The sequence below is a fragment of the Triticum urartu genome, chromosome 7A, assembly GCF_056163025.1.
Source record: "Triticum urartu cultivar PI428250 chromosome 7A, HENAU_Tu73, whole genome shotgun sequence".
Taxonomy (NCBI): domain Eukaryota; kingdom Viridiplantae; phylum Streptophyta; class Magnoliopsida; order Poales; family Poaceae; genus Triticum; species Triticum urartu.
In genome coordinates this window covers 41,094,358-41,166,446 of record NC_141879.1, presented here as the reverse complement: position 1 = coordinate 41,166,446, position 72,089 = coordinate 41,094,358, and the positions used below count along the sequence as shown (strand labels likewise).

Sequence of the window (72,089 nt, the reverse complement as noted above, 5' to 3'; positions counted from 1 at the left end):
ACCTGAACCCATCCGCGTCCTCTCCCCTGCTCTCCCCACACTCTCCAGCATCGCCATGGTCCGGCAGAATATCACCACGTACGTGATGCTCACGCCGCAGTGCCGGAGGCAGATCGTAGAGGAGATCCAGGCGAGGCGCGCCTCCCGCATCGTTGTCTGGCTGCCTCCGAACTCACTGGAGATAAAGAAGGAGGAGGAGGAACAGCAGTCGGAGGAGGAGGAGGGAGAGTAGCTTTCAGAGCCGATGGAGGTGGTGGATCCGGAGGAGGACTAGGCGGAGCAGCCTGCTCCGGGTTCAATTTGGAGGACGCGGAGGCGGAATTCGCCGTTGCCCAAGCCGCGAAGATGGTGGAGCAACAGGTCATCCTAGAGTCCATCCAGGATGAGGCCTATGTGGAGGCCAACCGGCAGGAGCGGGCGGCGACCGACGCGCTCTTCGCCGAACTCGACGCAGAGATAGAGGAGGCCGGAGCGGAGCAGCCAAAGCTGCAGTTGCAGCCCATTTAACCGGTGTCAGGCACGGAGATAGGCGACATCTCCGACGAGGAGTTGGTTAGGTGATCCATGTAGTACGTTAGTCTTTTTCTTGGCATGATTTTGTATGGATTTAAGAGTTCAAAGTGTTTGGATGCAGTTGCGCAAATTTGAGGAATGACCAGTCACTATTCACGGACGCGGACCCGCCGCTTCCACAGCCATTTAAGTGGTCATATTTGTCAGGTGCGGCTGTAGATGCTCTTAGAGGCAACATAAATAGAAGTGGGTAGAGCACCGGGGTGGAGCCAACTACATGATTCATTTTTGCTTGCTTCGTGTAATTTATGAGTCGTATGATACTCCTTCCATCCCCGAGATTATATCCAACATTTATTATCAATGTTCTTACTATCCATGAAAATAATTTAACAGGTACATACAAATTATTTCAAATGATAAGTGTCGCAGGTGTGGCACGAAACAACATAATACAAACACTCTCATTATCATCCATCATGCCACGTCAAACAAATGATATTAATGATTTTTTTTGTTTTTCACACTTAAAAATTAATGTTTTATCTCTTAAATAAAAATCTGATTAAAAAATCATTTTTATCATTAAATCGGTCTCGACAAGATCTTCATAAACTTTTGGCCAAAAGTTGCCATGATGTTATACTGAAGTTGTCATAATGTTTACCCTAAAGTTACCATGTTGTGGAGGAAAATGGCCACACTGATAGGTCGACAAACATATAGTCGACCATGAAGATGATGCATGGTGTGATATGCTGACGCAGCCTTTACATGCTTTAACTTAACTGAACCTATTTCTCTGTATACCTTCACCTCGTTCATATCTTTGCTTTTGTCCACCCTGCTAGGAATTGGAAGTTGAAAAAAAAAACAATTCTTTACCCCCAAAGGGTACATGGGATTGGCATGTGAACAACTGAAAAGTACACACAGCTGGCCTGTGTGAGAAACACTAATTACGACTCATCACCTGTTTCAGTCACATCGCACTTAGCGGCGCTGCTAATTTAACTGAAGTTTTGAACATTGCCCACTCTGTGTGTTTATATATCTCTAAGCCATATGTATCCTTTTTGCAGCTTGCAACTGTCATGAGTGTACATTCACTACCGAAATTTTTATCTTGTTTGCTGGCTAATGAGTTGAGATATTAGAAGAAACTGAAATTAAATGGGGACAATTGGAGTCTAGGACGAGTGTGCTTGTCAATATGTGGGAATTCACTAAAATTCAGCCGGAAATTCTCTGTTGCTAATCCAGCACGTATTTTTTTTAGAAAAGGAGGATGTACCATCGGCCTTTGCATCTGGACGATGCATGCAGTCATATTATTAATTATTCACAAAAACCATACAAGGTGATACATCAATAAGTCTGAAGTCACCATCTTGTCAACGCTGTTGCTAATTCTATCCCGTTGATAAAGGTGTGTCGAATGCCCGGGCCAAATACCAAACAGACATCGCACTCGCACCAAACCTAACATCTAAAGCCGGGTGTCCCATCCAATCCACTACCTGGATTGGGTCCCACACCGGTCTGGCACACTTCCAGTGAGCACCGCACGCTGCAAGGGCCGTCACCTCCATCTTTCATCGGTCCATCTTCAGAGCAGAACTATGCATCGACCTTGCTAGGCCTCTCTGCCATTAACTCCACCATGAAGCCAGACAGCTTCCTCCTGCTGCGCGAGTCCATCTCCGCGCATCAGACGTCGAGTCTCCACTACGGCATGCCGCCGAGACCCACCATCGACGATACGTTTGATGCCACACCGCTCCACCTACATGCCATCTCGCGTCGACTCCGAACTACCAGCAACTCCACCACCCTGAGCAGTCCCCAGCCGACGCCTTCAGGAAGGAACACGACACTTGCCATCGTTACCCAAATAGAGGAACAAAGGCTTTTGCCTACCTTCATGACAGAGGTGGGGGGCGTATGATCCACACCGAAGCCTCCAGGAAGGGAATCCATGCCGAGGGCGTCAACTTTGGTGCGGCCGCCACCGGCCTGGAGTTTCCCCCGGATCCATGCCCACCCGCCAGATCCGTCTAGGTAGTATTGCCGTCGACCGTAGTCGCTACCGTAGCCAGCACGAACCAAAGTAGATCAAGTCGGAGACTATGGCTCCCATGGAATTCCGGTCGGCAATCAAGGAGCCGCCGCCTCCATGTCGCCCACACAGCCGTGGAAGGCCCCCCATCTGCACCCGCGGGCGCCGCCCGCCAGGCAGGCAGCACCGCGCGCCGCCGATCGAGGCCGCCGCCCCGAGAAGCATGCGAGCCAGGCTAAAATCTATTCAAAGTATAAGTGTGTACATTGTGTTCAGTTGACAAGCGAGAGACCAGATATATCAAAGCACATAGAGTGGAGCTAAGTATGTGATACATTTTTTTCTTGTACCAAGTTCCTCAGATAATGCTGACAAAGAAAAACTACAATTCGAAACAACTGACCCCAGGTGCATCTTTCCAGTACCAATCACATATCCATATATACTTCAGAGCAGCAGCAGAAGTCCGTGTGGGCTGTGGGCCACGCGGAGCCGTTTGCAAGTGGAGTACATCACAAACCAAACTATCGCTCTGAATTTGTCAGGCTTCACTTACAGAGCAAAACACAATTAATGTGAGAGTTGGAACCTCCCAGATGGTTCCCTCATAAGCCATCCCTGGACAAAAATTAATGACTGAAATAAGCAAACTCTACTTCTAGTGGCAACCCGCACGCCTCGCGTCGCTCTCGCGAGCGGCGTCGGGCGAACCCTAGCCTCAACTCCGCGGCCGCCTCCTCCAACCTCCCTTCCCCTGCCGCAGCCAGAGGGCACCGCCGGGCGAAGTCCGTGGGCGTCGGCGGCGGCAAGGTTCTCTTCCCCTCCCGGTGTGTGGCGGCAGCGCAAGATGCGGCGGCGCGGCGGGGGCGTGACGCCGGTGCGGGGCGTGGCGGCGGCGGGGCTCTCGGCCGTGCGGTGCAGGCGGGCGTCCAGGCCGTGGTGGCTGCACGGTGAAAGACCATGGCGTGGCGGCGGATCGGGGCTGGCACAGGGGCGGCGGCGCAGGCGCGGATCCGGCTCAGATCTGGCCCTCCGGGCGCAACCTCGGCTTCACCGTGGGGAGAGGCCGGATCCTGGCCGGGCTTGGCCGGATCTAACTTTTCCGCCCCGGTTGGCCGCCCTCGATGAGGCTCGGTGGCTTCATTCCGGCGGCCAGCGAGGGCTGGATCCCGGGACGGCGGCCCCGGACGGCGGAGGATGTGTCGGCGACTGTGGACTCGCGACGGGCGATGCGGCAGCCGCGGTGGTGGACGATTCGTGCACGAGATGCTTGATGGAGGCCATTGAAACAGATCTAGGTGAAGACCTGCTCGCGGATGCTGCCGAGGCCGGCGATGGCGGCACTATTCAGTGTCGTTCCCTTGTTGAAGGCATCGTTGTTGAGAAGTTTCAGGCCACTATGTGCTACCTTCGGGGGAAACCCTAGATCAGTAGATCGGATGACGACGACATTATTGTGTCGTTTACCTCTTGTGGCGTCATTCTTGGAGGTGTACACGGGCTCGAGGGACCAGTGGTTGGAATAATTGGTGGAGCGGTGATTCATCCTGCACATTAATGGTGGCGTTTCTCGGCGGCTTGGCGCAGGGGAGACTCGGCGCCCGATGTGTGGCGAGGGTCTCGTGCAGGAAGGTGACGTTATCAGGCGTCGTGGTGGCGTCGATGGCAGAGAGGCCGGGCAAGGTGGTGCAGCAGTACAGCACTGAAGATGGATTGGTGGCAGGTGGCTGCGACGGCCTCATACCCGGCAGGCGTCCTGGTTGAGGAGTGTGCCGGACTGGTAGGTGCCCCATACCAGGCAGGCGTCCTGGTTAGGACCTCAGGTCTTAAATGTTTAGGTTTGGCTGCGATGTCTGTTTGGTATTAGGCCCAGACTATCAGCGCCCCTTCATCAATTGGATAGGAGTAGCGACAGTTGTTTCTTAGACGATGACTTTAGTCTTACTGTTGTACGACTTTGTAAGGTCTTCTGAGAATAATTAATAAAGTGGCCGTATGCATCGCCCAGATGCAGAGGCTGGGGTCCTCCTCCTTTTCTAAAAAAAACTTCTAGATAATTGTTGAGAATTAGCTAAGTACTTGAAAAGGTAGGGCTTACAAAAATTGCATAGTAAAATTGTGTGAGAACAGCAAGAGCAACAAGCCCATGTCTAGTTTCATCCAATGTATCAGTGGCTCGTAAGAAGAAGAAAAAAGGGGTGCAACTTTACATCCAAGAAAAAGAGGGATTGAGGTTTTAATTCGAAATGAAGTGATTTTTTATCGCAACATATACATGCAATCAACCAGTGAATGGCAGAATTTTATATGCAGCTGGCCAACGCGAGAAACATGGTTACTTTTCATGAGAAACACAACATTCAGGAGCCTCATGCTTATTACGTTGCTAATGCAACCGGCCTTTTGAACATTGCCCAGTCTCTTTATATATCAATATGTCATATGCACCTTTTCCCTTGGGTTCCTTCCATTGGTCATCGGGTTATGAGATGTACATGTAAAAAAAGGTTATGAGATGTAGAATGTGTAATGTTGGTTTGTTTTCTTACTAATGAGTTGAGATGTTAGAAGAACCTGAAAAGGAATATGAACAATCTGAACCAGCATTGTGCGTCTCCATTGAGAATCCAGGAAAATTGAGCACGCATAAAGCAATTATGTCGCATGCAGCAGTGTGTGTACCCGGCGATACTCACCAGATTCGGTCTGATGGAGAAGTACTTTCAATTGGAAGTGTGATTAAATGAATGCATGGTTTTTCTTTAGCTACTCTACTGAATGAGAAAAAGTACTATGTTCATTTAATTTATTTATTTCTATTTACATGCGCCCACTTTCTTGTAACCTGCATGGGCGGGCGCATGCCAGGACCAGACACGCACAAGGGGATTTCAAGGGTGTGGCTCGGCACCACTGATATCCCAAACGACCGGTGCCGCAAAGCCCTTAGTTTTTGTCTCAAATCAAACTTTATAAAGTTTGGTTAAATTTATATTTTAAATATTATTAATTAAATACAATATGAAAACATATTCCATTGTGGATCTGCTTCAGCTCTTTGTCACCGCGAAATATCTTTGTGGTTATGGTAACTTACTCCTCATGAGCTAGGCACCATTCAAAACATCTACTCTGCCTATATATGTACTTCTATATCATTTACACCCTTTGTGGTTGTGGTGTGTTCTTTTATTTTCTCCTCAGGTTATGCGATGCTGAATTGGACAGACTATTGTTGTGTATTCTTGCTAGTGAGGAGAGATTTTAGAATAAACTGAATGGACCGGCTAAAGATGCTCTTAGTTTGAATGAGAAAATTATGTGCAGCTGGCCAACACGAGAACCAGTTGCTCTTCATGCGATGGACACCATTCATCACGTGCATCACGCTTATCGTGCTGCCAGTGTAATCGACCTTTTGAACACTGCTTAATCCGTCTCTTTATATATCTCGAACATATGCACCTTTTCTTATGGTTCCATTCGTTAGCCATCTGGTTGTGAGTGTGCACTATCACTGAAATTTTGATGGCCTTTTCTTGCCGATGAGTTGAGATTTTAGCAGACACTGAAAGATAATGTGGTCAATTGTCCTGGCTAGGGTCAGCGTTTGACCACTGATAAACCAGGAAACTGCAACATCAATATGTTGTGCTGCGAACGCCGATCAGGTTATCCTATGAAGAATTGATCAGCTTGTTCAATTGGAAGTGCGTAGGGCGTAGTATTTCCCATAAAACACTAGTTGGAAGCTTTGGCCCATTTGATAACGATTATGACATATGAAGCCCACCGTTTGCAGACGTGGCGTACCGTTTCATAATAAACAACGTTAGATGGGGTCTTTTTGCCAAAACACCCCTCCTCTCCCTGAAAAAAAAATCTCCATTAAAAGAAATCAACCGCCGAGTCCCATCCCCACCACCGCGCCGGCCGATCCCGAGCTGTGCGGCCCCGTCCCCCGCGCCGGCGGATCCCAAGCCGCACGACCCAGGCCCCCGCGTCGGTTGGCCCCAAGCCACTACGACCCCAGCCATGATGCTCGCCTGCCGAGCAAGAACGGAAGGCCGGCCCCAAATGACACGGCGATGCACCCGTGCATCCCGCCGCCGCCCCTTCTCCTTCCTCTCCATCCTCTATTTCCCCAGCCGGTGGCGCGGCCCCGCGCAACACGAGCTCGAGCAGCGGCGTGGACCGGCGCAACAAGGGCACAAGCAGTGGCGCGGCGGCGCATAGCGCAGGCACAAGCAGAAGTGTCGGTGTGCAGCATGGGCACATCGCCGGAGCAAGCAGTGACAGTGAGTTCCGCCGCCGCTGGTGCGTGGCATGGGCGGCAGCGTGTGGTCGCAGGCGACAGAGTAAACCAGATTGCATTTTCTTTTTTTGATTGAAGGGTGCCTATGCAAAAATATCAGGGACTGTTTGGTAAATGCCTATCACACCTTTTCTAATGCCGCCTGGGACCAACAGTTACGCCACATCAGCTTTTGTGAGACCCACATGTCTTAATCGAGGTTAAAATGCCCAAAAAGGCCGATCAATGTTTTCTGCAAAAGATTAGGCCGAGAATCAGTGATTTCTGGTATAAATTCGTAAAGCAGTGTTTTCTGCAAACCTAGGCGTTAATGTGGTGGTTTTTTGCAATTCACTCTGAATCGAGATGTGTAGTGGAGATTCCAATTTCTTTTTGCTTGTTCTAGGTGATTAAAGAGCGCGTGAGTGATATTTTTTCCCTCCCAAAGTTATGACGAGAATATAACAACAGAGTTATTCATATGTTCAATGTTTGCGCTATCAGTTTGACACCATCCTTGAACGTATTTGCCTAGTATATCTAAATTGTTTATTACCGCTCAAGTGAGTCAAAACCAGACAGGGGTTGATTTCTAAACTGGGTCGTTAGTGCATGGTATGGGATGGCCGGTTTTGAAGTGTGAGGTTAAACTTTAAACAGAGTTGCAAGTTCAGGGTTGTAACAAGAACTTCTCTCTTCTGTTTTTGCCTATCCGTGAAACTTGGTCAAGGCGACATGCTCCAGGGTGGCAGCCACTATGTCCTGTCCTTGGTAAACTGCGAGAGACATTTAGGGGCCAGAGGAGAAAGTATTCAATGGAAACCAGTGGCGAAATACATGTTAGCTGTGGGGTCAGCTTACCCTAGCTTTTTTGGAAAACAGCCGCAAAACACTGTACGGTTACATCGTGAAGAAAAAATTTAAAACAAATTACCACTGACCCCCCAGATTGTTGGGGCTGGCTTGGAAACTGTATGATTCCTGATTCAGTTCACAAATTACCTAGTCTTATATCTCAGGTTACAATAATGTGACATAAATGAGGATTCTGGTAAACTTCGAAAAGAGGAGTTCATCCAAGAGTAATGGACGTATGGAACGCAAAATCTCAGGGACCAAGAGCCAAAACCCAAAATAGCGAGCTTGACAAGAATTGTCTGTCGGTGAAACTGAAACCAGAATTTAGAGCAAACTGAAAATGACTCTATAACCCAACCTATACGTGTGACAGGTATGGTGACAGCTGAAAGGTATGTGCGTCCCGAAAGGTGTGGGAACATCAATTGATACTCCTCATGATCTAACGCACCATTCAGCCCCATCACACTTATTGCACTGCTAAACTAGCAGACGTCTTGAACACTGCCCGCTCTGTCTCTTTATATATGTCTAGACGATATGCACCTTTTCTGCAGGTGTTACAGTGTAGACTCACTACTGAACATATGAGTCGTTTTCTTGCTAATGAGTTGAGATTTTAGAAGAAATTGAAAGAGACTGTGGACAATCCTCTTGCGCGTCTGGGTCTCTGTGTGTGCCCACTGAGAAACCATGAAATTTCGATAGGAAAAATGCTTTAATGCAAATCCAGCACATATAGAATTGATTATATGTCTAATTAAGAAGTGTACAAGCCCATCAAATATCCTATGGATACTGCAGATTCAGAATCCATATACCTGATTTGTCCGGTTGATCTGGAAGCCTTACAAAGTGGAGTTTATTTTATCCGGTGTAGAAGAGCTCAGTTTGTTCGACTTCAAGTGTGTGGAGTGTGTCCCGTTGAATAGCCCTTGGTGTGAGCATTGAGACAAAATGATTCAAAGTGTCTAGGGTAAGCAAAGTGGGTCATTTGTTCTGAATTATTAGAGCTTGACAATATTATAGTACTTCCTTCGTGAAGATTATGTAGAGAATCATGGAAATGGAGTTACCTTAACAGCACAATGTTTATACTATCAATTTGCCACTTCCATCAATAGGAGAATATCTCTTCCATCCATATTGATAGACATCAAGAGCCCAATAACCATACATGCAATCAAAAAGTGTTTCAACTTTAGTATAACTTTCTACTAAAATTGTACTAAGGGCATCTCCAATGTAGACCCTCAAAGCGCCCGCAACCGTCCGGACGGCGCGGTCCGGATGTGTTGTGCCGTCCAACGCGGGCATGTATCGATACGCTCGGCGGTCCGAAGGCACTTTTTCCCGCAAATCAAAGACAAAAGTGGGGAAACTTTGTGGATGTCCGGACTGCTGCCACGCCCGCGTCTAACTGCTCTGGCCCACCAACCACACCCCACCCCCACCCGCACCCACGCGTGTTCCCGTCCAGCACCAGCTGCCTACATTCATGCCACTGGAAACCAGCCGCTCCACATTGACGCCGGTGCAGAATGGACGTGACCTCTCACTGCTGGCATTGAAGAGGCACACCCGCTATGAAAGTGCCGCCCGCTGCATGTGTGGCTTGATAACCCACAAGTATAGGGGATCGCAACAGTTTTTGAGGGTAGAGTATTCAACCCAAATTTATTGATTCGACACAAGAGGAGCCAAAGAATATTCTCAGGTATTAGCAGCTGAGTTGTCAATTCAACCACACCTGAAAGACTTAATATTTGCAGCAAAATATTTAGTAGCAAAAGTAGTATGGAAGTAACGGTAACGGTGGCAAAAGTAATAGTAGCAGTGTTTGTAGTAATCGTAACAGTGGCAACGGAAAAGTATCTAAGAAAAGATCAATATGTGAAAAGCTCGTAGGCAATGGATCAATGATGGATAATTATGTCGGATGCAACAGTTATAACATAGGGTAACACAGAACTAGCTCCAGTTCATCAATGTAATGTAGCCATGTATTCCGAATATAGTCATACGTGCTTATGAAAAAGAACTTGCATGACATGTGAGGTCCTATTGGAAACTAAGGTATATTAAAGCCTCCTTTTAATAGAGTACCGGACCAAAGCATTAACACTTAGTGAATACATGAATTCTTCAAACTATGGTCATCACCGAGAGTGGTCCCAATTATTGTCACTTCGGGGTTACCGGATCATAACACATAGTAGGTGACTATTGACTTGCAAGATAGGATCAAGAACTCACAAATATTCATGAAAACATACTAGGTTCAGATATGAAATCATAGCACTCGGGCCCTAGTGACAAGCATTAAGCATAGCAAAGTCATAGCAGCATCAATCTCAAAACATAATGGATACTAGGGATCAAACCCTAACAAAACTAACTCGATTACATGGTAAATCTCATCCAACCCATCACCGTCCAGCAAGCCTACGATGAAATTACTCACGCACGGCGGTGAGCATCATGAAATTGGTGATGGAGGATGGTTGATGATGACGATGGCGACGGATTTCCCTCTCCGAAGCCCCGAACGGACTCCAGATCAGCCCTCCCGAGAGAGATTAGGGCTTGGCGGCTGTCACAGCCCCAGTTCAGGCCTTGCCTGCCTTTGCATTAGCCTCCATGCATCATGTCTAAATTTTATTAACTTTGAAATGGGGGCTGATAAACCCTAGCAGCAAATGAAATTCAACTAGGGTCCAAATAAAATATTTTCAATGAACCTGAAATGCCCTTCTAAAAATGTTCATCATCTTTGCCTTGGTCTAGAACCTCTGACAAAAATGGTGCACATATTTCTAGGACATCATAGGGTCACTGAACTAAATCATACTCTATTTGCATTTGGGCATTTAAATGCTATATAATATTTTAAATGCTCAAATAATCATAAACTAAAATGTTTGCTGTTGGTTATATTCCAACCAGTGGCATTGAGCAGTTTCATGATTTTTGGATCTGTTTAAGTATTTTTAATAAAGCCCTAAAGACTACAGAATAATAGAAAACAGAACAAATAAAACAGAACAGAACTCACCTGACTTACCTGGGCAGCCCAATATGCAGCCACCTGGCCGGCCCAGCCCACCAGGGGCAGAGCCGTCTTCAACCTCTGCCTACTGGCAGAGGCGTGTCCGCGCGCACGGCCGAGCGCGCCACCTCCTGCTTCGCGCTGGCTATCCTTCCCCGAGTGCACCTGCACGCCCAGGACATGAGGACGACCCCCTCTCACTTTCCCCTCCTTCCTCTGCCTCGTCCCCTTCCTCTGGCGCCTCTCCCGAGCACCACCGAGCGGAGCTCGTCGCCACCGCTCACCGTTGCCGCACCCAGAGCCTCCCCCTCGACCCCTCGGCGTGCCCAGTAGCTCGGCTACCTCTTCCTCGACCTCCTCGCCAAGCCAAGCGACGCCGGACGCCGCCGGACGCCCTCACCGTTGTTTTCTTCAACCTCGGGCCACCGAGATCGCCGGCGACCGTGCGTCCGCTCCGACGCTTCCCCGAGCTCGCTGAGGCCACCGAACGAACCGCTGTGAGCTCCTGCGTGGATCCCCTCCTTCCTCCCCTTCGATTTCGAGCCGTAGATGTCGCCTCCTTGACGACCGTAGCCGCCGCCGCTTGAGCTCGTCGTCGGCGCAGCTCCGGTGACCAAATGGTCACCCCGGCGAGTCCAACTTGCTCCCCGCAATGCGTAGTGCCTCGCTAGACCTTCGCCTCGCTCGTTAGTGTTGGGGAACGTAGTAATTTCAAAATTTTCCTACGCACACGCAAGATCATGGTGATGCATAGCAACGAGGGGAGAGTATGATCTACGTACCCTTGTAGATCGCAACAGAAGCGATGACACAACGTAGAGGAAGTAGTCGTACGTATTCTTCCCGATCCGACCGATCCAAGCACCGTTACTCCGGCACCTCCGAGTTCTTAGCACACGTACAGCTCGATGACGATCCCCGGGCTCCGATCCAGCAAAGCGTCGGGGAAGAGTTCCGTCAGCACGACGGCGTGGCGACGATCTTGATGTTCTACCGACGCAGGGCTTCGCCTAAGCACTACAACGATATGATCGAGGTGGAATATGGTGGCAGGGGGCATCGCACATGGCTAAGGAACGATCTCAATGATCAACTTGTGTGTCTAGAGGTGCCCCCTGCCTCCGTATATAAAGGAGCCAAGGGGGAGGGGTGCGGCCAGCCCTATGGAGGCGCAGGAGGAGTCCTACTCCTACCGGGAGTAGGACTCCCCCCCCAATCCTATTCCAAATAGGACTCCCAAGGGGGAAAGAGAGAGAGAGGTGGCCGGCCACCTCTCCTAGTCCTAATAGGACTAGGGGAGGGGGGAGGCGCGCAGCCCACTATGGGCAGCCCCTTTCACCTTTCCACTAAAGCCCAATAAGGCCCATATGACTCCCGGGGGGTTCCGGTAACCTCCCGGTAATCCGGTAAAATCCTGATTTCACCCGAAACACTTCCGATGTCCAAATATAGGCTTACAATATATCAATCTTTATGTCTCGACCATTTCGAGACTCCTCGTCATGTCCGTGATCACATCCGGGACTCCGAACAACCTTCGGTACATCAAAAATGCATAAACTCATAATAACTGTCATCGTAACGTTAAGCGTGCGGACCCTACGGTTCGAGAACAATGTAGACATGACCGAGACACGTGTCCGGTCAATAAGCAATAGCGGGACCTGGATGCCCATATTGGCTCCTACATATTCTACGAAGATCTTTATCGGTCAGACCGCATAACAACATACGTTGTTCCCTTTGTCATCGGTATGTTACTTGCCCGAGATTCGATCGTCGGTATCCAATACCTAGTTCAATATCGTTACCGGCAAGTCTCTTTACTCGTTCCGTAATACATCATCTCACAATTACCATATTAGTTGTAATGCTTGCAAGGCTTATGTGATGTGCATTACCGAGAGGGCCCAGAGATACCTCGCCGACAATCGGAGTGGCAAAACCTAATCTCGAAATACGCCAACTCAACATGTACCATTGGAGACACCTGTAGTACTCCTTTATAATCACCCAGTTACGTTGTGACGTTTGGTAGTATCCAAAGTGTTCCTCCGGTAAACGGGAGTTGCATAATCTCATAGTTATAGGACCATGTATAAGTCATGAAGAAAGCAATAGCAACATACTAAACGATCGGGTGCTAAGCTAATGGAATGGACATGTCAATCAGATCATTCAACTAATGATGTGACCTCGTTAATCAAATAACAACCCTTTGGATCAACAAAACCTTCTGGTTGCATCATATACAACTCTTCTTCCAGAAATCCATTCAGGAATGCAGTTTTGACATCCATCTGCCAAATTTCATAATCATAAAATGCGGCAATCGCTAACATGATTCGGACAGACTTAAGCATCGCTACAGGTGAGAAACTCTCATCGTAGTCAACCCCTTGAACTTGTCAAAAACCTTTCGCGACAAGTCGAGCTTTGTATACAGTAACATTACCGTCAGCGTCAGTCTTCTTCTTGAAGATCTATTTATTCTCAATTGCTTGCCGATCATCGGGCAAGTCAACCAAAGTCCATACTTTGTTCTCATACATGGATCCCATCTCAGATTTCATGGCTTCAAGCCACTTTGCGGAATCTGGGCTCACCATCGCTTCTTCATAGTTCGTAGGTTCATCATGATCCAGTAGCATGACTTCCAGAACAGGATAACCGTACCACTCTGGTGCGGATCTTACTCTGGTTGATCTACGAGGTTCAGTAGTATCTTGATCTGAAGTTTCATGATCATTATCATTAGCTTCCTCACTAACTGGTGTAGGTGTCATTGAAACAGTTTTCTGTGATGTACTACTTTCCAGTAAGGGAGTAGGTACAGTTACCTCGTCAAGTTCTACTTTCCTCCCACTCACTTCTTTTGAGAGAAACTCCTTCTCTAGAAAGGATCCATTCTTAGCAACGAATGTCTTGCCTTCGGATCTGTGATAGAAGGTGTACCCAATAGTCTCCTTTGGGTATCCTATGAAGACACATTTCTCCGATTTGGGTTCGAGCTTATCAGGTTGAAGCTTTTTCACATAAACATCGCAGCCCCAAACTTTAAGAAACGACAACTTTGGTTTCTTGCCAAACCATAGTTCATACGGCGTCGTCTCAACGGATTTTGACGGTGCCCTATTTAACGTGAATGCGGCCGTCTCTAAAGCATAACCCCAAAACGATAGCGGTAAATCTGTAAGAGACATCATAGATCGCACCATATCTAGTAAAGTACGATTACGACGTTCGGACACACCATTACGCTGTGGTGTTTCGGGTGGCGTGAGTTGCGAAACTATTCCACAGTTTTTCAAATGTACACCAAACTCGTAACTCAAATATTCTCCTCCACGATCAGATCATAGAAACTTTATTTTCTTGTTACGATGATTTTCAACTTCACTCTGAAATTCTTTGAACTTTTCAAATGTTTCAGACTTATGTTTCATTAAGTAGATATACCCATATCTTCTTAAATCATCTGTGAAGGTGAGAAAATAACGATATCCGCCACGAGCCTCAATATTCATCGGACCACATACATCGGTATGTATGATTTCCAACAAATCTGTTGCTCTCTCCATTGTACCGGAGAACGGTGTTTTAGTCATCTTGCCCATGAGGCACGGTTCACAAGTACCAAGTGATTCATAATCAAGTGGTTCCAAAAGTCCATCAGTATGGAGTTTCTTCATGCGCTTTACACCGATATGACCTAAACGACAGTGCCACAAATAAGTTGCACTTTCATTATCAACTCTGCATCTTTTGGCTTCAACATTATGAATATGTGTATTACTACTATCGAGATTCAATAAGAATAGACCACTCTTCAAGGGTGCATGACCATAAAAGATATTACTCATATAAATAGAACAACCATTATTCTTTGATTTAAATGAATAACCGTCTCGCATTAAACAAGATCCAGATATAATGTTCATGCTCAACACTGGCACCAAATAACAATTATTTAGGTCTAATATTAATCCCGAAGGTAGATGTAGAGGTAGCGTGCCGACCGCGATCACATCGACTTTGGAACCGTTTCCCACGTGCATCGTCACCTCGTCCTTTGCCAGTGCCCGCTTATTCCGTAGTCCCTGTTTCGAGTTGCAAATATTAGCAACAGAAGCAGTATCAAATACCCAGGTGCTACTGCGAGCTCTAGTAAGGTACACATCAATAACATGTATATCACATATTCCTTTGTTCACCTTGCCATCCTTCTTATCCGCCAAATACTTGGGGCAGTTCCGCTTCCAATGACCAGTCTGCTTGCAGTAGAAGCACTCAGTTTCAGGCTTAGGTCCAGACTTGGGTTTCTGCTCCTGAGCAGCAACTTGCTTGCCGTTCTTCTTGAAGTTCCCCTTCTTCTTCCCTTTGCCCTTTTTCTTGAAACTAGTGGTTTTGTTAACCATCAACACTTGATGCTCCTTTTTGATTTCTACCTCCGCAGCTTTCAGCATTGCGAAGAGCTCGGGAATAGTCTTGTTCATCCCTTGCATATTATAGTTCATCACGAAGCTCTTGTAGCTTGGTGGCAGTGATCGGAGAATTCTGTCAATGACGCAATCATCTGGAAGATTAACTCCCAATTGAATCAAGTGATTATTATACCCAGACATTTTGAGTATATGCTCACTGACAGAACTGTTCTCTTCCATCTTGCAGCTATAGAACTTATTGGAGACTTCATATCTCTCAATCCGGGCATTTGCTTGAAATATTAACTTCAACTCCTGAAACATCTCATATGCTCCATGACGTTCAAAACGTCGTTGAAGTCCCGATTCTAAGCCGTAAAGCATGACACACTGAACTATCGAGTAGTCATCAGCTTTGCTCTGCCAGATGTTCATAACATCTGGTGTTGCTCCAGCAGCAGGCCTGGCACCCAGCGGTGCTTCCAGGACGTAATTCTTTTGTGCAGCAATGAGGATAATCCTCAAGTTATGGACCCAGTCCGTGTAATTGCTACCATCATCTTTCAACTTTGCTTTCTCAAGGAACGCATTAAAATTCAACGGAACAACAGCACGAGCCATCTATCTACAATCAACATAAACAAGCAAGATACTATCAGGTACTAAGTTCATGATAAGTTTAAGTTCAATTAATCAAATTACTTAAGAACTCCCACTTAGATAGACATCCCTCTAATCTTCTAAGTGATTACGTGATCCAAATCAACTAAACCATAACCGATCATCACGTGAGATGGAGTAGTTTTCAATGGTGAACATCGTTATGTTGATCATATCTACTATATGATTCACGCTCGACCTTTCGGTCTCTGTGTTCCGAGGCCATATCTGCATATGCTAGGCTCGTCAAGTTTAACTTGAGTATTCTGCGTGTGCAAAACTGGCTTGCACCCGTTGTAGATGGACGTAGAGCTTATCACACCCGATCATCACGTGGTGTCTGGGCACGACGAACTTTGGCAACGGTGCATACTCAGGGAGAACACTTCTTGATAATTTAGTGAGAGATCATCTTATAATGTTACCGTCAATCAAAGCAAGATAAGATGCATAAAAAGATAAACATCACATGCAATCAATATAAGTGATATGATATGGCCATCATCATCTTGTGCTTGTGATCTCCATCTCCGAAGCACCGTTATGATCACCATCGTCACTGGCGCGACACCTTGATCTCCATCGTAGCATCGTTGTCGTCTCGCCAATCTTATGCTTCCACGACTATCACTACCGTTTAGTAATAAAGTAAAGCATTACATCGCGATTGCATTGCATACAATAAAGCGACAACCATATGGCTCCTGCCAGTTGCCGATAACTCGGTTACAAAACATGATCATCTCATACAATAAAATTCAGCATCATGCCTTGACCATATCACATCACAACATGCCCTGCAAAAACAAGTTAGACGTCCTCTACTTTGTTGTTGCATGTTTTACGTGGCTGCTACGGGCTTAAGAAAGAACCAATCTCACCTACGCATCAAAACCACAACGATAGTTTGTCAAATAGACTCCGTTTTAACCTTCGCAAGGACCGGGCGTAGCCACACTCGGTTCAACTAAAGTTGGAGAGACAGTCGCCCGCAAGCCACCTGTGTGCAAAGCACGTCGGGGGAACCGGTCTCGCGTAAGCGTACGCGTAAGGTTGGTCCGGGTCGTCTCGTCCAACAATACCGCCGAACCAAAGTATGACATGCTGGTAGGCAGTATGACTTGTATCGTCCACAACTCACTTGTGTTCTACTCGTGCATATAACATCAAACCATAAAACCTAGGCTCGGATGCCACTGTTGGGGAACGTAGTAATTTCAAAATTTTCCTACGCACACGCAAGATCATGGTGATGCATAGCAACGAGGGGAGAGTATGATCTACGTACCCTTGTAGATCGCAACGGAAGGGTTGACACAACGTAGAGGAAGTAGTCGTACGTATTCTTCCCGATCCGACCGATCCAAGCACCGTTACTCCGGCACCTCCGAGTTCTTAGCACACGTACAGCTCGATGACGATCCCCGGGCTCCGATCCAGCAAAGCGTCGGGGAAGAGTTCCGTCAGCACGATGGCGTGGTGACGATCTTGATGTTCTACCGACGCAGGGCTTCGCCTAAGCACTACAACGATATGATCGAGGTGGAATATGGTGGCAGGGGGCACCGCACACGGCTAAGGAACGATCTCAATGATCAACTTGTGTGTCTAGAGGTGCCCCCTGCCTCCGTATATAAAGGAGCCAAGGGGGAGGGGTGCGGCCAGCCCTATGGAGGCGCAGGAGGAGTCCTACTCCTACCGGGAGTAGGACTCCCCCCCCCAATCCTATTCCAAATAGGACTCCCAAGGGGGAAAGAGAGAGAGAGGTGGCCGGCCACCTCTCCTAGTCCTAATAGGACTAGGGGAGGGGGGGAGGCGCGCAGCCCACTATGGGCAGCCCCTTTCACCTTTCCACTAAAGCCCAATAAGGCCCATATGACTCCCGGGGGGTTCCGGTAACCTCCCGGTAATCCGATAAAATCCTGATTTCACCCGAAACACTTCCGATGTCCAAATATAGGCTTCCAATATATCAATCTTTATGTCTCGACCATTTCGAGACTCCTCGTCATGTCCGTGATCACATCCGGGACTCCGAACAACCTTCGGTACATCAAAAATGCATAAACTCATAATAACTGCCATCGTAACGTTAAGCGTGCGGACCCTACGGTTCGAGAACAATGTAGACATGACCGAGACACGTCTCCGGTCAATAACCAATAGCGGGACCTGGATGCCCATATTGGCTCCTACATATTCTACGAAGATCTTTATCGGTCAGACCGCATAACAACATACGTTGTTCCCTTTGTCATCGGTATGTTACTTGCCCGAGATTCGATCGTCGGTATCCAATACCTAGTTCAATCTCGTTACCGGCAAGTCTCTTTACTCGTTCCGTAATACATCATCTCACAACTACCATATTAGTTGTAATGCTTGCAAGGCTTATGTGATGTGCATTACCGAGGGGGCCCAGAGATACCTCTCCGACAATCGGAGTGACAAAACCTAATCTCGAAATACGCCAACTCAACATGTACCATTGGAGACGCCTGTAGTACTCCTTTATAATCACCCAGTTACGTTGTGACGTTTGGTAGTACCCAAAGTGTTCCTTCGGTAAACGGGAGTTGCATAATCTCATAGTTATAGGAACATGTATAAGTCATGAAGAAAGCAATAGCAACATACTAAACGATCGGGTGCTAAGCTAATGGAATGGGTCATGTCAATCAGATCATTCAACTAATGATGTGACCTCATTAATCAAATAACAACTCATTGTTCATGGTTAGGAAACATAACCATCTTTGATTAACGAGCTAGTCAAGTAGAGGCATACTAGTGACACTTTGTTTGTCTATGTATTCACACATGTATTATGTTTCCGGTTAATACAATTCTAGCATGAATAATAAACATTTATCATGATTATAAGGAAATAAATAATAACTTTATTATTGCCTCTAGGGCATATTTCCTTCAGTCTCCCACTTGCACTAGAGTCAATAATCTAGATTACACTGTAATGATTCTAACACCCATGGAGCCTTGGTGCTGATCATGTTTTGCTCGTGGAAGAGGCTTAGTCAATGGGTCTGCAACATTCAGATCCGTATGTATCTTGCAAATCTCTATGTCTCCCACCTGGACTAGATCCCGGATGGAGTTCAAGCGTCTCTTGATGTGCTTGGTCCTTTTGTGAAATCTGGATTCCTTTGCCAAGGCAATTGCACCAGTATTGTCACAAAAGATTTTCATTGGACCCGATGCACTAGGTATGACACCTAGATCGGATATGAACTCCTTCATCCAGACTCCTTCGTTCGCTGCTTCCGAAGCAGCTATGTACTCCGCTTCACATGTAGATCCCGCTACGATGCTTTGTTTAGAACTGCACCAACTGACAGCTCCACCGTTCAATGTAAATAGGTATCCGGTTTGCGATTTAGAATCGTCCGGATCAGTGTCAAAGCTTGCATCAACGTAACCTTTTACGGTGAGCTCTTTGTCACTTCCATATACGAGAAACATATCCTTAGTCCTTTTCAGGTATTTCAGGATGTTCTTGACCGCTGTCCAGTGATCCACTCCTGGATTACTTTGGTACCTCCCTGCTAAACTTATAGCAAGGCACACATCAGGTCTGGTACACAACATTGCATACATGATAGAGCCTATGGCTGAAGCATAGGGAACATCTTTCATTTTCTCTCTATCTTCTGCAGTGGTCGGGCGTTGAGTCTGACTCAACTTCACACCTTGTAACACAGGCAAGAACCCTTTCTTTGCTTGATCCATTTTGAACTTCTTCAAAATCTTGTCAAGGTATGTGCTTTGTGAAAGTCCAATTAAGCGTCTTGATCTATCTCTATAGATCTTTATGCCTAATATGTAACCAGCTTCACCGAGGTCTTTCATTGAAAAACTCTTATTCAAGTATCCCTTTATGCTATCCGGAAATTCTATATCATTTCCAATCAATAATATGTCATCCACATATAATATCAGAAATGCTACAGAGCTCCCACTCACTTTCTTGTAAATACAGGCTTCTCCGAAAGTCTGTATAAAACCAAATGCTTTGATCACACTATCAAAGCGTTTATTTCAACTCCGAGAGGCTTGCACCAGTCCATAAATGGATCGCTGGAGCTTGCACACTTTGTTAGCTCCCTTTGGATCAACAAAACCTTCTGGTTGCATCATATACAACTCTTCTTCCAGAAATCCATTCAGGAATGCAGTTTTGACATCCATCTGCCAAATTTCATAATCATAAAATGCGGCAATCCCTAACATGATTCGGACAGACTTAAGTATCGCTACAGGTGAGAAAGTCTCATCGTAGTCAACCCCTTGAACTTGTCGAAAACCTTTCGCGACAAGTCGAGCTTTGTATACAGTAACATTACCGTCAGCGTCAGTCTTCTTCTTGAAGATCCATTTATTCTCAATTGCTTGCCGATCATCGGTCAAGTCAACCAAAGTCCATACTTTGTTCTCATACATGGATCCCATCTTAGATTTCATGGCTTCAAGCCACTTTGCGGAATCTGGGCTCACCATCGCTTCTTCATAGTTCGTAGGTTCATCATGATCCAGTAGCATGACTTCCAGAACAGGATTACCGTACCACTCTGGTGCGGATCTTACTCTGGTTGATCTACGAGGTTCAGTAGTATCTTGATCTGAAGTTTCATGATCATTATCATTAGCTTCCTCACTAACTGGTGTAGGTGTCACTGAAACAGTTTTCTGTGATGTACTACTTTCCAGTAAGGGAGTAGGTACAGTTACCTCGTCAAGTTCTACTTTCCTCCCACTCACTTCTTTTGAGAGAAACTCCTTCTCTAGAAAGGATCCATTCTTAGCAATGAATGTCTTGCCTTCGGATCTGTGATAGAAGGTGTACCCAATAGTCTCCTTTGGGTATCCTATGAAGACACATTTCTCCGATTTGGGTTCGAGCTTATCAGGTTGAAGCTTTTTCACATAAGCATCGCAGCCCCAAACTTTAAGAAACGACAACTTTGGTTTCTTGCCAAACCATAGTTCATACGGCGTCGTCTCAACAGATTTTGACGGTGCCCTATTTAACATGAATGCGGCCGTCTCTAAAGCATAACCCCAAAACGATAGCGGTAAATCTGTAAGAGACATCATAGATCGCACCATATCTAGTAAAGTACGATTACGACGTTCGGACACACCATTACGCTGTGGTGTTTCGGGTGGCGTGAGTTGCGAAACTATTCCACAGTTTTTCAAATGTACACCAAACTCGTAACTCAAATATTCTCTTCCACGATCAGATCGTAGAAACTTTATTTTCTTGTTATGATGATTTTCAACTTCACTCTGAAATTCTTTGAACTTTTCAAATGTTTCAGACTTATGTTTCATTAAGTAGATATACCCATATCTTCTTAAATCATCTGTGAAGGTGAGAAAATAACGATATCCGCCACGAGCCTCAATATTCATTGGACCACATACATCGGTATGTATGATTTCCAACAAATCTGTTGCTCTCTCCATTGTACCGGAGAACGGTGTTTTAGTCATCTTGCCCATGAGGCACGGTTCACAAGTACCAAGTGATTCATAATCAAGTGGTTCCAAAAGTCCATCAGTATGGAGTTTCTTCATGCGCTTTACACCGATATGACCTAAACGACAGTGCCACAAATAAGTTGCACTTTCATTATCAACTCTGCATGTTTTGGCTTCAACATTATGAATATGTGTATTACTACTATCGAGATTCAATAAGAATAGACCACTCTTCAAGGGTGCATGACCATAAAAGATATTACTCATATAAATAGAACAACCATTATTCTTAGATTTAAATGAATAACCGTCTCGCATTAAACAAGATCCAGATATAATGTTCATGCTCAACGCTGGCACCAAATAACAATTATTTAGGTCTAATATTAATCCCGAAGGTAGATGTAGAGGTAGCGTGCCGACCGCGATCACATGGACTTTGGAACCGTTTCCCACGCGCATCGTCACCTCGTCCTTTGCCAGTGCCCGCTTATTCCGTAGTCCCTGTTTCGAGTTGCAAATATTAGCAACAGAAGCAGTATCAAATACCCAGGTGCTACTGCGAGCTCTAGTAAGGTACACATCAATAACATGTATATCACATATTCCTTTGTTCACCTTGCCATCCTTCTTATCCGCCAAATACTTTGGGCAGTTCCGCTTCCAGTGACCAGTCTGCTTGCAGTAGAAGCACTCAGTTTCAGGCTTAGGTCCAGACTTGGGTTTCTTCTCCTGAGCAGCAACTTGCTTGCCGTTCTTCTTGAAGTTCCCCTTCTTCTTCCCTTTGCCCTTTTTCTTGAAACTAGTGGTTTTGTTAACCATCAACACTTGATGCTCCTTTTTGATTTCTACCTCCGCAGCTTTCAGCATTGCGAAGAGCTCGGGAATAGTCTTGTTCATCCCTTGCATATTATAGTTCATCACGAAGCTCTTGTAGCTTGGTGGCAGTGATCGGAGAATTCTGTCAATGACGCAATCATCTGGAAGATTAACTCCCAATTGAATCAAGTGATTATTATACCCAGACATTTTGAGTATATGCTCACTGACAGAACTGTTCTCTTCCATCTTGCAGCTATAGAACTTATTGGAGACTTCATATCTCTCAATCCGGGCATTTGCTTGAAATATTAACTTCAACTCCTGAAACATCTCATATGCTCCATGACGTTCAAAACGTCGTTGAAGTCCCGATTCTAAGCCGTAAAGCATGACACACTGAACTATCGAGTAGTCATCAGCTCCACTCACTGAACTATCCAATACCTAGTTCAATCTCGTTACCGGCAAGTCTCTTTACTCGTTCCGTAATACATCATCTCACAACTACCATATTAGTTGTAATGCTTGCAAGGCTTATGTGATGTGCATTACCGAGAGGGCCCAGAGATACCTCTCCGACAATCGGAGTGACAAAACCTAATCTCGAAATACGCCAACTCAACATGTACCATTGGAGACGCCTGTAGTACTCCTTTATAATCACCCAGTTACGTTGTGACGTTTGGTAGTACCCAAAGTGTTCCTCCGGTAAACGGGAGTTGCATAATCTCATAGTTATAGGAACATGTATAAGTCATGAAGAAAGCAATAGCAACATACTAAACGATCGGGTGCTAAGCTAATGGAATGGGTCATGTCAATCAGATCATTCAACTAATGATGTGACCTCGTTAATCAAATAACAACTCATTGTTCATGGTTAGGAAACATAACCATCTTTGATTAACGAGCTAGTCAAGTAGAGGCATACTAGTGACACTTTGTTTGTCTATGTATTCACACATGTATTATGTTTCCGGTTAATACAATTCTAGCATGAATAATAAACATTTATCATGATTATAAGGAAATAAATAATAACTTTATTATTGCCTCTAGGGCATATTTCCTTCAGTTAGCACACTGCAGCGCTAACCCGCACCAGCCCCAAACTCCGGCAGCCGCCGCGGGTTCCACTCCGGCGAACCCCGGCCACCCCCGCACCTCCCGTTGGTCTCCCTAGATGCGCACGGGCATGGGCTATCCTTTCGTGCCCCTGGCACGTTGATCCGTTGCCTCTGGTGAGTTCCGAGCAAACTCCGCCGCGGTTCGAGGTCACCGCCAGCGAGACTCCCGCGACTGTCGACGTGGCCACTTAGTTAGCACTAATCACTCACTAATTGACCTCCTGACCCACTTACATGTGGGCCCAGTGCCTAAACTAATTAGTTGAACTCTCTGTTAGATTAGCACTAATTCCAGTGGGCCCCGTTTGTGAACTTTGACTTGGCCACGTCAGCTTTGACCGGGTCCCACATGTCAGCCTCTGTAGCTGACTATGTGTCACTGACTAGTGGGCCACACCTGTCAGGTTTGACCTGGACGGTCCTGTTGACCAGCTGACGTCTGCATGACCTAATGTTGACGCAATATTCCTTTCTGGAATTTAAATAGATCTTAAATGATTTATTATTTTCAGAAAATAGTTAAAACTTCTGAAATTCATAGAAAATCAACAGTAGCTCCAAATGAAATAATTTATATATGAAAAATTATCAGAAAAATCCAATCTATCCATTTATTCTACTTTCATGCATGATCAACCAACTTATACCCACTGTATAAGTGAAAACATGATAATGGCATTTTAAATGCTAAATATGGAGTTTGCATATGAACCCTTGGTCCATATGGACTTCATTTAAATTGTTGCTAGATGCATTAGTGCAAATCATAACATTATTGCCATGTCACATTCATGCATCATATTGTTGCATTGCATTGATTGTGTTTCCTCTCTGTTGCCGGTGTTTGTCCCCTCTCAGTAGATGACGTTCCGATAATTTGATCGATGACACCGATGAAGAACTATACTATCTTCAGAAGTGCCAGGCAAGCAAAACCCCCTTGTTCATTCTAATACAATCCCACTCTCTCGCTCCTGCTCTCTTTTACTGCATTAGGACAACACCGTTTCAACTGTTACATGTTGTGGTAGTTGAACCCTTTCCTCTCCATGACCTGTCATTGCCACAGTAAATAGATGAAACCCACTAGCATGAGTAGGAGTTGTTTGAGCCCTGTTGTGCCTACTCATTCATGCTTGTTTGTCATGCCTGCTACTGCTTAGAGTTGAGTTAGGTCTGATTCATCGGGGATGAATTGGAATGTGGTGAACATGTCCTACCGTTGAGAGCTAAGTGTGTGAACACGATTTGGTAAAGGTAGCAGTGAGAGGCCATGTAGGAGTACATGGTGGGTTGTCTCATTGCAGTCGTCCTCAGGAACTGAGTTCTGTGTTTGTGATCCATGAATAGTTACTACCACACATTGGGTTCCGGTAACTCGGCCCCTCTCGGCTTATTAATCAACTCGATCTCTGTCCAGGAGTTGCAACTAGTTTCTGGTGTGTGTAGGTAGTGTTAGTAGTCTACCAAGTGGCACCCGGTACAGGTGGGCTTGGGACAGACTAGGCACAGTGTCACGGTGTACCAAGTGGCACCCAGATGGTGGGTTTGGGAACCCTGCACACATTGTTTGGGGCCGTGAGCGACACCCCGGCCGGATCTCCTTGCGGATGGAACCCGAATAGGCGATAAACCTGGACTAGAGACTTGTTGGTTAGTCAGGTCGTGGCCGACTCCCTTGCCCGGCTTCCGCTTGAAGGTTGCCGAGGTACATGACGTGTACAGGGTGATAAGTGGCGAGAGCGTGTGTGAAGAAGTACACCCCTGCAGGGTTATCATTATCTATTCGAATAGCCGGATTCCTCGGATATGGAAACTTGGACCCCTTGCATAGTTCATAGACAAGTGAAAGTGGATACTCTAAAACTCGCAAGATAAGCGTGAGTGCTATGGATGGCGTTCTCGCAGGGAGACGGGAGCGAATCCATAGTGGTGTATTGGTATGGTGAATTTGTGGACTCGTGTGCGCCACCTCAAAAGAGTTACTTGCAGTCGTAGTTCAGGATAGCCACCGAGTCAAAGCTGGCTTGCTGCAGTCAAACTCCACCACCCCTTTGTTGATACTGATGCATATGTAGATAGTTCTGATGTAAGTCTTGCTGGGTACATTTGTACTCACGTTTGCTTAATTTATGTTTTTGCAGAGAGACGTCAGTCTCGCTAGTAGTTCCACGTGGACTTCGACGTTTAGCTTGTTACCTCAGCTACGATCTTATGCCCTCGGCAGGATCTGGTAGATAGTCAGGCTTCTCAGCCTTTTTCATTTATAGATGTCTGTACTCAGACATGTTAAGCTTCCACATGTGCTTTGATTGTATGCTATGATTGTTGGGTCATGAGACCCATGTTTGTAATATCTCGCTCCTCGGAGCCTAATGAATAATACTCTGAGTCGTAGAGTCTTGTTGTGATGCCATGTTGTATTGCACATATTGAGCATATTGTGTGTATGATTGAAATGCTTGGTATGTGTGGGATCCGACAACCTAGTTGTTTATCCTTAGTAGCCTCTCTTATGGGAAAATGTAGTCTTGTGCTTCCATGAGCCATAGTAGTCCGCTACAGCCCGGTTCACCGGAGTCCTGCTAGCCCAACACTACTGCTCCGGAACACTTGACTGGCTGGCATGTGATTCACTTCGTTCATGTGTCTGTCCCTTCGGGGAAATGTCACGCGGTGACATCCGGAGTCCTGCCTAGCCTGCTACAGCCCGGTTCACCGGAGTCCTATTAGCCCAGTGCTACAGCCCGGATTCACACGCTGCTGACCGACATGCTCGATGTTGATTCATGTATGCATGTCGCCGTAAGTTAGTGCCACTTTGGGTTCACGACTAGACATGTCGGCCCGGGTTCTCTGTCATATGGATGCTAGCGACACTATCATATACGTGAGCCAAAAGGCGCAAACGGTCCCGGGCCATGGTAAGGCGACACCTGTGGGAATACCGTGCGTGAGGCCGCAAAGTGATATGAGGTGTTACAGGCTAGATCGGTGTGACTTAGAATCGGGGTCCTGACAGCGGCGGCTCCGTATCGTAAAACGCGATGAATCCTTCTCTCAGATTTTTCTCCCCGGACATGAATATATAGAGTTGGAGTTGACATCGGTGGAGCCTTAGGGGGCCCACGAGGCAGGGGGCGCGCCCCAGGGGGGCGCCCTGCACCCTCGTGGACAGGGTGTGGCCCCCCTGATGCTGATTCTTTCGTCAGTATTTTTTATTAATTCCAAAACGTTGAAGGAAATATGCCCTAGAGGCAATAATAAAGTTATTATTTATTTCCTTATATCATGATAAATGTTTATTATTCATGCTAGAATTGTATTAACCGGAAACATAATACATGTGTGAATACATAGACAAACAGAGTGTCACTAGTATGCCTCTACTTGACTAGCTCGTTGATCAAAGATGGTTATGTTTCTTAACCATAGACGTGAGTTGTCATTTGATTAACGGGATCGCATCATTAGGAGAATGATGTGATTGACTTGACCCATTTCGTTAGCTTAGCACTTGATCGTTTAGTTTGTTGCTATTGCTTTCTTCATGACTTATACATGTTCTTATGACTATGAGATTATGCAACTCCCGTTTACCGGAGGAACACTTTGTGTGCCACCAAACGTCACAACGTAACTGGGTGATTATAAAGGTGCTCTACAGGTGTCTCCGAAGGTACTTGTTGGGTTGGCATATTTCGAGATTAGGATTTGTCACTCCAATTGTCGGAGAGGTATCTCTGGGCCCACTCGTAAATGCACATCACTATAAGCCTTGCAAGCATTGCAACTAATGAGTTAGTTGGGGGATGATGTATTACGGAACGAGTAAAGAGACTTGCCGGTAATGAGATTGAACTAGGTATTGAGATACCGACGATCGAATCTCGGGCAAGTAACATACCGATGACAAAGGGAACAACGTATGTTATTATGCGGTCTGACCGATAAAGATCGTCGTAGAATATGTAGGAGCGAATATGGGCGTCCAGGTCCCGCTATTGGTTATTGACCAGAGAGGTGTCTCGGTCATGTCTACATAGTTCTCGAACCCGTAGGGTCCGCACGCTTAACATTTGTTGACGATATAGTATTATATGAGTTATGTATGTTGGTGACCGAATATTGTTCGGAGTCCCGGATGAGATCACGGACATGACGAGGAGCTCCGGAATGGTCCGGAGGTAAAGATTCATATATTGGATGATATGGTTTGGCCAAGGGGTCAGGCCCATGGGGCTATAAGTCGGTGCAAAAGGAGTTTTGCGGAGGCCAGGGGGCCAAACGCCCAAGACCCTGGCGTCTGGCCCTGGGCCAGACGCCGAGGCCCATGGCATCTGGGCCAGACGCCAAGGATTGTGGCGTTTTGTCCTGGAGTCCGAGTGGGACTCTTGCCTTTCGGGCAAAACCGACTTTGAGGAGGCTTTTGCTCCAAGTTTCGACCCCAGGGCTCAACATATAAATAGAGGGGCAGAGCTAGCACCAAAGACACATCAAGAAACACCAAGCCGTGTGCCGGCAACCCCGTCCCCTCTAGTTTATCCTCCGTCATAGTTTTCGTAGTGCTTAAGCGAAGCCCTGCGGAGATTGTTCTTCACCAACACCGTCACCTCGCCTTCTCTGCTCCACCACCCTCGATGCTTTCGGCCGCTACAGGCCAGGAAGCGGAGGCAGAAGCTCCAAGCTGGTGTGTTCTTCAACAATTTGTTGCTCTAATCCTGCTTGCCGAGGAGAGTGGCGAGTTGATCAGGCCAGCACGCGGGGGAGCACGACAACATGGTCATCATTGCTGCAGTGGACGACGCCATGTCAAACCGCTCCTCCCGTTCCTGCGACCGTGCCATCCACCGTCAACATTCCCGTAGCCGCACCCGGCCAGCAGAGAGAGATGTTGGCTTTGAGGAGATCGACGAGACGGTGGCCATCACATCTGCACCGTGCCCTGCCTGTAGAGAAAGAAGTTGGTTTCAAGGAGATCAACAAGACGGTGGCCATCACATCTGTACCCACCGTGATCATCGAGGGGGAGTACAACACGGGAGGCCGCTGCCGCTTGGGTCCCATGAAAGCCATCACCAAGGCGACGCCGATGTACATAGCCAGTGCCTTGCCCGGTCGCAGGCCATAGTCGTCCCCTTCCCCTCTGGCTGAAGCTCATCTCAGCAGTTCCACTCTGATGAGCGGCATTGTCGAACATGGGGAAGCGAGTCGCCTTTTCCTTTGAAGCATATACCTCCGGGGCTCACGGCAGTCCGATGAGCGGGCTGCCGGACATGGGAAAGACAATGAAGATCCGTCGTGGCTCTAGACTAGTCAAGGGTATCTGTGTCATGAGAATAGATATCCACTGGCGCCGGCCGTAGACTAGTTTTACCTTACTCCGATATAGTTTTTAGTTAAAAATTGTCCAAAATACAAATAATTCACTCGGTTTATATGAAATCTGTCGTGTTTGCTTGAATTGTGTTCGTTTAGTTCAAACGATGGTTGAAATGTATGCGGGCAGCGTTGGACGGCCATCTCCCGTATCCGGATTACCGACTGGTCCCCCCATGTCCGCGGACAGATACCGGAGCAAATTTGTGGATGCCCTAAAGTTGAGACAATTATTTTGGAACGGAGGGAGTACTTTATATGTAAAAACGAAAGCATCATGATTTTCATCATGTGGTTGCTATTTCTTGATCATGCTAGTAGACGGCATTGTTCATGAGTTGCTCCATTTAGCATTGCACATTCATGGTTGTAGTTACCAATCTCTCTTCTCCATCCCTTTTCCCACAAAGTATCGAGGTCTTCTCGCAGTTTGTAGCAGTTCTATCTAGTCCTGATGTAGCTACATATATCGTCCAACAGGACATTTCCTTTGAATTTCTTCATATGAAGAAACTCATGTTGTAACCGGTAGCATGTGAGATTTTAGAGTAAACTGAAATCCAAAATTAGCAACTATTGTCCATGCTTCAAGTTTAACATAGTTTAGCAAAGGGGCCTGTTGAGAGGTACTTAATTGGGGGCGAGTTAGCCTTTGCTGATTATTGTTTCAAGTCGGCTTTCTCCCTTTTCAGCCACTGATTGGCATCTGTAGATAGTAGTCCAATGTATACTTTGGTTATCTTGCGGTGGATCTTGCATATATCTGTGTAATGCTATGCCTAGAGGCAGTTTTTTAGGGATGAGTTGGAAGCCTGTAGTTAATTAGGTAGCGGGCTCCATAGTCAAATTCAAGAGGATGATTATATAATAGGATTAAGGAACAAAACCAGGTCCATAGGTGGATTCCCTAAACAAAGGTGCATTCCGTAACCTGAGGCACGTAACAGTAGCAATTTAACATATATCTCCAAAGGAAGCCTCCAATCTCTATACAAACTTGATTCAAATGTCTGTTTTTAGAAACTTGTTTCAAATATCTGCAACACTACTTGCTCCATAACGAGATGTTTGTTGTTTACCGATGACACTTTCTTGTATTTTTGATAAAAGAAAGATATTTATATTTTTGTGCTGCGCTATGCACCCTTTACTTGGGGCTTACTTTTGCCCCAAATGAATCTACCGAAGGTTGTTGTCATGCTGACCTGGCAAGCTCTAGTTTTCGAGTTTGAGAGAATTTAGGTTTGGCTATCCCATGCCGAGTCGGCAGCCAAACAAAGTTGAATATAAGGATCAATTCTGCCTAGTTATGCCTTCTTGTTGCCCCACATTTGTCTGGCCAGAATCCTCCAGCCTCTTGCTTGCGAGATCCCTCCATCGGATCAGCCTATGGCAGGCGTCATCTGTGGGTTGAATTTCCGCCTTAATAAACGAACGAGAGTGGACTTTCTACTCCCGGGTGCATCTACACCCGCATGAACAGTATACTTGAAAAAGATACAAAACAAAATCGAAAAAATCTGAAATTTTGGGCAACAAACTAGATCAAAAGTTTTAGTTGCTTGCAAAATTTCGTGACCAAATAACATTCGAGGAGCCCTCGGCAAAAAAAAAAAACTAATCTGTGTTCAAAGTTTTGTTCACTTTTGATGAGTGATTTTGTTTTGTTTGCTGAGGGCTCCTCAAAGGTTATTTGGTCACGAAATTTTGCAGAAAGCTAAATCTGTTGATCTAGTTTGATGTCAAAAAAATTCAGATTTTTTCTTTCATGTTTTATATTTTTTTATGTGTACTGTTCATGCGGGTGCACCTGCACCCAGAAGCAGCCACACCTTTCTCTAAACGAAAGGCCGAGGTTGTTGCGGAGGAGGAGTGTTCGCGCGCCGCCAAAGGGTCGACTGTTCCGAGGTAGACAAGAAGAATTCTGCGGCGGAGACGGTCGCCGGTGCCCAAGGAGATGAAAACGAGACTCCAGCTAAAAAAATGTGGCGGCTGCCGCTGGAGGAGATCAAGTGGATCCACGCACAGCCGATTGAACCCGTCTGGGCCGAGATTCGGGAGCTCAAGCCGTCAAGTGCGCCAACCCGTCGCTGTTGCCGTCGCCGAAGGAGGAGAAGGACGAGTCAACGATGCTGCTGTACGCGTGTGCCCACGACTGCTATGAGGACGAAGACAGGTTCGCGTGATTCCAGGCCTGGGTCCGTAGCGAGTACGCCTCCATGGGATTCGTGGAGGTCGACTACGACTACTTCGGTGAGAGAGCCGAGGCGACGAGGCTGAGCGAGGAAGCACGGGAGAAAGTGTTCAGAGACACAGATCTTTCTTCAGATGGCGAGGATAACGACGAGTTGAAGCTTCTCAAGAGGACAGTCAGGGGCTGGGTCTGAAACCCATATCTATCTATTTCAGGTTTAATTTCTGACGCGTGTGGTTTGTCACAATGTCATGCATCGGAAGTTCGGAACTCGGCTTGCTTGTCTTGTAACCTGGCCTGCTACAACAATTCATTGTATGAATCATGGTTTTGGGTAGCGGGCGGAATATTCGGATACCGTCCGGTAACCGCGTTTTTCGCCACCCCACAAGAAACCTTTGTACCGAGCGAATTTTTTTGAATTTTTTCGAAAATTTTGAATTTAAACTCGGACTGTTAAGTTAGATACGCTAGGAACTTACAACGAACAGGAGGTAGTCTTGGCGTACTGGTCAGTGTGGCCGTCCTATTTAGATGACCTGAGTCCTGAGGTCTCGGGTTTGAGTGTCATAGCAGGTTATTTTTTTTCCACATTTTTTAGGATGGAAAGGAAGATGCACGTGAAAATAAATGTTGCCGACGTGATTCGATCTAGCGAACTCGAGGGAAGAGAAACAGGGAGAAGACCTTACCAATGCGCCACAAGGTGATCGCCGAATAAAGGAGTCCAGGCCTAATCTATAGTATACCGAGGAAAGCTGAATTCAAAATTCAAATTGCAATTTCGCCCGAAACTTTTCCGGGATTTCACGGATACCGCGGTAACCGAGAATTTCGGTGCCCCGCGAGAAAAAATGTCCACTTGGGATCCAAATCCTTGGTATGAATGCAATTTCTCAATTCATCAAGATGAAACTATTTGCTTTTTGAGTTCCAATATCTATTTGTATTTTGTAGTGATGATAAGCCACCATGTATAATAATAACTAGGTGTTGGGGCGCTCCCGTGGCGCGCCTCTTGAGGGGGAGCTGGGCGTTGCCTGGTTGTACTCGCTCCTTGAACACTCCTTTTTATTCTAATTAGCGATGGTATCTACATCGAACAAACTTAGCAGCAGGAAAAGAAATATACACTGTACAGAGAAGCACAAATGTTGAAAATCAGTGCACTTAAGGGAAATAGATCATGTGTCCATTCATATAGGATTGCAAGCAGACCAAGGCAGGAGATATATATTAACAGGTAGATTGTGATCTTACAGAGTGGATGCCAGAGCATAGCCATCAATTGAAATCAAAGCCTAAGATGCTCCAAAAGATGGCCAATTGTCCAAAAGAGAGGCATAGTTTGTCGGATCAAAGCCTAAGATGCTTAAAATAGAAAGCACAGACGTCACCCTCGCGGATGTTGGCGTGATGGCGAAACCACGACCAATTCGTCATAATGATGCCCTCTTGTCGGTACCAAGCATGAATCAGGTGTCACAGCTAACGGCGCGATCTGCGTTCTTGAGTGGGAGGGTTTCATCGTCTTCCTGAATGTATTCTTGCAGCTTGTCCTTTTGTGTATTCCACCTGAAAGTATTGTGAAGACAAAGAAAAACAGTTAGTTCATGTCAGAACTGCTTGTCAAACATTACACTTGTACTAACAGGAGGATATAAGAACTACATAATATTTGCTCAGTCAAAACAGATGCAATAAAAAAGTATTATGCAAAAGATAGTTGAATGAATGTCATTGATTATAACATGACATTGAGTATAAGAGAGTATAGTGAGAAAGATTGGTGGTCAAAGAAAACTGAAAAAATATGAAAATGTGAACTCAGATTAACAATAACTATTCACTCGTGACGAATAGAAAAAATATAAGATTTATACATAAGGGACTAAAAAATCAATAAATCTCTGCGGTTGCCCGACGCTAACCATCAGTCTACCAAGGTTAACATAATGATACAAAATACTAACATCAATTCCCATGTCCAAAAGAAAAGAGAAAGAAGCTTATCAATTTAACCGAGGGAAAACATGAAGTATTTGAACAGAAAAATTAGGCTCACTCATGTATATATAAAGCTGCAGAAATGTCAACATTTTTGCCAGAAGTGTTAAGAACACATGTCACAGCTGTCTCAAAGTGAGTAGTAGCATCATCGCTCTGCAAGGTGAAAAAAGAAAGGGCATGAACATCTACAATATGAGACCGACATTGTATTATCATATAAAGCAAAACTTGCCGATGAGACAACAATTATAAAGAGAAGGTTCATTAAATGGTTCATTTCTGTCAAACATATCAAAAAACAGTTCGCCGACTGGACCAAGTAGATCAATTCCAGGCTTTAGTTCAGACAATGGGTTTGTCAGTCTATGCTTCAGCAGACACAGGTGAAAAGAACTTCCCATTTGGCACGGCATTGTGAGTGTACGAGCAATATAAGACATACGTACAAATGTATACCAGCATGTTTGTCACAATAAAGCAATGGTTACTGAATTTAGAAATTTATCCAGCAATAATTATTTGAGAGAAAAAGTGAGTCCTCAAATGTCTGACTTGCGGCCAAGTTGCTTTTGTGGTAAAATAATCTGAATCAAGTGGGAATCATTTGCATTTGGAATTGGGTGGCCTATAATAGCAATTGCTCGTGCAACTTTTCATACTATTAGAGCCCTCCACATATCTCATGTTTAGATACAAAATTCAGATCGGGGATAAAGAAGAAAACAAGAATGGATGCAAGTAATACACAATTTTATATGCTGACAAGTATGCATAATGTAATGAATCATCAACAAACGCCGAGAGGTCTTGTAGCGTTCCTAATTTAAATGAGTTCTTCCCCGTTTTTATCAGCATATACATTCATTGGCATCTACTAAGGAAATCCATGACACATACTGAACCCAGTATTCACCGCAAAAGCATGACTTGGACATGGATGGCAACAACATGATGAAGATTCACACATACCCACGGGCACAGCGCTCGCATGCGTCCATTTGCTCCCGGCATACGTTCAGATAATGAAAATAAACACTAGAAGAATCCATTGATTGAAACCCGGCTCCAAACGAAACAAGATTTAGAACCGCTCCAAGACGCCCTACCCATGGCCATGGCCCATGGACGAGCTTCTCGGGGGCGCCGGTGATGGTGTCTCCCCTCACGGCGGGCAGGATGGTTTAAGGAGCTTCTAGACCGGCCGTCGCCGCCACCAAACTCGCTGAACATGGCGGCGGAGCAGATGATGTCCTTGGACGCCGTCCTCGACGCCATCTCTCCTCGGCATCGTGCTCACCTCGGGGAACCCATTGAGATGCCTCTCCTGCGTGTGGAGATCGTTGGGTCTATGATGAACAATCCTTCAGACTTCTGAGACAGATGGCTCGTCTATAGCCAATCAATGCTCACGGGATAGTTCTAAAGTGTACCAGATAATTAGTTTTTTTTTGTGAAAGCTAGAGCAAATGAACTGCAATCAAGTACATGTGAACACTGAACAGACTTATAGACTCATCGCAAACAACTTACCAGTATATGTTGGGATTTGTTCCCCCATAGATCCCACCAGCACTATGTGCTTCACACCGGCTGCTTTGGCTGCCCAACACACAATCCAACTCAACAAACATCCAGATAAACTTATGCGCAAATAAAATGCAGAACCAAGACGAAGCTTACCAGCATCAATCTGATTCTTCTGCCCAATCCAATCCACCTGCCACGCATCCATACCAAAATTCATCACTATTTAATAACTGATAAAGATTCCAGGATACGCCACTGGGCTAAGTGGAGTTTCAGGATATGGCATGCCACTGAAATACAGAAGAGGGGCACAATACAGGAAAGGAAACCCAACCTGCTCAGGGTAGGCTTCGTCCTCGTAGTAGAACTCGGGCCGGCCGCCCTTGGTGGGGTCGAACCCTGGCTTCATCTTGGGGGAGGCGCTGGTGAGGATGGCGAGCGCGTCGGCGCCCTGGACGGCCAGTGCGAGGTGCTCCGCCTCCCTGAAGTCGGCGACGTAGACGTCGTCGTCTCCCCCGATCTTCTGCTTGCTCTCCTCGGACCTCACCAGTCCCCTCGCCGCGAACTGGTCGGATCTCTCCCTGAGCTTGTTGAACACGATCTGGCCTGCGATCGATTCGACGAGCGTTAGGGGCGGTTCTCGTGACGCTGTCGCGGACCGGAATTGCCCGCCGCGACGGTCGGATTCGTCCGATCTGGTCGAGGATGGTGCTTCTCCCGGGATCCCCGCGGTGGCTCCTCAGATCCGGCGACGCCGAGGGAGAGAAACGATCCCAGCCGGCGCCGTTCGCGAGAGAGATGGCGAGCTCACCCCCACCCTCACCTGCTTCTCCCTCCTCTGTCGTGGGCTCGTGGCTTCCATCATACCACGGCCGCCCGCTCGTGCATGGAGGTCTGGGATTTGGGGTGGCCGAGAGCGAGGAGGAAGGGGGAGGCGTGCGCATGGGATGAAAGAAGGGACGAGGAGACGAGAAAAAGAGTAGTACATTGCGGGCTCGCAGCAGTACAACGCTCCTAGGCAGTACAATCCCCGCAACAGCTGGGACCCACCCACGATGATCAACTAGAGCATTGTGAATCCCTTCTGGCCACGTGGACGCCGCGAGTAGGCGCACATTGCGCGACTCTTATTGGGTTTAATTGGGCAATGTAGGGTTCTACATTGTGCTCCTGCTCTCGGTTCAAAGAATTTCAAGTGTATTTTGTTGAACAACTATCATTCCTTTAGTTATTTACCGACCCATATCCATGGCCTAGATAGAGTGTAATAGACATATAGCACATTCACAACTTCCCCATTTAGTGATGCTAAATTTCAAGGGCGACGAGCTTGAACAACGTCAGGGATGACCTTGTTGTGCCGCCTAAAGGAGTAGAATTGCCAATGACTCTGCTAGGAAGGTTTTTGATGATATAGTTGCTCTAAAGGAGTAGAATTGCCAATGACTCTGCTAGGAAGACGATTGATAAGATATGTGGCTGTGATAAAGGTTTCATACCGATATTTGAGAGGCATGGATGCATGGGCTAAAAGAGAGAGACCAACTTCAACAATATGACGATATTTGCGCTCAGCAGAGCCATTCTGTTGATAAGCATGAAGACAAGATACATGGTGAGCAATCCCAATGCTACGGAAAAAAGGAGTTGAGTTTCTCCGTATGTTCAACATACCGGACGCCATCACCGCCTTGTTCACGCATGGCATCAGCAACATGACGAGCATCTGGGACGTGATCTTCGTCATAACGATGCCAGCAGTCCATGACTTCATGGCCAAACTTATTACAAAGCTGGCAGTAAGGGCGACCACGGGAAGAAGAAGGGTGACGACTATGGTTATTGTCAAAACCGGCGCCGCCGCCGGTGTTCTTGCTATATCCGCCCCCGGCGTTGGGGTCGTAGCCCCCACCAGAGCGGGCACCATCTCCCTGAGGGGTGCCTCGTCCGCGTCCACCGCCATGTTGCCCCTGGTGACCACGGCCACGGGAAGCTGAGTTGACGGAGGATTGCCGCAGGTCGCCTCCTTGGAGAAGGGTGAGGCGGGCATCAAAGCGCAGCAGCTAGTTTTACAGCTCCTGGACTGTGATAGGCTCCACCCGAGCAGCGAGCGCGGAGACCACTGGATTGTACTCCATGTCCAGTCCGGCGGGAATTTTTGAGACGATCTCCGGATCAGAGGGCGTGCGGCGGTGCACGCGACTTCACCGGTGAGACTTTCGATCTTGCCATGGTAGTTAGCCATGGTCATATTACCTTTTAAAGTTGGTGAGCTTGATGCGGGTGTTGATCGCTTGAGCTTGACTTTGAGCAGCGAACATGGCATGGATGGTGCGCCACACCTCGGCCGGCGTCTGGAGCATGCCGACCTGTGCAAGAATATCGCGAGAAAGAGAACCCATCAAGTATCCTTGAAGTTGTTGCCGCTGTGCATGCCAGAGGGATCTCGCAAAGTTGACAACTTGCTCTTCTTTGCCGTCGTTGGTGATGGTGACGGTGGCCGGCGGTGCCGGGATCTTCTCGTCGAGGTGGTGCTCCATCTGTGCGCCTTTGATCTGGGGCAGCACGATGGTCTTCCATAACAGGAAGTTGCCCCTCATCAGCTTCTCTTGTGGTGGCGATCCGAGGGAGGTGTTGGTGGTGGTGGATGATGAGGCAAAGGTGGAAGATGAGGTGGTGGTGAGCGCTCCCATGGTGCTGGGCGTCATGGCGGCGGAGGTGGTGGACGTGATCTCAGTCGTGGAAGGTAGCTAGATGCAATCTCTTTTGATCTAATGAGGTAGAGGCTCTATTACCATGTGAAATGATGTGGAAGCGTTGAACCCTTTGCTCGGGCCGCACTTGTATTTATCGATTTGATACAGTGGCTTACAAGTTAATAGATCAAATCGTTATGAGAGGATCTATCGAAGGGGATAACAGAAGAAGAGATAGAGGAGAATACAAGTTAAACAAAATTCTATCTCTGTACAAACTCTATCTCTATTCAACTATTCTAGCACTTTGGTCCAAAAATACATGTCGAAGAAATGGATAAAAATGTATGTATCTAGAACTTAAACAGAGCAAGGAAGTTGTGAGTATGGGAAAAGCATATTAGCCCTTTTGCATTGGGGAAATAGCTTGGAAAGTGCATACTAAATGATATAAACACAATTTACAACATGTTTACTCAGACTCATTGGCGGCTGATCTGTCAGATTTATGTTTGGTGACTAGCATGTGAACAAAAAAAATGTTGGTGCCACTGTCCAACCCGAGAAATACTGTTACTCTTCATCAGCTGCACACCATTCTGAGCATCACACTTGCCGTGCTGCTAATGCAACTAACGTTTTGAACATTGCCCACTTTGCCCTATGCCTCTTTATATATGTCTAACAATATGCACTTTTATTGGCTGGGTTCCTTCGGTTGGTCATCAGGTTATGAGTGTACACTCATACTGAACTTTTGATATGTTTTTCTTTCTGTTGAGTTGAGATTTTAGAAAAAACTGAAAGAGAATGTGGACAATGGTCGGTCTGTTCCTCCATGCTGGCCCACTGAGAAAACAGGACAATTCAACAGGAAAGTTTTTGCTGCAAATCCCATGGTCAGTACTCAGTTGGTTCGATTTCTTTGTAAAGTGTGTCCTATTGAGAAGTCCCCAGTGAGTACATCAAGATATAATGGATCGAAAGTTTGTAGAGTAGAAGCGATTCACTTTTTGCTTGTTCCTAGCTCCTCTGTTCAAAATAATTGAAGTTCTAAGATCGTCCTATAAGTCAAACATTTTAAAGTTTGAGCAAACTGAACTTAGAGCAAAGAACTTAGATCAAAATGAAAATGATTCTTTACCCACAAAGTGTAGATGTGATCGGCATGTGAACAACCGAAAAGTACACACAGCTGACCTGTGTGAAAAACACCAATTTGCTACTACTCCCCAGGAGTTCTATGATTGTTCAGTTGAGAAGCAAGAGACGAGATTTATCAAAACGTGTACAGTGACGCTAAGTACGTCATAAATTTTTTGTTTGTACCAAGTACTTAAAAAGTGTATTTCCAAGCATCCAGCGTTCCTCGGATAACATTGAAAAAAATTATAATTCAAACGAACGCACCCCTAGGCACATTTCAAGTACCCGTCACATAACCATAGGGAGGATGTGCGGCAAAAGCCCGTGGAGGTTGTGCGTCAAGCGGCAAAAATCTGTCAGCAGAGGCCTACCACAGGGAGCGAGGCCGGTGCCGGAGCTTGTCCGGTGCGAACACCGGCCTTGGTGGGTTCGCGGAATGCTCATTGACTACCCTGTATGGGTGACAAACGCCATGCCGGCAGGATTGTGAACATCCGTGTGGCCGTCAGCTGGATACCTGGATAGCAGATGATACCGTGATGAGTCCTACTGTGCTACATATGGATGACTTGATTTCAGTTTCCTTCTTTCAGTTTCTTGCCAATTGCCGTATGGTGTCCTTCCTTTTTCACTCTTTTTCTTTCATTTCATGGGTTATATTTATGTAGCACCAATTTTAGAGATATAAATTAAGTTTCTTGAGTTCTAAACTTCAAGATGGTGAATGACCACGATCAGTATAGAGAAGTAAAGTGCAATTTCAGACAGACTTTCGTCATCCCTGAACAAAGAATATGATTAAAATCACCAGCTCGACTTCTTCAAAATTTGTTGAGAACTAGCTGGATACTCTGAAAGGAAGGATTTGCAAAGAATGCATAGTAAAACAACTGTGGCAAACACGACAAAGCCATGTCTAGTTTTCTCCACTCTATCAGCAGTGCGGAAAAAAATGAGATGCACCTTTTCCTCCCAGGGAAAATGAGCTCACATTTTAGATTTTTTTTTGAAAAACAAATGAGCTGAGATTTTAGATAAAACAGAAAATGATTGTTTCTCCTTAATGTATACATGTGATTGGCATGCGAACAGCAGAAGTTCATCTGCTACACACCATATTGACACGAGAAACAATGCTACTCCTCATGAGCTACACACCATTTAGAAGCAGCGTCACACTTACCGTGCTGCTAATGCAATTGACGTTTTAAACATTGCTCACTCTGTCTCTTTATATATGTGTAAGCCATATGCATCTTTTCTGCTTGTATTCCTTCAGTTTGTCATCAGGTTATGGGTATGCACTCAGTACTTAAGTTTTGATGCTTTTTCTTGTTGATGACTGAGATTTTGGAAGGAACTGAAATAATATGTGGACAACCGACAACACGTTCACATTCGTCTGTTCAGTGAGAAACCATGAAAAAATGATAGGAAAATGAAACGAAGTGCTATGGATTGGAGCCAAGTATGTGATTTATTTTTAGCGTGTTTGTGTCTTTCCCAAGGTTTTGTTGGGAATATAAAAATGGAGTTATGACTCTGCACAGTGTGCATATTATTAAATTTTCACCATCCTTGAAAGCAATCGTCCGTGTTTCTAAATTATTTATTTCGTTATGTTTCTGGCCATCCCTGAGCTGTGTCAGTATGAAAGGCGACGTGCTCTGACAGTGGCCACGGTGTCATGACGTTGGTAAACTACAAGGGACGTTTCATGGGCTGGAGGGGGTCGCCGGAGAACCTGACCGCCGAGCCAGTGGCCGACGGCGCCATTGCCAATAGCCTGCATGGTCAGTTAGAAACTTATCAACTGTTTCGGTGCAAGATCAGCAGAAATAGACTTTCCTGATTTTTGCTATCCTAGCAGACGCCATGACGTTGGCTGGCTGGTATAACTGTGGCACTTGCAAAATTTCCAATAAAGATTAATATATTTACATCAAGTTGACATTTGAACAACATATATAATGCTAAGATCTAGGAGTAGTGAAGATACTTCCTCCGTCACGGTTTAGAAGGCACGTTTGGAAATTCTCTGGGACCTAGGTGGTTATCTATTGGTTGCGAGATGGGCTAAAAAATAGCATTCACACTACGCATGCATATAGAAATAATATACGGAGTACTAATTAGCTACTAGAAATAAATGCAATGCGCCCTAAACCTTGTCTATTGTGGAAACGCACGCAATTTAACTGTGCCTTCTAAACCGTGACGGAGGAAGTACCAAGGATGCAGATAACTAAACTGTTAAAAGATAAAGGAAAGAAAAAAAGACAAAAGACATGACACCAAATTGTCATGCCTAAGCGATCAATAATACTACCTCCGTCTCAAAATATGAGACGTTTTCATAGGCCAACGAATATTGGCATCTATCATCAAACTTGACAACATGTTGACTGTGTCAGCAGCCCTTCGTCAGATAAGCAACTGGAGAACGATGACCATGAAGCTACAAGACCTGGCGCTCCACTACAGGCCTCAAGGCCCAATCGCAATAAGAAACCTCCCCAGTGGCTTGCAGGCCCAGACTGGGCCTGCTAAGGGATGTAACTGAGATCAGTATAAGAGAGAGTGCTCCTTCATCGTTTTGACTTGGCTAGGCTATGGTAGAGGCTTCGGCCGATCTGAGAGATTGCCTGTAAATTCATACTTGCTGTGAGGGAGGATGGGCGGAACAACAATCATATATCACAATTCATCTTAGATCGAGTGATTCGTGGCCTGTATCTTACAATTGGTATCAGAGTCGTTCGTCCTGAAGATTCCCCACCACCAGTACCCGACTCGGTTCAAGGCGCGGCGGCGGGACGAGATCATGGAGGATCTGTCGGACAAAGCCCGTTCGATCTACGATCTGCTCAAGGGGGACATTGTAACGCCCTCGATGCGGCTATATCTCCCACGTGTCGAAGCACGACTTAGAGGCATAACCGCATTGAAAGCAATCTCGCAAGTGAGGTAATCTTCACACAACCCATGTAATACATAAGGAAAAGATACATAGTTGGCTTACAATCGCCACTTCACACAATACATGAATAAAGCATTACATCATCCAGATACAATCAAGGTCTGACTACGGAACCAAAATAAAAGAAGAACCCCAAATGCGACAAGGTCCCCGATCGACCCCAACTGGGCTCCACTACTGATCAACAAGAACGAAACAACACAAAGGACAAGATCTTCATCGAGCTCCTCCTGAGCTTGGTTGCGTCATCTGCATGGACTCATCGGCACCTGCAAGCTGGTTTTGGAAGTATCTGTGAGTCACGGGGACTCAGCAATCTCGCACCCTCGCGATCAAGACTATTTAAGCTTATGGGTAAGATAAAAGGTATCAGGTGGAGCTGCAGCAAGCGACTAGCATATATGGTGGCTAACATACGCAAATGAGAGCGAGAAGAGAAGGCAAGAGCACGGTCGAACAACTATGATCAAGAAGTGATCCTAGAACAACCTACGTCAAGCATAACTCCAACACCGTGTTCACTTCCCGGACTCCGCCGGAAAGAGACCATCACGGTTACACACGCGGTTGATGTATTTTAATTAAGGTCAACTTCAGGTTTTCTACAACCGGACGTTAACAAATTCTCATCTGCCCATAACCGCGGGCACGGCTTTCAAAAGTTCAAAACCCTGCAGGGGTGTCCCAACTTAGCCCATCACAAGCTCTCACGGTCAACGAAGGATATTCCTTCTAGAGGGAAGACCCGATCAGACTCGGAATCCCGGTTACAAGACATTTCGACAATGGTAAAACAAGACCAGCAAAGCCACCCGAATGTGCCGACAAATTCCGATAGGAGCTGCACATATCTCGTTCTCAGGGCACACCGGATCGTCCAAACTTCCGGTAGGCCAGCCCAGAGTTGCCCCTGATGGCTACCGGCGGCTGACAAGTTGGACCAACACTCAGAGGAGCACTGGCCCAGGGGTTTAAATAAAGATGACCCTTGAGCCGGCCGACTCAAGGGAAAGAAAAGGCTAGGTGGCGAATGGTAAAACCAATGTTGGGCCTTGCTGGAGGGGTTTTATTCAAGGCGAACTGCCAAGGGGTTCCCATTATACCCAACCGCGTAAGGAACGCAAAATCCGGAAACATAACACCGATATGACGAAAACTAGGGCGGCAAGAGTGGAACAAAACACCAGGCATAAGGCCGAGCCTTCCACCCTTTACCAAGTATATAGATGCATTAATTAAGTAAGAGATATCGTGATATCCCAACAAGTAAACATGTTCCAACAAGGAACAACATCTCCATCTTCCAACAAGGAACAAACTTTAATCTTCACCTGCAACTAACAACGCTATAAGAGGGGCTGAGCAAAGCGGTAACATAGCCAAACAACGGTTTACTAGGACAAGGTGGGTTAGAGGTTTGGTTCAATAATATGGGAGGCATGATAAGCAACTGGTAGGTATCGCATCATAGGCATAGCAAAAGAGCGAGCAACTAAGCAAAGCAAAGATAGAAGTGATTTCGAGGGTATGACCATCTTGCCTGAAATCCCGCAAGGAAGAAGAACGAGTCCATGAAGAAGACAAACGGACGTAGACGAACGGTTCCTCACAAGCACGACGTTACCGGATCCAACCCGAAGGAGCAAACACCGGAAAGAAGCACACAACATAGTAAACAACCAACACATGAACATGGTATGATATGCGGGATGCGGTATGCGATGCATATGCATGATTTGCAAAGGAATGATGGAACCTGGACTCAACATGGAAAAACCAAGTGTGCCACTGGAAAGATGAGATGAAATCGCTTGAAAACGATATAAAGATCGCCGGAATCGGAGTTACGGTTTGGAAATGGCAAGTAATTCAAATATGGCACCGATCTGCGATATACAGCAAGTAGCCATCTAAATGCAACAAGATAACATGCTACAACACTCAAACATGGCAACAAAATACATGGCAGGATCCATTCATGATGCTTAACAAAATATGAACACTGAGCTACGGTCAATTCATCAATTAACAGGTTCAAACAAACATGGCAAAAATGCATTTGGCAAACAGATTTCAGACTTAGTGAAATTAACACTTGTCTGGAATTTCAGATCAGATAGCACACTTTGGAGCATGAAAACTATATGCTACAGGACCTGAACATGGCAAAGTAAAGCATGGCATGAAGCTACCCAAAGAGCTTAACGTGACCTTGAGCCAAAAGGGATCAGAAAATACATTTGCAAACATGTGAACATGGCAAAAACATAATCAGTTCCGAGACTTTGTGAAAACTGGAGCATGCTGAAACAGATATCAAGTAGGCATGTTTACGAGCTCGATGAACTCACTATAGAGCATGTCATGACAATCTAAGCATACATCCAACAAGAGTACACATAATACAAGCTAGACATGGCAATAACAATAACATAGCATGCACGGATCAACTACAACATCCTCGGCAAAATTGCTAACAAGTAAAAAATCTGCCCAGATTCATGAAATGACAAAAATAGAGCTCGAATGACTCAAGCTAGGGTGCTCCATAATTGCAAACAAAAACATGGATGGATAGAGCACTACAATATTAACAAAACATCCTTAATGATCATCCTCAAAAGAGGCACGGATCACTAGGAAACAACATGAACATATGGCATATTGAGATAAACAGTCCAAGGACTTGGTGGAAATGCTAAGTCCCTGAAATCAGCATTAACAAATGCTCCATTTTGCAAGCTTGTGCTAGTCACCACACACATCAAAAAATACATGGGTTGCACCTTTGGATAGATGGCAAAACATATAATAAAACTCATGTAGAGCTCAGGGGCATATTATGCACACAATAATCATGGCAAAAATGACAAATATCTAATTGGAGCAGCAGATCTGACAATTATCCCAAATAGCACTCTTCCAACAGCATTTCGGGCATCAAGATGAGTTCAAATGAAAATGATGTAATGAGATGAAATGATGTACTCTTCGAGATGAACATTCTGATATGCTATATGCCCAAAACGGAGCTACGGGTGCAAAGTTACGACATGATGAATAAGGGCATTTGAAACATGGAAATCTCGGGGACTTAGTAGAAATTTAGACCTCCGAGAAGTCAACCCGGGACGGGACGGTGCGGGATGAGGAGATCCGAGACGGAGGATGACGTTTGGATGCGGGAATGGGTGGATCTCATCCATCCTCACCCGATCCGGCCGGAGTTGGATCTCCGGCGAGCTGGTGCGATTCCGGCGATGGCCGGTGACGTGGAAGACGGCGGCACGACGAGGAGGAGGCGGGGCCGAGCGGGGTGGAGAGGCTTGTCCCGGCGGCGGAGCTCGGCGAGGGAGCTCGTGGCGGCGCTGGAGAGGCGACGAGCGAGCGGGGTGGTGCCGGCGGGGTCGGGCGACGAGGTCGCCGACGTCGTGGTGCGGTGGCGGTGGCTCGCCGGTGCGGCCACCCGGCGACAGCGAGGCGTGGCACAGCGGCTCGGGCGGGGCCAGGCGCTGGGCGGACGTGCGAGTGCAGCGGTGGCGGCTCCGGGCCCGGGCGGGCCTGCCTCGGGCCCCGCAGGCCGTGGCGGCGCGGGAGGAGAGAGAGAGGAGCGGCGCGCTGAGGTGGCGGGCGCTGGTTGGTTCGGGCGGTGGAGGAGGTGACGTGGCGCAACGCCATTGGGCGGAGTGAGGTGGCCGGCGGACGCGTCCGGCGCGGACGGGCATGTCCGGCGGCACGAGGAAGGGGAAGGCTAGGGTTCATCCGCGAATTTCGGGAGGGGAGCACCTATTTATAGGTAGAGGGAGCTAGGAGAGTCCAAATGAGGTGCGGTTTTCGGCCACGCGATCGTGATCGAACGACCGAGATGATGGAGGAGGTTTAAGTGGGTTTTGGGCCACTTTGGAAGGGTGTTGGGCTGCAACACACACGAGGCATTCTCGGTCCCTCGGTTAACCGTTGGAGTATCAAACGAAGTCCAAATGATACGAAACTTGACAGGCGGTCTACCGGTAGTAAACCAAGGCCACAAGACAAGTCTCGGTCCAATCCGGAAATGTTTCACCCCCACACACGAAAGGAAGGTAAAAATGACCACCGGAGGAGATAGGAGCGCCGGAATGCAAAACGGACAACAGGAAAAATGCTCGGATGCATGAGACGAACATGTATGCAAATGAAATGCACATGATGACATGATATGCAATGCATGACACGCAAGCAATGATAAGGCAACAACAGCAAATAACTGGAGGACACCTGGCACATCGGACTCAGGGCGTTACAGACATGGCCGGCACCATCGACAAGCGCCTCAAGGACCAGAGGAACGACCTGGTGCAAGCTGTACGCAAGATGCTCGACGAAACGTCGGCCAATTTGGAAGGCGTCATCACGAGACAAGTCGACGCAATCAGGGAGGATCTCACGGGTGAGCTCAACCAAGTGAAGGCAGAGGTGGAGAAGATCAAGGAGAGCGGTCAGGATCTGCGTCCGAGCGGCGTAACCACGCCCAGGAGATTGTTCACTGCAGGGGCATCGTCCTTGACTGAAGATCAAGGAGCTGATAAGGAGAACAGAGGTAGACCGCTGAACTTGTACGTTCCTCCTCCGGTTAGAAATTCTGGTGGCTCCAAATCAACCCCAGTGAGATCAATTTCTCTTCGCGACCCCAACAGAGCAGTTTCTTCAGAAAACACTTTTCGGGTAGAACTGTCGTGGTTTAATGGAACTAACCCACGTTTATGGCAAACGAGATCTGAAGACCAATTCCAGTTATGGGCAGTTAATCCTCTAGTGTGGGTCTCAATGGCTTCAGCACAGTTTGAGGGAGCGGCAGCACGTTGGTTCGAGTCAGTACAGCGCAGGGCGCCGAATGTCAGCTGGGATGAATTTTGCAATTTACTGCAAAGCAGACTTGCCAGGAATCAGCATCAGCAGCTTATCAGGAGATTATTTCATATAGCCCAAACCAGCACTGTGGAAGACTATGTGGACAGATTCTCGGAACTTTATGACCAGTTAACTGCTTATGAATCTGCTCCTGACCCATTGCACTATGTTACTAGGTTCATGGATGGTCTCAAACCAGCTATTAAAGTACAGGTAGCAATACAAAAACCCAAGGATCTTGACTCTGCTTATGAGTTGGCATTGCTGCTGGAAGAAATTGGAGATGGGCACACTTCCATTAACAGCCAAGCTAGAAGAGATTCGACCATGCCTTTGCCTTTACCTCTCCCTCCTATCAAACAGAAGGTTACTGAAGAGAAAAGGCCAATGGAGTTTCAAAGATCTCAAGCAGGGGACAGATGGTCAGCTCTAAGAAATTACAGGAAGGCAAAGGGATTATGTTTCATATGTGGAGAGAAATGGGCTAAGGACCACCAGTGCAAGGCCTCTGTGCAACTGCATGTAGTTCAGGAAATGATTGATCATTTGCAAGATTTACAGCAGAACTCTGATGAGGAATCAGACGAACAAGGGCAGGTCCACATGCTGTGTGCCACAATAAACAGAGACCACAAATCTAGCAAGACCATTTTGCTATCTGTGACAGTACAAGGTAACCTAATGATCTTCTTGGTTGACTCTGGAAGCACTCACTCCTTCATAAATGAGAAATTTGCAGATAGATTACCAGCAAAAAAGGGAAGCAAAGCAATGAAGGTAACTATTGCTAGAGGAGCCACCTTAATTAGTAACCAAATCATTGAAGCCTGTGAATGGACATGTGATGATCATCAGTTCAAGTCTGATTTCAGATTACTGGATTTGGGTGATTATGATGGAATTTTGGGACTTGACTGGCTGGCAACTCATAGTCCCATGCAAATAGATTGGAAGTAGAAGTGGTTGGCATTCCAACACCAGGGTAACTTGATCACCTTGCAAGGCCTAGCTCCTGATGAGTTTGCTTTCACAGTTTTGTCTATCTGTTTGGAACTACCAGCTGATGAAGCTAACAAACTTCCTGAAGAAGTTAAGCAGGTCCTAGATAAATTTGCTGATGTGTTTGCTCCTCCTAAAGGACTGCCACCCACAAGACAATTTGATCATACTATTCCGTTGATTCCTGGAGCCTGTCCTGTAGCAAAAAGACCTTATAGAATTCCTCCTCATTTAAAGGATGAGTTGGAGAAACAGATTGCAGAAATGTTGGAATCTGGTGTCATTCGAATGAGCAGTAGTCCTTTCTCTTCTCCTGTTATTATGGTCAAAAAGAAGGATGGCACATGAAGAATGGCAGTCGACTACAGACATCTTAATGCTCTCACTATTAAAGGCAAATTTCCTCCTCCAATTATTGATGAACTCCTGGATGAACTAGCTAGTGCAGCTTAGTTTTCTAAATTAAATTTGAGGGCAGGATATCATCAAATAAGATTAGCCCCTGGAGAAGAGTGTAAAACTGCTCTCTCCACTCACAATGGACACTTTGAGTTTACTGTGGTAGGGTTTGGTCTGACAGGCGGCCCTAACACCTTCCAAGGAACAATGAACTTTGATTTGTCTCCAGTTCTCAGGAAATGCGCAGTTTGTTTCTTTGATGATATACTCATATTCAGCAAGACACTTCGGGAACACATATTGCATCTCAATCAAGTGCTACAAATCTTGAAGGAGAAACAGTGGAAGGTTAAGCTCAACAAGTGTGATTTTTCCCAGCAACAAATTTCATACCTAGGCCATGTTATCAGTGACAAGGGAGTTTCAACAGACCCTAGTAAGATTACTGCTGTTGTCAACTGGCCCACACCAACAAATGTTAAAGAGGTGAGAGGTTTCTTGGGCCTGACAGGATATTATAGAAAATTCATCAAGTCTTATGGAATTATCAGTAAACCCTTGACTGATCTTCTGAGGAAGGGAGAGATATTTGTGTGGAATCCCATGGCTGATAATGCGTTTATTGCTCTGAAACAATCCTTAACTTCTGCACCAGTTTTGGCTCTACCTGACTTTTCTCAGCCTTTTGTCATTGAGACCGATGCATGTGAGTATGGAATAGGAGCTGTTCTCATGCAGAAGGGACACCCACCAACTTTCATTAGCAAGTCGTTGGGCCCAAGGAGCAGGGGTCTTTCAGTTTATGAAAAGGAATACATGGCTATTTTATTAGCAATGGAGACCCTATCTACAATTGCAACAGTTTGTTATCAAAACAGATCAGAAAAGTTTATCTCATCTGGTGGAACAAAGGTTACATACCCCTTGGCAACAAAAAGCTTATACCAAGCTCATGGGCTTGGATTATCAGATCATATATAAAAAGGGGAGTGACAATACTGTTGCAGATGCTTTATCTAGAAGGCCTCCTGAGCATGCTATGTCTCTAACTATCTCAAGTGCTCAACCCAGTTGGTTGCAAGATATTATTAAGGGCTATGAGTCTGATACTTACTCCTTGGAAATTATCCAACAGCTGTCTCTGGATCAAGATGCTAAGCCTCACTACAAGCTTGTAAATGGACTCCTCAGATACAAGGGTTGTGTTTGGATTGGTAATCAACCAGACCTGCATGATAAGATATTTCAAGCCTTGCATGATAGTCCAGTGGGGGGACATTCTGGATTTCCTGTTACTTACAAGAGAATTCACTCACTTTTCAGATGGATTGGTATGAAAACTTACATCAAACAGAGAGTGCAATCGTGTTTGATCTGTCAGAAAGCTAAACCAGACAGGATCAACTACCCTGGACTGCTATCTCCCTTACCAGTTCCAAGAAAAGCTTGGGAAACTGTTACAATGGACTTCATATCTGGGCTGCCATGTTCTGAAACTTTTGATTGTTTGATGGTGGTTATTGACAAATTCACTAAATATGGGCATTTCATTCCTCTCAAACATCCTTACACAGCTTCCAAGATTGCTGAATTATTCCTAGATAACATTTACAAGTTACATGGCATGCCAAGGTTTATAGTCTCTGACAGAGATACAGTTTTACTAGTGAATTCTGGCAACACCTTATGAAAAGAACTGGGGCAGTACTGAACATGAGCACAGCTTACCACCCAGAGACTGATGGGAAAACTAAGAGGGTCAACGAACAAGTGGAATGTTTCCTTCGATGCTTCATCAGTGCTAACCCCGAACAATGGAAAAAAAATGGATTTCTCTCTGTGAATTTTGGTATAATACCAATTGGCACTCGACAGTGGGCAAATCACCATTTGAGGTCTTGTATGGACATACTCCCAGGGTTTTTGGCATCACTTCTTCTGACACCATTGATCCTCCTGACTTGCAACAGTGGTTAGAACAAAGAGAAGTGGTCAATCAGTCTGTCAAACAACACTTACTCAGAACACAGCAGCGCATGAAGGCTTACGCTGACAAGAAAAGAACTGAGAGAGTTTTTTAAGTGGGACAAGAAGTGTTTCTGAAATTGCAGCCATATGTGCAGTCTTCGGTAGTCCATCGAGCTAACCATAAACTTGCATTCAAGTTTTATGGGCCGTATGAAATCTTGGAACGTATTGGGGAAGTTGCCTATCGACCGAAGCTTCCTGACTCAAGCAGAATACACCCAGTTTTCCACGTTTCCCAACTCAAACAATGCATCAAGAATCCCGGTCAGGTACAGTCTGCTTTGCCATTTAATTTTGCTCATCTTCAGGTTCCTGTGGAAGTTTTGCAGCGTCGTGTGCGCCGTAAAGGAGACAGTACGGTAGCACAAGTGCTTGTGAAGTGGAGTGGATCGTCTCAACAAGAGGCCACCTGGGAAGATGAAGATTCATTGAAGCAACAGTTTCCTCGAGCTCCGGCTTGGGGTCAAGCTGGTTTTCAATGGTGGGAGGATGTCAGCAGCTCTCCTACACTGAGCCCTTCGTCAGATAAGCAACTGGAGAGCAATGACCATGAAGCTACAAGACCTGGTGCTCCAATACAGTCCTCAAGGCCCAGTCGCAATAAGAAACCTCCCCAGTGGCTTGCAGGCCCAGACTGGGCCCGCTAAGGGATGTAACTGAGATCAGTATAAGGGAGAGTGCTCCTTCATTGTTTTGACTTGGCTAGGCTATGGTAGAGGCTTCGGCCGATCTGAGAGATTGCTTGTAAATTCATACTTGCTGTGAGGGAGGATGGGCGGAACAGCAATCATATATCACAATTCATCTTAGATCGAGTGATTCGTGGCCTGTATCTTACAGACTGTGAAAACGGTTTTCCACAATCGGTGCCATAACATGCTACTTTCACATTCATCCGCTTGTAATCTTCATGAAAATGTATTATCTACTCCTGCCGTAAAGAAATATAAGAGCATTTAGATCACTACTTTAGTGATTTAAACGCTGTTATATTTCTTTATGGTGGGAGTAGATGATACATTGTCATGAAGATTACAAACGGAGGGAGTAGCTTTTATTTTTTTTGTGCATAGATGGTGAACACAACATGATGGTTTCAATCAGATGATTTCTACCACATGCAAAATGCAGAAGTATTTTGCAAAGTTGTGATGATCTTGACAACCTTCAGGGCAGCAACAGACTCAATTCATTGCAACCCATGTCACACATATTAAGGACATTGTAGTCCGGTCACATGAATTCAAAATTTGATTCCAACAAGCAAAACATTTATAGTTTATTCAGGTCGACCACAGGCAAAGCGACACCAGATTTGTCTCGCCAGAATCCTCCACGCCTCTTGACTGCGAAAAATCCATCCATCAGCTCAACCGATGGCAGGCATGGAGTGTGGGCTGAATTTCCGCACTACCAAACGAAAGGCCGAGGCCTTCGCCGGCGAGGAGTGCTCACGCGCCGCCAAAAGGCTCGACTGTTCCGAGGGAGACAAGAAGAATGCTGCCGCGGGGATGGTTGCCGGCGCCCAAAGATGTGAGAACGAGAGTCCAGCAAAAAAGATGTGGCGGCTGCCGCTGGAGGAGATCAACTGGATCCTTGCACAGCCGAACGAACCTGTCTGGGCCCAGATCCGGGAGCTCAAGCACGCCAACCCGTCGCTGCTGCCGTCGCCAGAGGAGGAGAAGGATGAGTCAATGGTGCTGCTGTACGCATGTGCCCGCGACTGCTACGAGGACGAAGACAAGTTCGCGCGATTCCAAGCGTGGGCCCGTAGCGAGTACGCCTCCATGGGATTCGTGGAGGTCGACTACGAGTCTACGACTACTTCGGTGAGAGGGCCGAGGCGACGAGGCTGAGCAAGGAAGCACGTGAGGAGGTGTTCGGAGACACCGATCTTTCTTCAGACAGCGAGGAAGATGATGAGTTGAAGCTTCTCAAGAGGACAGTTAGGGGCTGGGTCTGGAACCCATATCTATCTATTTCAGCTTTGATTTCTGATGCGTATGGCTTGACACGGCATCGGAGCTCCTCTTGCTTATACTCTCTTGTAACACCCTGCTTGCTACAACAATTCATTGTATGAATGCAATTTCCCAGTTCATCAAGAAGAAATTATTTGCTTCTCGAGTTCCCATATCTATTTGTATTTTGTAGTGATGATAAGAGGCCGTGTATAATAATAATTGGCCTCTGTAGGATTCCACATTGTGCTCCTACTCTCGGTTCACAGAAATTCAAGTGTACTTTGTTGAACAACTATCGTTCCTTAGTATTTACTACCTTCGTTCCATATTAATTGTCGCTCAAACGGATGTATCTAACAGTAAAATACGTCTAGATACATCTGTTTCAACGACAACTAATATGGAACGGAGGGAGTAGTTATTTACCGACCTATACCCATGGCCTAGATAGAGTGTACCAGACATATAGCACATTCACAACTTCCCCATTTAGTGATGCTAAATTTCAAGGGTGGCGAGCTTGAACAACGTCAGGGATGATCTCGCTGTGCCGCCTAAGTGATGTCTGCCATGCCACCGCCTTATATACTTCAAAACAATATCAATACACCTCTCCTCCAATGATCCTGTCAGGCATACCTATGGCGTCTAGCTACTTCAATATATGCTTCAAACCAACATCAGTACGCCTCCTCCTGCACTGCTCCTACGTGTGTTTAGTCCGACACTAGACTCACCTATGTATGGCCAAGAGTTAGGCGTAGTCTGACAGAAGGCTCGTGCCGCAGGTATTCCTTGTCCAGCATACGCACAACCTAGTTTCCCAAATTTATTCTGCATACTACTCCCTTCGCCCGAAAATACATATCGAAGAAATGGATAAAAAGGTATGTATCTGGAACTTAAACAGAGCAAGGAAGTTGTGAGTATGGGGAAAGCATATTAGCCCTTTTGAATTGGGGAAACAGCTTGGAAAAATGCGTACTAAATGATATAAACACATTTTACAACATGTTTATTCAGACTCATTGGCGGCTGATCTGTCAGATTTATGTTTGGTGACTAGCATGTGAACAAAAAAACGTTGGCGGCTGATCTGTCAGATTTCATGCATACATATATACATTGGTAAATATGTTGAACTTTTTAAAGGGCCTTGGGTTGTTCCTTTGCCCCGGGCCCCTAAAATCTCAGGACCGGGTCCCATTAAGAAGCGGTCGTTGTGACCAGTGAGACAAAATCATTCCAAGTGTCTAGTGCCCGCGGGCGACTCAGGGAGCCAACCCTAGCGCCGCCGCTCCCCAGCCCCCCTCCCCAGCCTCCCTCCCCTTGCCGCCGCCGGTCGCATCGCCGGCCAAAGGCCGCGCGGTGTAGGCGGCGACGGAGCGTCTTCTTCCCATGCGCCGGAGGCATGCGTCGCGGGGCACGGCCCTCGGCGTCGTCGGCGGCGGTCGTCGCCCATCCTCGGGCTCTACTGCTCCTCCTCCTCCCCCCCCCCCCCCCCCCGCGTGCTGGCGTCCCGGTGGTCCTGCCGCCCCCCTCCCCCTCCAGCCGGTGGCTCTTGGGGATCCGGGGGCGGGGACCTTGCTGGCGGCGGATCTGGGTGCCCCTGCCCAGATCCGGGTGGTGGCGGTGGCAGACATGTGGGTGGCGGCGGTGACTTGGCTAAGGTGGTGGCGGGGCGGCCGGCGGTCTGGTTGCTCCTTTCGGGGTGGCGGGGCGTAGGGCATCCATGGCCGAGGGGTGGGCTGCATCTTTGGCGGCGTGTCGCAGCTGCTGCAAAGTGGCTCGGGGCAGCTCCTCGGGGTCTCGGCGTGGATGTGGGCTGCCGCGGCGTGGTGGTAGCTCATGGTGGTGGTCTGGATCATTTCACGGCGGCGACTGGTCTCCTCCGGCGTCGGCCGTCGGTGAACGGCCTTTTTCGACCTTCGATTCCTCCCCTCGTCGTCCGGGCTCTACCGTCGTCATAGGGCTGGACCGCTCCTAGTTGCGGTCCATTGCTCGTCTCGCGCCCGTGGCTGCGAGATAGAGCTCGTCTCGCACCCGGCAGCAGGACCGACCTTGTCTCGTGCCCGACAGCAGGACCGAGCTTGTCTTGCACCCGGTGCAACAGGACGGGTGATGGAGGCCAATTTTGGGCCGACCCTTTGGATCTCGGCGCCGGGGGCCGTCCAGGGGTGGGTAAAGGAGCCACCTTTCCACTCGTCTCTTTGGTTGGGGTACCGACGGGTCTTGGGTGCGGTGTTGTCAAGGTCTTGGATGCCGGGGCGGCGGCCCTGGTGGTGGTAGCGCGGTGCTCATGGGTAGAGCCCGTGGCTTGGTGCTGCCCGGTGACCATGGCCGTGTGGGCGGCATGGTGGCAGGGGTGTGGCGTTCGGTGGCAGTGAGTGTTTGCTGGGGTGAAAACCTGTTCTATCCTCGGATGGACCGGTGGCGGCGTAGCGCGTTACCTTCTTGAAGGCATTATGCGGATCTCACCGGTCATCGTGTCGCTCCAGGGGAAACTCTGACCCTCGGGTCAGGCGGTGGCGGCGCGCTAGCGTCGTAACTTCTTGGAGGCGCCGCCTTGGAGCTCACGGTTCGTCATATGCGGCTTCATCTTTTGGCGGTGGCGTTTTCACGGTGGAGGTCCCCGATTGCTCTTGTAGTGTTAGGGGTGGTGTTGCTGCGCTCAGCGCCTATGTATCCCGCCTTGGGTGTGTGCGTGTGTTGCCGTGGGTTGTGTTTGTACTTGGGTTGTGGTTGATCTGTGCTTTATATATAAAGCGGGGCGAAAGTCTTTTTGGGTAAAGCAAAGTAGGTGATACATTTTCCCCTTATTCTGAGTGGCAAAGAGACAATAGAGTACCTTTTCCTTCCTCAAGATTGTGTTTAGGATATGAAAACAGAATTATCCATCTGCATGATGCTTATACTATCAATTTGCTACCCTCCAAGAAAGCAATAACCCGGTATTTCCAAATTGTTTTTATGTTTCTGTCCATCCACGATTTGGGGTCACCAAGGAAGGTGACGTGATCAGGCACCTCCCGAAATGGGCTGGCGCAGAGCGCGGGAGGCCGCATACCACTGTCTCTTTTTTCACTTTTTATTTTTATTTTTATTTATACTTCCGAATAAATTTTTTAAATAAGTATTTTAAAAATATTAAATGTATATAGGGAAATGTTTCTCATTTATATGAGAAGTGTATAAAAAATAAACAATGCGTATGAAAAAAGTTGATCCTGTATTTAAAAAATGTCAACCAAGAATTAAAAAAACGTTAATCAAGTATTTAAAAAATATTACTCAAGCATTTAATTTTTTTAAATGTGTACAAAAATTATGCTTGTCAAGTATAAGAAAATATATACAAAAAAAGAGTGTGTATGACAAAAAAATGTTGATAATTTATTCAAAAATGAAAATTTTGTATAACAGGTATTCCTGGTAATAAAACTAAACATGAAAAAATATATTTTGAAAATTTTAGTTCTGTAATTTAAAAATGATAAACATGTATATAAAAAAGGTTCCTGGTGTATACAAAAAATGTAAATTGTGTGTGAAAAATTTATTGACATTAAAATAATGTGCACCGCATATTGAAAAACTTGACCATGTATTCAAAAAATGTTAATCTTGTATCTTAGAAAATTTAAACATTTATTAAGAAATGTATTGGATATATACCAAAAATTTACAATGTGTATGAAAACAAGTAGACATAAAAAAGTATATGTTTTGAAAGAATGTTAATCATATATTTCAAAAATGTTAAACGTGTACACAAAATATGTTTCTGATGAATATATAATTTGTATTTCAAAAAATACACGTGCTGCACAAAAAGAAACCGGTAAAAATCAGCCAAGATACAAAGAAAAAGGAAGAAACTCAGTAAAAAGATAAAAAGAAAACTGAATAAAAGATGAAAATAAAAAACCAGTGGGAAAGAATGAAAAGAGTGAAAACCGAGAAAGAAACAAAGAGAAATGAAGAATGAAAGAAAAGCAAAAAAACAGTGAAACTCGAGAAAGAAATAAAGGAAAAGGAAGAAAAAACCTTGTGAAAACCGTGAAAGAAATGAAGAAAATGGGAAACCGAGTAGTTTGAGCAAGGTAAGAGAGTGCACACACAAGTCCATCTAGCTAGTCACCACAACAATACACCACCATGAATCCTTCATCAACTTTCCCGCGAGGAGGTGATCCAAGGTACTCACACATATCTTATAACTTTCAAGGTATCCATTAAAGTTCACAATGATCAAGCGTACTGTCAAACAGTCCTTAACCATGGACACTGCTATTCATATGGATCTTAACCCTGCATGGGTGTACTTCTTCACGCATGCATTCACCACTTACCACCATGGACTCGGCAGACTTCAAGCGAAAGCCGACGAGGGTGTCGATCACGCTCGTTAACCTACGACGACTCAAGTTCTAGGAAGTCGCCTATCAGATTATGAACCCACGGTTGAAAGTGCGGCCAAAGTTTCCAATACGGCCTCCAACGCTGTGAGCAAGGCCTCAAGCCCACATCATCGGATAGTACTTGGCTTGGTAAGCCATTCCACGATGTCGATTCTACCAAACCCACCTCGACGGATGGTAATTCGCTTGTTAATTATAAGCACCTCCTATGAACACGGCAAACACTTGCGACTTCTGGACAGAAACAAGTGAGTTAATAGGACGAGAGGGGTCATGTTACTCGAGCCCAATGTGTGGTACTAATCTTAATCTTGGAGCTCAGACACATGAACTCAGGTCCTAAGTGCTATGTGCGACGTTAATGAGACAACCCACCATGTAGTCCTACATGGCTTCTCATCTTTGCCTTTAGTCCTTGCCAACTTTTAAACACATCTCATAATCAACCACTATCATGCTCACAACCAATTTCGATTCATCGCCCATGATGGACCGATACTCGCACAACTCTAAGCATACCAAAGCAAGACAAGGATGTAGGGCCACACGGTGATATCAAGCAACTCGTAATCATGCTAGGATCATGGTAAGCTTTGTATTATGACAAGCATAGGTCATGCAAAGGAATGGGTTGAACTAGCGAAAACATGTGACAGTTGAATCGGTAAACCCTAAATGCATTGAATACGAGCAAGGGCAAGAGCAAGAGAGTAGGATCTATCGACATGATCAAGGGGGTTTTCTTGCCTAGCACTTCAGAAGATAGTTATGTTATTCATCATTCTCTTCGAATTCCACGCGAGACCATCTTCTACCAAGAAGAAGCAAATACCAGCAAAGAAGGGAAATAACATTCAATTCATGGAAATGCACATCCAAATGCATGGTATTTCATGTTACGGTACCGAATTTACCTAATGCATCAACTAGCCATTTAGTTGAGAGGAATTAAAGCAATATAGCATTTTCCCACTCCAAAACAAAGGAATAAAATGTCATTTATATGTTTTTTCCTAAGCAGTGGCGTGAACTTGTTCAAACCTGTATACATGGCACCAACAGATTCATTGGGTTTTTCTGATCATTTTCATATATAAATTATTATCATCTGATTTATAGATTAATTTCTATGAATTTTAGAAGTTTGAAGTATTTTACGAAATAAATAAATTAATTAAATGCCAAACCTAGCTACTCTAGTTGGAATTGATTGGTTATCCACGGTGTATACAAGTGATCTGCATTTATCCATCAAAATTATGCGCATCTGGGAAACACGACAAACATTTAAAAAGTATAACATGAACTTCTACTGATAGAGGTGTTTTAATTGCATATTTCGACTTGCAAATATATACTTCAGTCGCTTCGGGCTTAATGCTCGCAGCAATGGCGTATGATCAGTTCCTTCATGCTTTTCCTGCATTCTGGTACTGCTAGTTAACTCCTCATGAGCAAGGCACCATTCAGCCGCATCACATTTTCTGAGCTACTAAGTTAACTGAGATTTGAAATATTCCTCAATCTGCCTATATATATGTATGTACTTCTGGACCTAGTACAGAGTTTGTATTTGTGTTCCTTTAGCTGGTCCATGGGTTATGAGATTGTGAACTGGACAGTCTTTTGTGTCTTCTTGCTAGTGAGTGAGATTTTAGGAGAAACTGAAGTGAGATGTGAATAGTTGTTCGCATTACGTGTGTGTGCTACACAATATAGAACATATTGAGTGGAAAATGTGCTGCTAAAAATATGACCAACATATACTCCACCGTATATGGTCCTGATCATGTCCCAAGAAGAGTGTGACTTATGTTCAAAGTTCGTAGTGTGAAGCCATGATTACAGTTCCCTAAATGCACGTTCATAGCATACTAGGTCAGTCCTATGTCACAACACGAACTATAGTGTTTGCATGATTTTGTATTTACAGATTATGAATCATGTATTCGCTTTCTGTCAACCGACAGACAATTAATGTTCCAAATTGTCATACAAATAATTTGATTTGCTTGTGATAGTTCATATTAACTTGTGTTAGCTATTTTACAAACATGCTGGAGTTACAGATGAAAGGTTTTGGCTTTTTTTCCGGATAATGCTCAACTGTGGAGGTTGTGGGTCAAGCAAGTAAAATCTGCCAGCAGTGTATGGTATAGAGAGGCCGATACCTGAGCCTTCCCGGTGCGAACACTGGCCTTGGTGGGTTCAACGTGGCACTCGTCGACTACCCTTCCTGGGTGACGAACGCCAATGCCGGTAGGATAGTCAACATGAGTTATGTTTTCAGTATGCTGGTTTTCTTGCCAATTGCCGTGTGGTGGTTTAGTTTTTTCAATCTTTTTTTTCCATCAGTTATGTTGTCGTATCACCAATTTTTATGACATAAATTAAGCTCCTTGATGTGTATACTTTAAGATAGCGAGTGATCACAATCATCAGAGAAGTACGGTTTTCAGTGAAAAGCACAAGGTATCCTTAATATAATCCACAAGTTTGTGGATGCTAATGACAGTATGGAATGGTACGTACATACGAAAGAAACGAAGTGAACTAATTAAAACCCCATGCGAGGGAATGACCAGGGGCATACAGAATAACTCCCACAGTCCCAGGACCCACCAAATTCAAGACTACTATCAGTTAACCGATGATTACAAAAATAATAATACAAAAAGGAAGAACCAAAATGAGGAATGTATACATTACAAAGGAAATTGGATTCTTCTACTTTAACATCTGTCTCCATGGGGTATTTGTCTTCCAAAATTTTCATGGCCACTAGATTGTATGGATGGATGCTCCCCAGCTCTTTTAGAAAACAGATTGCTAGATCATACACATCACAAACCAAACTATCACTCAGGATTTGTCAAGCTCCACATACAGATCAAACCACAGTTAATTTGATAGTTGGAAACTCCCTGTAGCTAGTTCTGCTTGTTAGCCATCCCTGGGAAAATATTATGATTGAAATTGCAAACTCCAATAAAATTTGTTGAGAATTAGCTGAGTACTTTGAAAGAAGGGCTTCCAAAAACTGCATAGTATGAGTCTGAGAACAGCAAGGGCAACCAGTCCATGTCTACTTTCCTCCAGTCTATAGTCATTCAGAGTTCAGAAAAAAAATGGTGCAACTTTTTACCTTCCAATAAAAATGAGTGGCATTTTAGTTTGAAATGAAAATAATTGTCTATCTCAACGTATACATGCGATTAGCACGTGAACAAGAAAAAATTATGTGTGGCTGGCCAAGACAACACACGCTTACTGCTCATGAGCTAAACATCATTCAGCAGCGTCATGCTTATCGTGCTGCCAATGTACCAACCTTTTGAACATTGCTCACACCGTCTCTCTATATATCTCTAGGTCATATGCAATTTTTTCTGCTGGGTTCCCTTACGTTAGTCGTCCAATTATGAGTGTACACTATATTGAAATTTTGATGTATTCTCTTGCTGATGAGTTGAGATTTTAGAAGAAACTGAAAGAGAATGGGGACAATCACTGAGGTTAATCTCCTGGAGTGCCCCACTGAGGAACCAGGAAAATTCAATAGGAAAATGTTCTGCTACAATTGCAGGTGAGCTTTTTGATCTGGCCGATGCATAAGTGCTCAGCTCGTTCAATTTCCTCAGAGTAGGGGATTCTTACTCCTCAGAGTTTCACACGCGTTACACCTTTGTAAATAAATTGCCGTGTGGTGGTTTAGTTTTTTCAATCTTTTTTTCTTCCATCAGTTATGTTGATGTATCACCAATTGTTATGGCATAAATTAAGCTCCTTGATTTGTAAACTTAAGATAGCGAGTGATCACAATCATCAGAGAAGTACAATTTTTAGTGAAAAGCACAAGGGTATCCTTAATATAATGTACAAGTTTGTGGATGCTAATCACAGTATGGTATGGTACGTGCATATGAAAGAAACGGAGTGAACTAACTTAACACCCCGAGCAAAGGAATGACCAGGGGCATACAGAATATCTCCCATAGTCCCAGGACCCACCATCTTCAAGAATAATGTCAGTTAACTGATGATTATAAAAATAATAATACAGAAAGGAAGAACCAAATGAGGAGTGTATACATTAGAAAGGAATGTTCTTCTAGTTTAACATCTGTCTCCTTGGTCGTTTTTGTCTTCCAAGATTTCTAATGGCCACTACATTGTACGATGGAAGCACCCCAACACTTCTAGAAAGCGGATTGCCAAATCATACACATCGTAAACCAAACTATCATTCTGGATTTGTCAAGCTACACTTACAGAGCAAATCACATTCAATATGAGAGTTAGAAACTCCCTATAGTTTCCTTGTTAGCCATCCCTGGACAAATATTATGATTGTATTGAAGGAAATATGCCCTAGAGGCAATAATAAATTTGTTATTTATATTTCCTTATATCATGATAAATGTTTATTATTCATGCTAGAATTGTATTAACCGGAAACATAGTACATGTGTGAATACATAGACAAACAGAGTGTCACTAGTATGCCTCTACTTGATTAGCTCGTTGAATCAAAAATGGTTAAGTTTCCTAGCCATAGACATGAGTTGTCATTTGATTAACGGGATCACATCATTAGAGAATGATGTGATTGACTTGACCCATTCCGTTAGCTTAGTACTTGATCGTTTAGTATGTTGCTATTGCCTTCTTCATGACTTATACATGTTCCTATGACTATGAGATTATGCAATTTCCGAATACCGGAGGAACACATTGTATGCTATCAAACGTCACAACGTAACTGGGTGATTATAAAGATGCTCTACAGGTGTCTTCGAAGGTGTTTGTTGGGTTGGCATAGATCGAGATTAGGATTTGTCACTCCGAGTATCGGAGAGGTATCTCTGGTCCCTCTCGGTAATGCACATCACTATAAGCCTTGCAAGCAATGTAACTAATGAGTTAGTTGCGGGATGATGCATTACGGAACGAGTAAAGATACTTGCCGGTAACGAGATTAAGGTAGGTATTGAGATACCGACGATCAAATCTCGGGCAAGTAACATACCGATGACAAAGGGAACAACGTATGTTGTTATGCGGTTTGACTGATAAAGATCTTTGTAGAATATGTAGGAACCAATATGAGTATCCAGGTTCCACTATTGGTTATTGACCGGAGATGTGTCTCGGTCATGTCTACATAGTTCTCGAACCCGTAGGGTCTGCACGCTTAACGTTCGGTGACGACCGGTATTATGAGTTTATGTGTTTTGATGAATCGAAGGTAGTTCGGAGTCCCGGATATGAATACAGACATGATGAGGAGTCTCGAAATGGTTGAGTCATAAAGATCGATATATTGGAAGACTATATTTGGACATCGAAATGGTTTCGGGTGAGATCGGGAATATACCGAAGCATCGGGAGGTTACCGGAACCCCCTGGGAGGTATATGAGCCTTATTGGGCCTTAGTGGAAAAGAGGGGGAAAGAGCAAAGGAGGGTCGCCCCCCCCCCCCAAGCCGAATCCGAATTGGGAGGGGGGCCGGCCCCCCTTTCCTTCCTCCCCCCTTCCCTTTCCTTCTCTCCTAGTCCAACTAGGGAGGGGGGGGGGAATCCTACTCCCGGTGGGAGTAGGACTCCCCTTGGGGCGCGCCTAGGAGGGTCGGCCCCTCCCCCTCCTCCACTCCTTTATATACGAGGGAGAGGGGCACCCCATAGACACACAAGTTGATCATTGATCTCTTAGCCGTGTGCGGTGCCCCCCTCCACCATAATCCACCTCAGTCATAACGTAACGGTGCTTAGGCAAAGCCCTGCGTCGGCAACTTCATCATCACCGTCATCACGCCGTCATGCTGACGAAGCTCTCCCTCGAAGCTCTACTGGATCGTGAGTTCGCGGGACGTCGCTGAGCTGAACGTGTGCAGTCCGCGGAGGTGCCGTACCTTCGGTGCTAGGATCGGTCGATCGTGAAGACGTATGACTACATCAACCGCGTTGTCATAACGCTTTCGCTTACGGTCTACAAGGGTACGTAGACAACAATCTCCTCTCTCGTTGCTATGCATCACCATGTTCTTGCGTGCGCGTAGGAATTTTTTTAAAATTACTATGTTCCCTAATAAAATTTGTTGAGAACTAGCTGAGTACTTTGAAAGGAAGGGCTTACAAAAACTGCATAGTAAGAGTGTGAGAACAGCAAGGGCGACTAATCCATATCTAGTTTCCTCCAGTCTATAGTCACACAGAGTTAAGAAAAAAAAAAGGTGCAACTTTTTTACCTCCCAATAAAAATGAGTGAGATTTTAGTTCGAAATGAAAATGATTGTCTATCTCAATGTATACATGCGATTAGCATGTGAACAGGAGAAAACTATATGTAGCTCGCCAACACAACAAACACTTACTGCTCATGAGCTAAACACCATTCAGCAGCATCATGCTTATCGTGCTGCCAATGTACCAACCTTTTGAACATTGCTCACACTGTCTCTCTATATATCTCTAGGTCATATGCACCTTCACTGCTGGATTCCCTTACATTGGTCGTCCAATTCTGAGTGTACACTATTATTGAAATTTTTGATATGTTCTCGTGCTGATAAGTTGAGATTTTAGAAGAAATTGAAAGAGAATGGGGACAATCACTATGGTTAAACTCCTGGTGTGTCCACTTAGGAACCAGGAAAATTCAATAGGAAAATGTTCTGCTGCAATTCCAGGTCAGGTTTTTGATCTGGCCGACGCATAAGTGCTCAGCTTATTCAATTTGAAGTGCGTAAGTGTGTGCTTCAAGCTAAAATGGATCAAACTGTGTAGTGGAGGTACTGGATTCATTTTTCGCTTGTTCTGGGTGATTAATGGGCGTTAGTTATACATTTTCCTTCCCCAAAATTATGATGAGAATATAACAACAGAGTTAGTCATCAGTTCAATGTTTATATTATCAGCTTGACACCATCCTTGAATATATTCTGTTGGTATTTCTAAAAAAAACTGTTACATTATGTTTTTGCCTATCTGTGAACCTGGGCGTTTGCTTATCTGTGAACCTGGGCCAGAACTCAGAAGAAGGTGGGATGCTCCAGGGCAGTGGCCACTGTGTTCTATCCTTGTTAAACCGCGAGAGAAATTTGGGGGCCGGAGGAGGTAGCGAGCCCATTTTATACCCTCATACAGCAGCGAGGCTGTGGGCAACAGGAAGAAGTTTTCCAGAGAGAACTAGAGACGTGGAGATGGAAGAAGATAAGGACAAACCATGTCGCCACAGAAATCGTACGCGTAAGCTTCTTACTCGTCAACGTTGTTCAAAAAATCTTATGATTCAGCGATTTATCACTGCTCGGGTGCGACAGTTAAGATTATGTCTTATCTTCACCGTTTATCTTGTGGGCCGATTGATCTCTCTGACAAGCGATTTATCAGAAATCTACCGATATAATAAGATATATTCCTAGCAGTATGTTTGCAAAAACTATGTTTATTTGTGTTTGATGTACCTTGTTATGCAATATGTACTATTGTTTTATTTTCTTTGTCATTGTATGAGGATTCAAAGGCTAGAAATCAAGGTAGCAGTTCTGTCCAAGATTTATTGGTGTTGAATATAGCATATTTTAATGTTGGGAACCTGGGATTTGTAAAATATGACTGATTAATAGTCCACAGATAAAATCGATTAATCGGCTAATTTCCGATTAATCTCTAAGCCCCAGCTGACCGAGGCGCTGATGATAAGTGATATACTCAACATTGCTCCTCATAGTTTCACACGCGTTACACCTTTGTAAATAATATCACTGACAAGTTTGACCAGTCGGCAGTTAAAGCGGTGGGGTAAAGCGTGGCAAACCAAGGGAAAAAGCACCCCCGTCACATGTGTCATCTTTACAGCAGCAGTAGAAGAAAGTTAAAAAATACCATAAAAAGGAATTCCTACGGGCCTAGTCTTCTTATTATAATACCGATAATTATATATCCACGTACAGCTATGAAAGGATTTACGTAATCTTCTTAAATATACTTCTCTCCCTTCCCCAATGATCATTAGCCACGTTGCTAACAAAATTGCTTTACACACGACGGTTAGTGCACGACGCCTGCACGATTCTCCCTCTCCAACGGGGCTCTTCCACACACGGTAGCTGCTGGTGCTTTTTTTTTAATTAAGAATGGGTAGCTGCTGGTGCTGCCACGTATGAATCGTTCATGCACAGGCCGTGCAGGCGTCGTCTGTCTAGCAACGCTCCGTTGCTAATTACGTAAAGTACGTAACTATTTCTACGTAAGTGTAGCATTACTGGTATAATACTGAGAGCATTTTGGGACGTAAAAATTTCAGCCCACCCATGATGATTGTCGACCTGGTCCACCCCGCCATGGCCGTCCCTCGTTCCTCCTCTTCCTCATGCCGGCTGCTGCTATGCGCCCGAGGAGGACTCCCCGTTCCCCGACACGGCAACACGGCCGCAACCTTGGGACCCGTCGCGCCGACACTTACCCATTACTATTCTCTCCCGTCTGTAGGTGCCCTGCACCGGAGCTGTGCGCCCGTCTACTCCGCCAACCTCCACTCCGGTTACGCGCGCCGCCTCATCCCGGATTGGTAACATCGCTGACTTCAGCTCCGCAGTCTCTCCCTCCTGGGACTGGACCGCCGCCGCCTCCCTCGACCCCGACGAGGATGACCGAGCCGGCAAGGTGCAGGACCTCCGAACCGAGTTCCACGTCTTCTAGACATTCGTTGGTTCCAGGTGCATGCTGCTGGTCCGTGACGGCTCCTGGCCGAGCTGGGATGGCCACCTCGGCCGGTCCTCTAGGATTCCAGCTGCTGACGGCACGCATAGCGTCTTCATGATCCGGTCGCCATTATCCACCGCCGAGGTCGGTAAGATTTTGGCCGCCCCAGCCGTCGCCATTATCCACGGACAACATCGCTAAGGTCGTCTTCCTTTACCAGCCCGACTTCCCTTTCTCCGCCATGTTGACCCGGCGGTCAGCAGCCTGGTGTAGGTCTTCCTTAACCGGACGTGAGGCTTCAGCATGCGGCTCTCCCATGGCTGATGGTCAGATTTTAATATACCCCTCTCTCTCCAGGCAACAGTATAGGGTATCGTAAAAAACGTCCTATTTGTTGGAACCTCCAGTCCCTCGCCTCGCTCTTCCTAGCTCTTTCTGTCGCCATGGCTCGAACCGAGGAAGAAGATTAGAGAAAGAAGAAGAACACGGGTACACGGTGGTTTTCCCGGCGCACGAACGCCTTAACATGAGCTTGAACTCAAAACCCCACCACACCATTACAACGATCGCTGTCGCGGCTTTATACCCGGAGCCAGCGACCGGACACACACCCCCTCGCGCTTGCGATCCACCCGCCACGCTCGCGCTCACGATGCGCTCCCACGCGCACGGGTCACGGCAGGCCTCCCACGGATCATACGCGATCACCCCGCGCGGCTCGCCAACGGCCTGCGGTCACACCCACGCACACTCCGCACACTCGCACGGACACGCCCGTGCTATACACACACGCACACACGCGCTACTCGCCGCGGACCCGGCGTGCCCAACGCGTCTAGCTCGTGCCCATAGACGAGTTGGTCGTGCCCGACACGCCACTTGCGGCTTATTTGCCCTACATTTCACCTCCCTAAGCCGCAGCTCAGAGCAGGCCGTCGTCCTCGACGGCAGCCTCCGCCATCATCGCATGCTCCGCCGCCGGCGCCTTCTTCCACTGCGGGCACTCCCGCTTGAAGTGGCCGCGGACGCCGCACTTGTAGCAGCGCCCGCGCCGGTTCCCGCCATTGCCCGATGCCTCGCTTCGTGCGTCGTCGTCATCCCGCGCACCTCCCTGCTGCCGCTCGCGTGCCCTCCAATGCGCCGCCGTGAACATGAGTGCGCCGTCCGCTCGCTCGCCGTCCGCCTGTCCACGCTGTCGCAGCCGCTCGTCGAAGGCCTTCAGACGCCCCAGTGCGTCGTCGAACAGCAGCGTCTCCAGGTCGCAGAACTGCTCCATCCCGGCGACCGCAGCGTACAGACGATCGAGAACGCAGTCCAGCAGTTTCTTCACCAGCGCAGCATCTTCAAGCGTCGACCCGAAGCCTGCAAAACGCGCCGCCATGGCCCCGAGCTTGCCGGCGAACTCATCCAACGTGTCGCCGCTCGCCATGCGCAGGAGCTCGAACTCTCCGCGCAAAGTGCCCAGCCACGCCGCCAGCACGCGATCCGCGCTGACGAATCTGGTCTTGAGGCTCGCCCAGACCTCCGCCGCCGTCTTCTTGGATGCCACCTGCAGCAGCAGGTCCTCGGCGATCGCCCCGAGCAAGTAGGCTCTCGCCGGCTTGTCCTTCTTGGCGATCACCGCCGCCGCGGCGTCCTCCGGCACCACCACCGCCTCCCACAGCCCGGCCGCGTCGAGGTTCGCCTCGACCTTGATAGCCCACGCAGTGTAGTTGTCGCCGGTGAGCTGCGGCACCGCCTGCGGCAGCAATCCACCCGCACCGCCACCATAGTGGACGATCGACATCGCCGGCACGCCCTGACCAGAAAGTGGCTCTGATGCCAATTGTTGGAACCTTCAGTCCATCGCCTCGCTCCTCCTAGCTCTCTCTGTCGCCGTGGCTCGAACCGAGGAAGAAGAAGATCAGAGAAGAAGAAGAACACTGGTACACGGTGGTTTTCCCGGCGCACGAACGCCATAACCTGAGCTCGAACTCAAAACCCCACCGCACCATTACAACGATCGCCGTCGCGGCTTTATACCCGGAGCCAGCGACCGGGCACACACCCACGCTCCCTCCTCCCTCGCGCCCGCGATCCGCCCACGACGCGCTCCCACGCGCACGGGTCACGGAAGGCCTCCCACGGATCACACGCGATCACCCCGCGCGGCTCGCCAACGGCCTGCGGTCACACCCGCGCATACTCCGCACACTCGCACGGACACGCCCGTGCTACACACACGCACACACGCGCTACTTGCCGCGGACCCGGCATGCCCGACGCGTCTAGATCGTGCCCATACACGAGTTGGTCGCGCCCGACACGCCACCTGCGGCTTATTTGCCCTACATTTCACCTCCCTAAGCCGCAGCTCGGAGCAGGTCATCGTCCTCGACGGCAGCCTCCGCCGTCATCGCGTGCTCCGCCGCCGGCGCCTTCTTCCACTGCAGGCACTCCCGCTTGAAGTGGCCACGGACGCCGCACTTGTAGCAGCGCCGGCGCCGGTTCCCGCCGTTGCCCGATGCCTCGCTTCGTGCATCGTCGTCGTCCCGCGCACCTCCCTGCTGCCGCTCGCGCGCCCTCCACTGCTCCGCCATGAACATGAGCATGCCGTCCGCTCGCCCGCCGTCTGCCTGTCCACGCCGTCGCAGCCGCTCGTCGAAGGCCTTCAGACGCCCCAGTGCGTCGTCGAACAGCAGCGTCTCCAGGTCGCAGAACTACTCCATCCCGGCGACCGCCGCGTACAGACGATCGGGAACGCAGTCCAGCAGTTTCTTCACCAGCGCAGCATCTTCAAGCGTCGACCCGAGCCCTGCAAAACGCGCCGCCATGGCCCCGAGCTTGCCGGCGAACTCATCCAGCGTGTCGCCGCTCGCCATGCGCAGGAGCTCAAACTCTCCGCGCAAAGTGCCCAGCCGCGCCGCCCGCACACGATCCGCGCCGACGAATCTGGTCTTGAGGCTCGCCCAGACCTCCGCCGCCGTCCTCTTGGACGCCACCTGCAGCAGCAGGTCCTCGGCGATCGCCCCGAGCAAGTAGGCTCTCGCCGGATTGTCCTTCTTTGCGATCACCGCCGCCGCGGCGTCATCCGGCACCACCACCGCCTCCCACAGCCCGGCCGCGTCGAGGTTCGCCTCGACCTTGATAGCCCACGTAGTATAGTTGTCGCCGGTGAGCTGCGGCACCGCCTGCGGCAGCGATCCACCCGCACCACCGCCGTAGGGGATGATCTACATTGCCGGCGCGCCCTGACCAGAACGTGGCTCTGATGCCAATTGTTGGAACCTCCAGTCCCTCGCCTCGCTCCTCCTAGCTCTCTCTATCGCCGTGGCTCGAAGCGAGGAAGAAGAAGATCAGAGGAAGAAGAAGAACACGGGTACACAGTGGTTTTCCCGGCGCACGAACGCCTTAACCTGAGCTCGAACTCAAAACCACACCGCACCATTACAACGATCGCCGTCGTGGCTTTATACCCGGAGCCAGCGACCGGGCACACACCTGACAAGAAAGATATATGACTGGTTCATTTTTTTCGGCTTTCTTGCCAGAGAGTTCCACTTTTTATTCTTTCTTCCAGGGTTCTGTTGCCGTATCACCAATTCACCATGCGAACTGTCCCTTGTTAGGTACATGTACCTAGCTAGTCATATATCTCAGGCTAGAATAACGTGACATGCATGAACGAGGAGTTCATCCTAGAGTAATGTGCATATGGAACGCAAGATCTAGAGGACCAAGAGCCAAAGACCAAAATAGCAAGCCTGACAAGAAATGTCTATCAGATGAAGTGAGACGAAAATTTAGGGCGAACTGGAAATAATTCTATACTCCAACCTATGCGAGTGACCGGCATGTGAACAGCAGAAAAGTGTGGTCATCTGGCCCATGCGAGAAACACCAATTGCTACTTCTCACTATCTAACACATCATTCAGCCCCATCACACTTATCATGCTGCTAGATTAGACGACGTTTTGAACATTGCCTGCTTCGCCTCTTTGTATATCTCTAACCCATATGCACATTTTCCGCAGGTCTTATGAGTGTAAACTCACTTTTTTTTTTCCGAGTGTAACTCACTACTACTGGACTTATGATTCCTGTTCTTGCCAATGAGTTGAGATTTTAGGAGAAACTGAAAGACAATGAGGACAATCCGTGTGGTTCTGCCCGGTCTCTATGTGTGAGCCCACTGAGAAACCATGAAAATACAACATGAAAAATACTTGTTACAAATCTAGCACCTATAGACCTTATTATGTCTCATTGAGCAGCTAGCATGCAAGCTCAGAGAAAATCCTATAAATACTGCAGATCCAATATCCATAGACCTGATTTGTCCCGTTCGTCTGCAAGATTTACAAAGTGGAGCTGATTTTATCCAATGGAGAAGAGCTCGGTTTATTTGAATTGAAGTATGTAGAGTGTGTCCAATTTAAAATCGCTCGGTGTGACCATCGAGACAAAATTATTCGAAGTGTCTTAAAACAAAGTATGTGATACATTTTCGCTTGTTTTAAGTGCTTAAAGAGCATGACAATACTATACTATTCCCTCCGTCAAAATTATGTTCTGAAATGTGAATATCAAAACAAAGTTATCCATTTGCACAATATGTATACAATCAATTTGTCACCATCCATGGAACTGGAAGCAATCAGCCGGTATTACTAATTGTTTATTTCGTTATTTTTCTTTCATCCGTCAATCTGCTGGGGTCACTGACAAGTACATTAATTTTAGGGGTTGGAGGAGGAGGTTTCCAAGGAGTCGGACTTTCAAGCTGGCAGCCGCTCATGCCGTTGCCCGAGAGCCTGCGCTCGGCCAAGGTGCATCCGGAGTTCCGGACTGTGGTCTGGCAGTGTTGATCAACACTGTTGGATTGCACTCCAACATGTTGTATGTTAGTCTTATTGGTAAAATGTCCATGTCATCAACCAACAAGCTATCATACAATTACTCCAATAGGTTGTATCTAAGTTATCTAATAGATAGTGAGAAAATAAATGTGATTGCTCTCTATTTCACTTTGGAGCTTGTGCAAAGGTTGTTGATTAATCTACATACAATTTTGCTCTCTCTCCATATTTATTACATGCCACATCATCACTATGTCTTAGGTGGCAAATTTACCAACACCTATCTTACAACTGTTGAAGATGCCCTAAAGAAGGTTACTCTGTTAATCCTCTCTTCATAAAATGTTCTGACATTATAGTGAGAAGTGATTTCGTATCCACGAGGTATAGATGTAATCTGCATAGTTTCTATATTGTGATCAGTTGAATATGATATGCATCCAACTAATACAACAAAAACTTAGATATACTAATGTTATCTTAACTGATTATGGGAGTTTAATTACATATTTTGAGATGCAAATTTACATCTCAGCCAGTTCGGGGGTTAATGCTCGCATCAGTGACGTTTGATGAATCCCTTCACGCTTATATTGCATTGTGGTCATGCTATCTAAGTCCACGTGAGCTAGACAAGCACCATTCAGCAGCAGCGTGATACTTTCTGAGCTGCTAAGTTTCAACTTTCGAACGACGCAAATTATACGCAGGTCGTCATTGTGAGGAACATTATAGTTACTCCTCATTGTGCGAACTAGCGGAACGTCTTGCCTTCTCAGGCCGACGGCTTCGTGTTATATAAATGAGGCGCACCTCCCATAACAGCGCATACATTCGGTTGAAATTACATTCTTGGAGATAAAGAAAGGAGGTAGAGATAAGAGATACAAGAGATAAACATTATACTCTAACTACCTAACCAGATGCGCCTCATGGAGATATCCGCCAGCCATGTAGATATTGATGTGTTTAACACCCTCCCTTAATCACAACTCTATTAAGTTGAGATTATACTTGAAGTTTTCAAAGCTCTTGACCGGCAATGCCTTTGTGAATCCATCTGCAATTTGATCACTGGAATGCACAAAACGAATGTCAAGTTGCTTGTGAGCCACCCTTTCTCTGACAAAATGAAAATCTATCTCAATGTGTTTGATCCTGGCATGAAACACTGGATTAGCTGAGAGATAGGTGGCACCAAGGTTATCACATCACAAACATGGAGCTTGTTTAATTTTTATACCAAGTTCCTTGAGCATGGATTGAACCCATATGATTTCAGCCGTGGCATTTGCCAATGCTTTATATTCTGCCTCTGTACTAGATCTGGAGACTGTAGCTTGCTTGCGAGCACACCATGAAATTAAGTTGGGTCCAAAGAAAATAGCAAAACCACCAGTAGAGCGTCTATCATCAAGACAGCCTGCCCAATCAGAATCAGAAAATGCACTGACAAGTGTAGAGGATGACTTGCTAAAATTGAGACCCATGCTTAATGTGTTTTTGACATATCTAACTATCCGTTTGGCAGCAGTCAAATGAACAATTGTAGGTGCATGAAGGAACTGACATACTTTGTTGACAGCAAAAGAAATATCAGGCTTAGTAAGAGTAAGGTATTGAAGAGCTCCTACCAAGCTTCTGTATTTTGTGCTATCCTCTTGATTCAAGAGAGTTCCTTGTGTGAGAGATAGTTTTTCTGAACTGGACAGTGGAGTAGATGTAGGTTTACAATCTTGTAGACCAGCTTTTCTTACCAAGTCAACTGCATACTTTTCTTGGGAGAGATGAAGTCCATCCTTGTGCCTCTTTACTTCAATCCAAAGAAAATAATGCAAGTCTCCAAAATCCTTCAAGGCAAAGTCTCTACTCAAATCTTTTAACAACCCTGTGATAGCTTCATCAGATGAGCTTGTCACAATAATATCATCAACATATATCAAGACAAATGTGCATGTATTGAACTTGTTGTAGATGAACAGAGAGGTGTCAGACTTTGAAGGGACAAAACCGAGTGTTTGCATTTTGTGACAGAGACGGGAGTACCATGCTCTTGGTGCCTGTTTGAAACCATAAAGTGCTTTGTCCAACTTTCAGACATGAGAGGGTGCACTTTTACTTATAAACCCAGGAGGTTGTTTCATATATACCTCCTCTTCCAGAACACCGTGAAGAAACGCGTTCTGAACATCAAGTTGCCTGAGATTCCATCCCCTGAAAATAGCAATAGACAAAACAAGACGGATAATGGCAGCTTTAACAACTGGACTAAACGTGTCCTCGTAATCTATGCCATACCGTTGTTTAAAACCCTTTGCAACGAGCCTAGCCTTGTAGCGATCAATAGTTCCATCAGATTTCCTCTTTATTCTGAATACCCACTTGCAGTCAATTAAATTATTACCTTGCTGTGGGGGAACCAAATGCCAAGTTTTATTTTTCTTGAGTGCCATGTATATCTTCATTCATAGCATTTTTCCATCTTTCATCACCAAGTGCTTCCTGGAGTGTCTGGGGTTCACCTGTAGAACAAATCATACCGTATTTGGTTATGTGTTTATAATTAACAGGATGTACATGCTGTAGTCGTGTACGCCGTGACG

At 46.3% G+C, this 72,089-nt stretch overlaps 2 protein-coding genes and 3 pseudogenes across 5 annotated transcripts; 2 read left to right on the top strand and 3 right to left on the bottom strand.

The window, feature by feature from the left end:
• The first annotated feature begins 30,485 nt into the window (after positions 1-30,485).
• LOC147957471 (uncharacterized) lies at positions 30,486-31,074 on the top strand (annotated as a pseudogene).
• Positions 31,075-32,082: 1,008 nt separating this feature from the next.
• LOC125525087 (uncharacterized protein At2g37660, chloroplastic-like) lies at positions 32,083-35,411 on the bottom strand. Of its 4 annotated transcripts, none has more exons than XM_087536849.1 (7): positions 35,242-35,411; positions 34,753-35,024; positions 34,572-34,608; positions 34,422-34,490; positions 33,861-34,215; positions 32,947-33,044; positions 32,083-32,456 (listed from the first exon to the last, which is right to left on the bottom strand). In XM_087536849.1, exons 1-5 carry the CDS (start codon positions 35,360-35,362, stop codon positions 34,073-34,075), a joined length of 642 nt encoding a protein of 213 aa, XP_087392975.1. In that variant the 5' UTR covers positions 35,363-35,411; the 3' UTR covers positions 32,083-32,456; positions 32,947-33,044; positions 33,861-34,072. The 4 variants fall into 4 exon arrangements, with proteins under 4 accessions (XP_087392975.1, XP_087392976.1, XP_087392977.1 ...); XM_087536850.1 differs by having other exon boundaries at positions 33,998-34,215; XM_087536851.1 differs by lacking the exon at positions 33,861-34,215 and having other exon boundaries at positions 35,242-35,409.
• A 15,530-nt stretch (positions 35,412-50,941) lies between these two features.
• Positions 50,942-51,639, top strand: LOC147957470 (uncharacterized; annotated as a pseudogene).
• A 13,929-nt stretch (positions 51,640-65,568) lies between these two features.
• Positions 65,569-66,432, bottom strand: LOC147957469 (uncharacterized). The gene has a single exon (XM_087531708.1). It carries the CDS (start codon positions 66,430-66,432, stop codon positions 65,569-65,571), a length of 864 nt encoding a protein of 287 aa, XP_087387834.1.
• Positions 66,433-66,988: 556 nt separating this feature from the next.
• On the bottom strand, positions 66,989-67,864 carry LOC147957468 (uncharacterized; annotated as a pseudogene).
• Between the last annotated feature and the right edge of the window lie 4,225 nt (positions 67,865-72,089).

Coding starts and splice junctions, on each gene's coding strand:
- LOC125525087 (XM_087536849.1), bottom strand. CDS start 35,362: ATGCGCACGCCTCCCCCTTCCTCCTCGCTCTCGGCCACCCCAAATCCC. Junction 34,609..34,752: donor ACGAAGCCTACCCTGAGCAG/GTTGGGTTTCCT, acceptor GATGCGTGGCAG/GTGGATTGGATTGGGCAGAA. Junction 34,216..34,421: donor ACAAATCCCAACATATACTG/GTAAGTTGTTTG, acceptor CTCCACACGCAG/GAGAGGCATCTCAATGGGTT.
- LOC147957469 (XM_087531708.1), bottom strand. CDS start 66,432: ATGTCGATCGTCCACTATGGTGGCGGTGCGGGTGGATTGCTGCCGCAG.